The 72,089-nt window shown below is 31.8% G+C and overlaps 2 protein-coding genes across 2 annotated transcripts; one reads left to right on the top strand and one right to left on the bottom strand.

Moving 5' to 3' along the window:
• Positions 1-34,127: 34,127 nt before the first annotated feature.
• LOC143066640 (putative amine oxidase [copper-containing]) lies at positions 34,128-41,198 on the bottom strand. Its single transcript, XM_076239497.1, has 4 exons — positions 41,137-41,198; positions 40,039-40,088; positions 35,393-37,338; positions 34,128-34,424 (listed from the first exon to the last, which is right to left on the bottom strand). Exons 1-4 carry the CDS (start codon positions 41,196-41,198, stop codon positions 34,128-34,130), a joined length of 2,355 nt encoding a protein of 784 aa, XP_076095612.1.
• Positions 41,199-54,978: 13,780 nt separating this feature from the next.
• Positions 54,979-59,518, top strand: LOC143066850 (putative amine oxidase [copper-containing]). The gene is made up of 3 exons (XM_076239662.1): positions 54,979-55,081; positions 56,619-58,564; positions 59,216-59,518. Exons 1-3 carry the CDS (start codon positions 54,979-54,981, stop codon positions 59,516-59,518), a joined length of 2,352 nt encoding a protein of 783 aa, XP_076095777.1.
• The last annotated feature ends 12,571 nt before the right edge of the window (positions 59,519-72,089 follow it).

Genomic DNA, 72,089 nt, shown 5'->3' with positions numbered 1-72,089 from the left:
ATGTTATTTATAGATTTGACAAGTCTGTTTGGTTCATAATACATGTATTTACAGGTATTCACAAATACACGGCTAACCGAGAGATTGGTCAGTTAATTTATATTGAGTACGCAGCTTTATGGGAGGTTGGTTTGTTAATCGTGTTTGCTAAAGTCTGTTAATCAGGTGTTAGCGAGAAAATCATTGCAAGAACAGTATGTTTTAGTGTATAACTTTTTAAATATATATTTATCCTAAAAACTATTCATGTCTGGCAAAACAATTCAGTGTACTGAATCCAGCGGTGTAATTTTTTTTTTAGCGTCGATAAACGATCTAATAAATGAAAACCACGGGTTACTCATCAATAAATGTATATACAATTTACACACACAAAATGTACACGAAATGACAGTTTGGTTGAAATAACTTGCATGCAATATTTTAAACATCGAAAAAAGACAGGCTATATGTTTGTTATCCATATTAAAATCATTATGTGGAAATTCTACAAGAAAATCTGTATTTTAGTGATATGAATCAGTTTTTATTAAAAACCTGGTCTGTGAATTGGTCTGTTAAAAATTTTAAAGGGCTATAAAAGTTTAATTTGATTGCTATATGGGGTGTTATCGGAACAAATGGATAGGCTCAAGGCGAATGGCTAAAATATACGGAAACAACACACAAACAATGAAACATAAATTAAGACAATGGAAATTGAAAATTGATAAAAATGGTTTCAAAAAGTCGAATATTAACAGTAACATTAATTTCATCCAAGAATGATCGCATATATCATGTGGCTTTGTTTCATTGTTATGAATGACACCAATTTGTCGTCTACATTGCTAACCAGTAAATAAATCAGAGATAAACTTTTAACATCAGTAACTAAAATACTATGCATTTTTTGTGATTTCCAGGAAAAGAACATATTATTTTGTTACACATTAAAGTTAAACAGCAACGAACACCAAAAAAATACTGATGTCAATTTATTGTGTGGAACCAAGTCATACTAACGAATATAAAACAACGGTCATATTCCTTAGGCAGAAAATGGCAATGATGACAAGGTAAAAAAGACAATGCATATCGGAAAACGCATGGAATTTACCTATAGCTGCACTGCAACACATAAAAGATTCATAGATGTTGCAGACTTTGAATAGACACAAAAATAAGGCTGATTGAAAACGTCAATAAAAATCATTATAACGACCAATCCATATCACGCTACATTAAGTGACACACCCTTCAATAAAATGCAAAGAAAGTTAGAATAAAAAAAGATCTTACCAGAAGGATACTGTTGCGCCCTATTACGTTACTTCGAGTTTGACTGGTAACCGATCTATAATCTATAAATACGCAAAAAAGTGCAAAATAACATTATTTATCACTAAAATATTTTTTCAGAACATGAATCAATATATGAAAATATTTTATTATTATATATAAATAAGTAAAAAATCCTTAATATCTATGCACACGCACAGAAAAATTGTGGTAACGCATGTGGAGGAACGTTTGCAATCTCTCAAAGACCGATAACTCAACCAGTATAATCACAATATATCTATCTTTAGCGCAGTAATACACAAAAACGGCTGTTCCGCGTACCGACCAACTTTTGTATACCACCAGATATTCTCAATTTTCGACATCAAAACCCCAAGTTTACTTAGGCCAAGATTCAGATACAATATATTTGTCTCTATTTTACAGCAAAAAAAAAAAAAAAGAAAAACCGAAGTCCATTTCAATGTTTTTTCATGGTAAAACTCAAAAACAAAATTCCGTGAAATGATGTTATTGTCTTAGCATGGGAAAGAAACAAAGTGTCGTCACAAGTATGATTCGGTTAACAAAAAGTCAAATGTTAATACGGGGCGTTTAAAAGCTTCTTGTACGCCTCAAAACGAATAAAATTACATGGGAAGAAAATGTATAAAGGCGATGTAAAAAAAAATGATTATTGATTTATATTATATTATAATATTATATAAATTGAGTAAAACCGCACAGCCGAAGCAGTATCGTATGTACAGGGCTTTCACGGTTAACAAAATAACCGAATTTGTCCTATAATAATCGGAATAATTCATGGTAGCAGGTAGATTTATTTTCATTTAACCAGGTGGTGGGCATTTATAATTTGTATTTTATGCCTCGCTAACGTGCAGGGCAAAATAATCGAATATAAATGCCTAACCCTGCCATGAATTAATTCTTAAGTATCCACCATGCACTTGCACTGCACTATTATTTATATAGTTGAAAAGAATGATATTCAAACGGATGAAAATCATATATGCATGTAACTTAGTGCAATATATACAAATATTAAAATATAACATAACTATAATAATAAACTCTCAGATCAAACTAGACTGAGAGTATACTGTTTTGTATCACTACAATATAATAGTTATTACAGTGACAGTAATTTATCTATCATCCACGCACGGGATATATTTATATTTGTACTTTAGCCTCACTTTCCGGTATAGAGATGTGATTTGTTTTTCTGAGACAAGTGTGTTCGAACATTCACAAGAACTTTCGGTCATCCGATGCTCAGTACTTCATTATACTTTGATTTCTCCCAAGTAAATCTCTTTCTTAACTTTTTCAATGAGAGATAATAAAGGTAGCAACACTATTGTCAAGGCTAAGTAACTCTTAACTGACACAATTTAAATTGTCCAACGCGTTAACAGACTTTATTCCCCCAATATTCACTAAAATGTGGTATTACTCACGTTATATTACAATTATGAAATATGTCAATTTATTTTTTAGAAGCAAAGTACTATTTTGTGTCCTTTAAAAGACATTTATAAATGTTTTTTTTCGCCTTTTATCTAAACAATTGCTATGCGTATCTGCACAAAATCCATTTACTTGCGCGACGTTTTATAGTTTTACTGACAACTGGGCCGACTATGAAAAGATTTTACAACTGGAAACTGTTCTATGATATATATCATTTTGCCAGATACTTTTCTTTAGTTGATTTGGTTCTTATAATATGCCAATATATATATATATATATATATATACAACTCGTCTAAACATCAACCCAACAATGTTAGATCTGTAAATTTGCTTTTGCAAATTTTTGGTTCTTCCCTTGCCGGGATTCGAACCCATGCTACTTTGATATCGTGACACCAAATCGCCTGCACTGCAGCCGTCCCGCTAGACCACATGACCACCTGGGCTCTAAAAAAAAGAGCTTTCGCTGGCCGTGTGTTACCTTTCCTCGTCAGTTTTAATCTAGCGGCGTACTACAGTACATGATATATAAGGCATGAAGATGTTATTGTTACAGATCAGCTAAACTATCTATAGTAAAGGATCCTACAAATTAATGTAATATACAGTCACAGAAAATAATTATATTTATAAGTACGTCTGAGTCAGTGACAACTCTACAACAGATGTATCCATCGGATCGCCATTAATGATGGTGATACATGGCTGTGTACATAATGTATATACAACTCGTCTAAACATCAACCCAACAATGTTAGATCTGTAAATTTGATTTTGCAAATTTTTGGTTCTTCCCTCGCCGGGATTCGAACCCATGCTACTGTGATATCGTGACACCAAATCGCCTGCACTGCAGCCGTCCCGCTAGACCACACGACCACCTGGGCTCTCAGAAAAAAGAGCTTTCGCTGGCCGTGTGTTACCTTACGTTCAAACCTATGATTGCGTTGGATAAAAACCGCAATTTTTATACGTGTGCATGTAAAACAAATTTCGTTGTAGAAGGGTCTAAAAACAGCACAAACAACATTTTCCAAAAGACCAAAAAAGTGAAAAAGTATATTTAAACAAAACGCATTTGACTAACAGGTCGAACAACTGATGTTCTTTAACCCTGCTGACTGCCATTGGCGATTGCCAAATTAATGATCACAAGATGTAACAAAATGGATCTTAATATAAATTTAATACTAAACAGAAAAAAAATTTAACTTGTGGCCACGATGTTATGCCACAAACATACGGTGTCAATATTTTTTTAGTACACCAGATCCGGATTTCGACAATAAATGTCTCTTCAGTGATGTTAGGGATCGAAACGGTATTTGGAAGGCCATATAAAAAGTACCCTCATTTTTAGAAAAGTACCCTCATTTTTGAAAAGACTCTTGAATTTTAAGAGTCAATATAGGTTTAACGGATCATATAAACCGGATATATATAACAGAGTTAAACATTACATTTTGCGTTTCACTCTCAACAAACGTATAACCGACCAAATTAACAGACCAACCGCCCATATAGCTGCATACTCAATATAGATTAACAGACCAAAGTCACGGTTAGCCGAGTGACGGCCGTGAAATGTCAACGACTGGGAAACTGAACACGAGGGAAGGTAATTAACATATTACATCTAAATATCAATAATACATATAAAAATATAAAGAATATGCAGCATATGTTTAAAATCAATGAACAAATACTTATGTTTTTGAAAAGGACATTTAAGAAATGTACTGTAAATTTGAATGTGAAGGCGTTCGAATGTACTTCTGCAATCACGAGATATGGAAAGTATATCAAAAGACATTAGTATAGTTTAGCTTCCCAATGTATAGATCCGTCATTGGCATTTTCTACAAACAACACATACCAAAGGAAAACATTTGTAATTCGAAAATAACATGATAATAATATTAAGTAATAAGACTTTAATTCGATTATTGCAGGAGTCCCTCCTGGAATGGTGTACTAGGTTTTAGATATGCCGTATTAGTGACATATCTTTATGTGACGTATTGCAGGCTTTCCTCATAATTTAAGACACCGGTCTGTACAAATTGTAAATCATGTACAATCCTTATTGAACCTGATATTTAATGACAGCAAATGGCAAGCACATCCGTTTAAAGGTGTTGGTATTTTTTTAAATGCATTTGCCCTTAAAGTTAAGTTAGATTTGTTTTTTTTAAGTTAATTGAAATATTATTAAATTGGCATTGTCTACGATATATGAAAAATATTTGAATATGAAATAATTAACTAGGATCGTCCTAAAACTCTACAGTTATCACAATTATATATTAATCTTACTTAAATGCCAGGTTATTTTGTATTTTCATTTATTAATATGAAATTGAAAGTTTCACCAACAAGTAAAAATAGTTCGAATCTCATGTCATGAAAAACTTTTGATAGTCAACTTTAATAATGTTTGTAACTTTTTCAAATCAACTAGGATTGTCCTAAAACTCTACAGTTATCACAATTATGTATTAATCTTACTAAAATGCCAGGTTATTTTGTATTTCTTGTCAAAATAACTTAGAAACTTAGCTGATGAATTATCTTCTTGCTAGTGAAGGATCCAACTTCATTGAATATGATCATCTCGATAGTAAATTAAATGGCGACTAGACTAAAAAACACAGAAAACGAAGACATATTTTTTTCGAATATCTAAAACCTAGTACACGAATCCAATATGGACTACTGGGATTCAAGTCTCAACTCTTAATATTTTTATCATGTTACTCTCAAGTAACAATGTTTCCCGATTGTATGCCTTGTTTGTAGACGAAAAACAATGTCAGATTCATACATTAGGATTGCAAAAGTAAAAACAAACTCATTTACTTTCAAATTAACAGTACATTTCCTAAATGTCCTTTTAAAAATAATAAGTATTTGGCCATTGATTTTATGTTGCATATTCTTGATATTTTACTATATGTATTAAAACATTTCCTTTTGATACTTAGATATACTAGGTTAATTATTTCTTTCCGTTTTCAACTTCCCAGTCGTTGACGTTTGTGAATACATGTAAATATTATGAACTAAGCATACTTGTCAAATATATCACAAGCCCAGTAGTCAACGCTTCTATGTTTACAAGAATATCAATAATGTGGTCATTTTTTTATAAATTTCCTATATACAAAACTTTGAATTTTCGAAAAACTACGGATTTTCTGATCTCAGGCATAGATTACCTTAGCCGTATTTGGCACAACTTTATGGAATTTTGGATTCGCAATGTTCTTCAACTTTGTACTTGTTTGGCTTTACAAATATTTTGATTTGAGCGTCACTGATGAGTCTTATGTAGACGAAACGCGCGTATGGCGTACTAAATTATAATCCTGGTACCTTTGATAACTACAACTATCAATTACATACAATCCGTGCCAAATTTATAGACGTTATGCACTTTTCCTTTATATAAAAATCATAGGTACAAAACTCAAAACTACTTGTCATAAAATCAAATACTCTTTTGTTATTTCAAATACTAAATCAGTACGGGGATTTCCTTTTTCTGTTCTTCAACTTCGTACTTTGTTTGGCTTTTTAATTTTTTTTTATGGATTCGAGCGTCACTGATAAATCTCTTGTAGAAGAAATGCGCGTCTGTTGCAATTCTTGATATTTTACTATATGTATTAAAACATTCCCTTTTGATACTTAGATATAATAGGTTAATTATTTGTTCCTGTTTTCAACTTACCAGTCGTTGACATTTGTGAATACATGTAAATATTATGAACTAAGCATACTTGTCAAATCTATCAATTACATACAATCCGTGTCAAACTTACAGACGTTATGCACTTTTCATTTATATAAAGAATACAGATACAAAAATCGAAACTATTTGTCACAAAATCAAATACTCTTTTGTTACTACAAACACTTAACCAGTACGGAGATTTTTTTTTAGCGAAAATCATATTCAAATGCTGATTTATTTTACTCTTGTTGCTGAAAATGTTATGATGGCATATTGAGCGACGATTTAAGTTCGTACTATGTAATTGTATTATAAATTTTGTGGTTGCAATACAGATAGTATCTACAATGTAAGATACTCCTGCAAGAATGCCATGGTTAGACAACTGAGTTAACTAACATCAATGATTGTGATATTGAAAGGAACACACGGGAAATAACATTGAATTGCAAAGGCACTAATAGATCACAACCGTTCATGGAGAACGAAAAGTATCGTTTTCGATTAAATGGAATTTTATACAACTGTCATACACGTGAGAGGTTTTAAAACCAGGTTTAATTAAATATTTTGTACATATGAAAAGTCTATGCCAAGTCAGGAATATGACAGTTGTTGTCCGTTCAATTGATGTGTTTGAACGTTTTATTTTGCCATTTGATTGGAGACATTCCGTATTTTTGTGATTTTTTTTTTTGCAAGATTCTTCGTTTGCTTAAATATGTTGTAGGGACAATAAGAGGGAACATCTTAATTTAACAAGTATATTATTAATATGTTTATAGTGCCCATTTATTTAAATATTATTTTTATAAACCTGCTGATCATTGAAATAAACGTATTCTTAAAAGTTCACAATTTATTATTTTAGTAATTATGAGAGGTGTCTTTATCGATAGTTTCGTTCATTTTCTTTTAATAAATGAAGGCATTATTAATATGTATTGTCATATAGTTACACATATGTCAAAATTCTTGGTACTTCATTCATATGATTTGCAACACGCGACTGTGACCCTTTAGATAAAATAACTTTTCTTAGTTTGTCAAATTCTGTGTAAGAAATACATGGAAAAACGAATTTTGTTTGATATACAGAAAACTAAAACCGGATGTTGTTGATAACATATGTCACAAAATATTCAGGTGCTACAATTGTTCAGAATAGAATCATAAAAAGATTAAAACAGACGGAATTGGAGCCTGTATTGTTCTTTTCAGCACAACATATAAACTGTGTATTTCCGTATCACTTTCATATATCTCAAAGATAAAAAATGTTTTAAAAAAAGCAATTTTTTGGACAAAAAAATAAGTTATAATGTTCCTTATAACTCAACACTAATAAAAGAGATTGAAATTTTTCGTTATCAGATCATTAATCCAAAGTAAATAATTTATGCTATCAAAATGTAAATAAATGCTTATAACACCTATGAATTTCCAAAATATTTGGTGCAAAATCCTCAAAGTGACATTTTTGTGTGTCGTAAAATTTTAATTTACGAGGAGATACGGAACCTTAAGGTAAAGTATACGTTATTGGTTTTAAGACTTACCGCAACCAATAACATGCTTTAAATTTTACTTTCACGTAAGAAGACCCAAAGGTGTGTACAATAGAAACAAAGAGTATGTAAAGGTCCAATCGATGGAGACATTACTTCACAGTCAAAACCCATGTTGAACTTTCTTTCCTTGATCAAATACAGAAATTTAAGAAGTGCTTTTGATTTAAATAATCGCTCTTCACGGAGAAGGCTATTTACGTCAATAATTAAAATCGCCATTGTGCAAGATTACCAATATTTACTCTTGGTGGAATATAGCCACCGTACTGTCTACGCTGACCAGTAGTGAACAAAAAATGACCACTTGATGAAGAAACTGGACTAATTAATCAGATCTTAGTTCCCACTCTTGTGTGGAAGTCATTTACTTTGTTATAACATGTTCTTTTATCTCAAAGCCTTAGGAACATAATATTTATTAATATTGTTTCTTAGTTTAACGATGAATCAATAAGAAAAGCAACATTCCTTTCTATTTTCTTTGAACATATGCTTTTTTTGTGTGAAGTATCTTACATTCACAAAGAATCAAAAAGGAAACACAACATTTTTCTGTAGGCATATTCTTATGAGGGTCTGAATGATGCCAATTTATGTATTCTTTAACTTTTTAGACCATTTTTCTCTTAAAATCATGAATTTTGCTAATTATTCAATATTATTTATAGTCTAGTACCCATCATTTCCATTCTTTATTTTGTGGGCCTGTTTATTCTCTATTCTTAATTTTTGCCTGATTTTTTTCTGTAGTTTTTGTCCACACAGCATTTCCTTATATGTACAAACCTCATCCAAATCCTCCAATATGGATATATATCGATATATACTTTCTTGAGATAAAATAACTCTATATAGGTATAGAAAAGCAACTATAATTTGATCAAACAACAAAATATTAGACAGGAGGAGCAGAACTCCATTTATTTCATTATGCATGTTAGTTTTTTTCTAATCATCATTAATTTAAAAATTCAGACAAATGATAAGTTTAAATGAAATCGGAATACTGATTGGCATGCAGTTGTTGTCGATTTTAAAACAAACTGTTAAGTACTATATGATAATGTTATTTAAATATCGCAGTGATCTCGATTTAATATTTTTTTTACATAGATTATAAAACCATTCAAACGGGAAAACCAACGGTCTAATTAGACCGTTGGTTTTCCAGTTTGAATGGTTTTACAATAGTATTTTTTGAGGCCCTTTATAGCTTATAATTATTATTCGGTGTGAGCCTAAACTCCGATCCGTGTTGAAGACCACCGTACCTTGACCTATAATGGTTTACTTTAATAAAGTATGACTTGGACGGAGAGTTGTCTCATTGGCACTCGTATCACATCTTCCTATATCTATTAAAATTTTAACTTTACCAATAGATTTAAGTAAAAGTCATGTATGCATTTTACGTTGGTCTAATTCAGAATAACGTCATCATTTATGACATAATTATCATTCTAACTGATACACGACATCATTTCGATTGATACAAACCGCTTACTTTTCCATAATAGCTGCTTAACTTTTTACAGACATTCGCATTTAAGCTTTCAGATAATTTTGCTTTCATTATTTTGCTTTTGCATACGCAGTCATTCCACATATATAATACATAACACAATACTACAAAGATATCGATTAGAATATAACGAAAAGCACAAATGTTTCCACTTTTCTGACGAACGTCTGTCGTTTTTTTGTACTATCAGATTAAGAAAAAACTATATAAAGTAGCACATTTGAGGTAAGAATGGTGGATTTAGAGAATACATTATTGTTTGTTTGTTTTTCGTTCTCCTTTGTTTGGCGCAACCTTTGATTAACCAAGCTTTAAGTATTTGTGTTTCATGTGTTATTTTGAATTACGTCACTAAGATTTTCCATTCCAATTGTTTATAGGTAAACTGTTCTATGTTAAACATACTAATTCTATAATAAGATGGTACACACCAACATTTTTGTGCTTTGTTTTCTAACACAAAGACAATCAAAAAACAAATTCAAATTAAAAGAAGAAACACACAGACAATACCACTAACATAGAACAAAGCAAAATTACATAAAGACTAACAACGTCTACAATAAACTAAAAATTGTCTAAAATAAAACATTGAGCAACATGAACCCTATGAAAAACAGAGTATGATCTAATCATCTCCGGAAACATAAGCATACTTATCTTGATCCACCAATAACATTGGTTCTGTATACAGCTCGCGGCTAGAAAGATATCTGGCAATTTATAAGTAACATTCGGTGATGTCTTTGAACTAGCTTTATTTGACTAGGAATACTATTTTGTCTTTATGTAAGTTCATTTTTGTGGCTCGTGACATTCTGATGGCTCAGATACTTTTTCTCGCTCTCACATAAAGAGTTGCACACATGGACTATGTTATGTTTTGCGTAGAATTGCTATCTTTTGCATTTCACGGTGTTCCTTTATTTTGTATATATGTAGGAAAATAAACATGCTGGTTGTAACTTGCTTGGTCTTCGTCCAGCATTAGTTCGGTCTATTATCATTGATATGTTCATATTAAAAATTTTGCTGTTACAAAACTTTGAATTGTTCGAAACACTTAGGGTTTTCGTTTATTTAGGGTCCTAGCTCAATACTCTTCAACTTCGTACTTAATTCTATCTTTCATTATTTTGAACACAGGAGTCACTGACGAGTCTGCTGAAAACGAAATGCCAACATATAAAGAGTTGCACACATAGACTATGTTATGTTTTTCAAAGTTATCAAAGGTACCAGGATTATAATTTAGTACGCCAGACGCGCGTGTTTGCCTATTTATAGTTTCTCGAATTAAAAGAGTTGGATTGTCTAAATGCGAAGTCGAAGAACATAAAGAACCGACAATTCTGACTATCTATTATATCAATGAATAAAAAAAGGTCTAAATAGACATACATGTGCCTGTCCCAAGTCAGGAGCCTGTAACACAGTGCTTGCATGTCGTTTGTTGTTGTATATATATCATATCTGCTTTTCGGTTATTGTTTTATACTTAAGTCAGGCTGTTAGTTTTCTTATTTTATGTGTTTTACACTTACCATGTCTGAGCCTTGTTATACTTATCATATGGGCGTTGCTCCGAGGTCGTACGGTGACTTGTTGTGGCTTACCTTCTACGCCATTTGGTCCCTTGTGGAGTGATGTATCATGAGAGGTTACACTTTTATATAAACCCCAGAACAAAACTACAGCATCATTCTTCCCTTTTATACAAATGGATTATGTAAATTAATAGGCAATATATTTTTTCTCGCTCTTACATAAAGAGTTGCACACATGGACTATGTAATGTTTTGCGTAGAATTGCTATCTTTTGCATTTCGCGGTGTTCCTTTATTTTGTATATATCTGATGAGGAAAATAAACATGCTGGTATTCCTTTATTTCCCTCTTATCATATAAAGTTGATGTATTTGCTTCGGTTATAGTTCGTAACCCTGATTTGTTTTTTTTCTCAATCAATATATAACTTTTCAACACGGGTATACTACTGTTGCCATTAGTTTTTTTTTTGTAGTTTATAGTATTGTTTCACAAAAAGGATATAATATTTGCAATTTCGATAACCAATTTGGAAACTTTACAAAAGAATTATGGTAAAAGCAATTTAGAACTGGACCTAGTATTGGAAAACAAAGACTATTGATAATTTCATTTACTGTTCTCCAAAATGGGCCCATTGTTTGATTTATTTGGTAATTTTGGACGCTTAACGGGGTGTATGTTACCAAAAAGGTGTATTCGTGAGTTCCTTCAACCATAATAACTTTTTTTTACTTTAAGTAGTTTTACGCATTACAAGTCTTTAAAATGTCTTCGAGCAGGTCTTCATTTTTTGTATCCTGTGCTGGTTTTTTTTCGTGAGGAGTTTTGTGCGGTATGGTCAAATAAGTATTCTTAGTAGTCTTCTTATTTGACCTATGAAAGATAACTCTTGTTTCCTTTTATAACTGTTAATGACAAGAGTATAACCGGAGCCAACTTTTTTTTTTACAGATAACGCTCAGCTTGGGGAAACGATAAAATGAAAAAAAAACCCAAAATAATATTCATCGTATACTAGTAATTGTGACCTCAAACCAATTTAGAAAATAAGGTTCAATAAATGAAATTAACAAACGTGAAAAATAAAGATGAGTTATTTCCCATTTAATTCCAAAGAAAATGAGTTTACTGAAAGTTTAATTTCAAACGGTTAGAATAAGATATCTGTTCGCTTAACAAAATAAATTGGTATTAGGAGAAAGAGGAGCAATAAAGTTATCTCCCAGAATAAATATATATAATCTTTTATCTATTATTACATCCCCGAGTGGCACAGCTGCTCCTTCAAGGAATATTACACCTATTAAATGATAACATTGTTAAATAATTAAAGCCTTATTCAATAGAACATGTAGAAGTTTTATAAATAATATTTCTTTGTTTAAAACAGTTAGTAGAAATGACGACAGAAGCAGCTAAACTTTCAATAGATATAGGAAGATGTGGTGTGAGTGCCAATGAGACAACTCTCCATCCAAATAAAAATTTAAAGAAAGTAAACCATTATAGGTCAATGTCGGTCTTCAACACGGAGCCTTGGCTATAAAGCTATAAAGGGCCCCAAAATTACTAGTGTAAAACCATTCAAACGGGAAAACCAACGGTCTAATCTATATGAAATAAAAAAAAACGAGAAACGAGAAACACGTATAAATAACATAAACAAACGACAACTACTGTACATCAGATTCCTGACTCAGGACAGGTGCAAACATTTGTATCGAGATTAAATGTTTTAATGGATCCAAACCTTCTCCCTTTTTCTGAAACAATAGCATAACATCACAACATAGAAAAACACACGATAAAATATCAATTGGCAGGCTTAACTCAATCAAAAAACATTAATACACTATAAATTATTTTTATGTGTATTTCTTGACTGCAATATTATGATTCATTGATATATATATATATATATGTATGTATGTATTAAACAAAATTTTATTGAGGAGAAACAATATTTCATTTCACTAGTTTTAAGAGAAACAAAATGATTTACACACATGCATTAATGCAAAACAAATTTGCCCTCTGTGTTTAATAACAATCTATTTTCTCACTTTTAATATTCTGCCAGATTCTTTTAATCATATGCGTTTGTTATACAAAATGTAATCCTGGTATCTGTGATGAGTTTATTTGAAGATGAATGTTTTTAAATGGATAATCTAATAGTTTTTCTATTTATTATATATTATGATAAAATAGGAGTTCAAACTTTTGTATGGTTATATTTGTTGACTGGTATACTTTAAGACACCAGTGTAATCGTGGGTAAAATCATTAACCATCGGCCTAAAATAAAATCCAAATCCAGATTGCGTTCTGGGAGGCTTATTTGATGACCTTCTTTCACATCATCATCTTCATCATTACATTACATTAGAACTATTCTTTTTTCAAGAGAATGATTTCGTAATCATGAGTTCCGTCAACTTTCTGTGGTTTGTGTGCAATACAGGATCTTCAAACAAGTCGTCGAGCAAGTCTTATTGATTCGCTACTGAATTTTTCCTGACGATTTTGTTGCAATACGCTGTATTAAGGTGGCACGGTAGTATTTGCATTCCAGAAATTAGGTTGCTCTTCTGTGTACCCTACCTAAGTCAATGTATCTGAACAGTGTGATAGGACAAAAAATACAGTATCAACTGAACACACTTTCCCAAACTGAGGGATGAATCAGGTGAAGAAAAATATGAAATAATTTTACAAACAGATGAAAATGATTTTTTGAGAATTTGTTTAAATTATGTATTCACTGCATGATAAAAGTACTAAAAGCACTAATGGCCTTAGATTTTTAAAAATAGCAAAAAAAGTAAAGGGTCATGATACACATTCATATTCATTTCTGACCAGTGAAATGAAAGTACTTCAGTTAACTGTGAATGTAGATGTTTTTGCAGTGTTAGAAAGTGGTGAAAATTCGAAAAAGGCTATTATTATCCCTTATGGCCCAGGAAATACTACCGTGCCATCATAAGCATTATTCTTATTAGACCAACGAAAGATAACTCTTGTTTTCATTTATGAACCAACATGTTTTCTTACTTCTTGATTGATCTAAGCAGACACAAGATTATTTATATTCACTGGCAACCACATCTTGCTATTTTTTTTTCTTTATTTTTTTGAAGTATTCAATTTAGAAAAACTTGTTTAAAATATTTGAAATTTTGTGTTGTTGAAACCACACCTCCAAGAAAAAAAAAAGAAATACATGTGTAATTAGCATATTATATATTTTTTACTCGAGGCTAATGTGAAATAAAACAGATCATACAATTGTCAAGCTTTGATGTCATAAAATTGAGAATGGACATTGGGAATGTGTCAAAGAGACAACCACCGGATATCAAAGCAGATAACAGCCGAAGACCACCAATTGATCTTCAATGCAGCGAGAAACTCCCTTACTAGGAGACGGGAGGCGTGCTTCAGCTGACCTCTTAACAACAAATGTATACCATCTATACATATATATTCTGACTTATGTGCACTGTTGTCTAGACTTCATAAGAAAAAATAACACACAACTTCCTGGTAAATTTGTTTAATATATTCATATTGGATATATATTTAAGCAAGCAGAATAAAGCGGTTAAACAGCTTAAACTCATTCAACTTCTTATTATCAATGCAGCTTGGATTCACAGCTTAAAAGGCCGCTTTAAACTCATGACATTTGTAAAATGTTGTTTTAATTTTTAAAAGCCTTACATCTTTTATATTAAGTGATAGTATATGTAAACGGGTTTTAAATATAAATAAACTCATTATAGATACCAGGATTGAAATTATGTATTTGCGCCAGCAACGCGTTTCGCTAAACAAAACTCACCAGTGACGCTCGAATCTAAAAAAAAAAAAAATGAAAAGGCCAAATAAGAAGTTGAATAGCATTGAGGACCAAAAATTCCTTAAAGTTTTTCTAAATGCATCTATGGTAATCTATTCATGTAGAAGAAAATCGTTAGTAATTTAAAAATTAAAGTTTTGTACAGTACTTGCAACCTTAGGCGTTACTATTTCAGCGATCAATCAGCGGTCATCGATCAGTCACCGATCAGTCAGGTTCGCGTCAAACTCACGTCAGCAATCCGTCAGACTTATAGTAAAAGTAATTGACTGATCGGACTGATCGGACGGATAGTACCGATCGACCTTGATGACGGATTGAACTTTAATACGTCACATGATGAACTAATACAAATTACGGAATCTTAGTTTCGTTTAATTTTTTATTAAAATGGCGACTCGTGAAAATCGAGCGTTCAATGATACATTTTGTTTATTAATTATTTAGCAAAGTTTTATGAATTGAAATGAAAAGAAATATACAGATAAAACCTAAATTAAAATATCATTATTAAATAATGGTCTTTTTCGTTTTATTTAGGTTATATATTTTCAAACCCGGCGAGTGTCTACATCGCGAAATTGATTTTATTATTTTCCAAACATACTCGGGAAAAACAAGATGAAAGGATCAGTTATTGAAAAATGTAGTCTATTTTTTTCAACATTTTAAATTTTTGTATCCTTATCATCATAAAATTAAAATCATAATCATGGACTTTCTATATTCTCGTCACAATCGAAGCCTTTAAAATAACAAATTACAAAAATAACTACTCCTAAACAATAAAAAGTACAAAAATCCAATGGTGGTAAACATCAATAAATTCCTTAAAAAGAAAGAAATAATTTTAAGCAGATTTATTCTTGAATAATTTACATTTTCTACAAAAATCATATGAAAATCACTTATAACAACTGATTGCAATTGAAATTACAAAATTTTCCAATATGAGAAGAAATATTTGCATTTTGGCAACGCGTACAAAAATTTAGTAACTTTTTCCTTAAAGTAAGCATATTTTATCAAGAACAGCCAATCTTGATGTATAAAAAGTACTGAAATCAAATGACGGTTAATAATTTGTATCAAAATAAATCAATAACTGCATTCTTATTCCACAAAAATAAAAGTTTAAGTATTTTGATTCTCATTATATCTCAATTCTGATTAGAAGACTTGTCTCAAAATGGTAAAAATAACTGATTTCAAATAAAATAGTATCATTTTTGATAAAAAGAATAATAATTTTGGTTATTTTTAAACAATGCAAAGAAAATTTTAGTATGATTTTTCTGATATTCTTTTAATTTTATGAAAAAAAACTATTCTAAACTATAAAAAGTACAAAAATTTAATGGCGGTCAATAATTTTCAGTAAAATGAAGAAATATTTGCATTTTAGGCAACGCGTACAAAAATTTAGTATCTTTTTCCTTAAAGTAAGCATATTTTATGAAGAACAGCCAATCTTGATGTACAAAAAGTACTAAAATCATATGACGGTTAATAATTTGTATCAAAATAAATCAATAACTGCATTCTTATTCCACAAAAATAAAAGTTTAAGTATTTTGATTCTCATTATATCTCAATTCTGATTAGAAGACTTGTCTCAAAATGGTAAAAATAACTGATTTCAAATAAAATAGTATCATTTTTGATAAAAAGAATAATAATTTTGGTTATTTTTAAACAATGCGAAGAAAATTTTAGTATGATTTTTCTGATATTCTTTTAATTTTATGAAAAAAAACTATTTTAAACTATAAAAAGTACAAAAATTTAATGGCGGTCAATAATTTTCAGTAAAATGAAGAAATATTTGCATTTTAGGCAACGCGTACAAAAATTTAGTATCTTTTTCCTTAAAGTAAGCATATTTTATGAAGAACAGCCAATCTTGATGTACAAAAAGTACTAAAATCATATGACGGTTAATAATTTGTATCAAAATAAATAAATAACTGCATTCTTATTCCACAAAATAAAAGTTTAAGTATTTTAATTCTCAATATATCTCAATTCTGATTAGAAGACTTGTCTCAAAATGGTAAAAATAACTGATTTCAAATAAAATAGTATCATTTTTGATAAAAAGAATAATAATTTTGGTTATTTTATAAAATGCGAACAAAATTTTAGTATGATTTTTCTGATATTCTTTTAATTTTATGAAAAAAACTATTCTAAACTATAAAAAGTACAAAAATTTAATGGCGGTCAATAATTTTCAGTAAAGTTAAGAAATATTTGCATTTAAGGCAACGCGTACAAAAATTTAGTATCTTTTTCCTTTAAGTAAGCATATTTTCTGAAGAACAACCAATCTTGATGTACAAAAAGTACTCAAATCATATGACGGTTAATAATTTGTATCAAAATAAATCAATAACTGCATTCTTATTCCACAAAAATAAAAGTTTAAGTATTTTAATTCTCATTATATCTCAATTCTTATTAGAAGACTTGTCTCAAGATGGTAAAAATAACTGATTTCAAATAAAATAGTATCATTTTTGATAAAAAGAAGAATAGTTTTGGTTATTTTAAACAATGCGAACAAAATTTTAGTCTGATTTTTCTGATATTCTTTTAATTTTATGAAAAAAAACTATTCTAAACTATAAAAAGTACAAAAATTTAATGGCGGTCAATAATTTTCAGTAAAATGAAGAAATATTTGCATTTTAGGCAACGCGTACAAAAATTTAGTATCTTTTTCCTTTAAGTAAGCATATTTTATGAAGAACAGCCAATCTTGATGTACAAAAAGTACTCAAATCATATGACGGTTAATAATTTGTATCAGAATAAATCAATAACTGCATTCTTATTCCACAAAAATAAAAGTTTAAGTATTTTAATTCTCATTATATCTCAATTCTGATTAGAAGACTTGTCTCAAGATGGTAAAAATAACTGATTTCAAATAAAATAGTATCATTTTTGATAAAAAGAAGAATAGTTTTGGTTATTTTAAACAATGCGAACAAAATTTTAGTCTGATTTTTCTGATATTCTTTTAATTTTATGAAAAAAAACTATTCTAAACTATAAAAAGTACAAAAATTTAATGGCGGTCAATAATTTTCAGTAAAATGAAGAAATATTTGCATTTTAGGCAACGCGTACAAAAATTTAGTATCTTTTTCCTTAAAGTAAGCATATTTTATAAAGAACAGCCAATCTTGATGTACAAAAAGTACTAAAATCATATGACGGTTAATAATTTGTATCAAAATAAATCAATAACTGCATTCTTATTCCACAAAAATAAAAGTTTAAGTATTTTAATTCTCATTATATCTCAATTCTGATTAGAAGACTTTTCTCAAGATGGTAAAAATAACTGATTTCAAATAAAATAGTATCATTTTTGATAAAAAGAATAATAATTTTGGTTATTTTATACAATGCGAACAAAATTTTAGTATGATTTTTCTGATATTCTTTTAATTTTATGAAAAAAACACTATTCTAAACTATAAAAAGTACAAAAATTTAATAGCGGTCAATAATTTTCAGTAAAATGAAGAAATATTTGCATTTTAGGCAACGCGTACAAAAATTTAGTATCTTTTTCCTTAAAGTAAGCATATTTTATGAAGAACAACCAATCTTGATGTACAAAAAGTACTGAAATCAAATGAAGGTCAATAATTTGTATCAAAATAAATCAATAACTGCATTCTTATTCCACAAAAATAAAAGTTTAAGTATTTTGATTCTCATTATATCTCAATTCTGATTAGAAGACTTGTCTCAAAATGGTAAAAATAACTGATTTCAAATAAAATAGTATCATTTTTGATAAAAAGAAGAATAGTTTTGGTTATTTTAAACAATGCGAACAAAATTTTAGTATGATTTTTCTGATATTCTTTTAATTTTATGAAAAAAACTATTCTAAACTATAAAAAGTACAAAAATTTAATGGCGGTCAATAATTTTCAGTAAGATGAAGAAATATTTGCATTTTAGGCAACGCGTACAAAAATTTAGTATCTTTTTCCTTAAAGTAAGCATATTTTATGAAGAACAGCCAATCTTGATGTACAAAAAGTACTCAAATCATATGACGGTTAATAATTTGTATCAAAATAAATCAATAACTGCATTCTTATTCCACAAAAATAAAAGTTTAAGTATTTTAATTCTCATTATGTCTCAATTCTGATTAGAAGACTTGTCTCAAGATGGTAAAAATAACTGATTTAAAAAAAAATAGTATCATTTTTCCTAAAAAGAAGAACAATTTTGGTAATTCTAAACAATGCGAAAAAAATTTTAATATTATTTCTTTGACATTCTTTTAATTTCACGAAAAAACAACCTATTCGAAACTATAGAAAGTTCAAAAATCGAATGGCGGTCAATAATAACCATTTTCGTAAGAATAAGTTTATGTTAACAGAGTCATATAATACAATTATGTATTATATGTCTCTGATGTTAACAATATTTAATACAAAACTATTAATCAACACAAACAATTTAACGCTCTAAGCATATATATACTATTTTCACTTTTTTATTGCAACCAATTTTATTACAAATTAACGTGTAAATTAAGGTGTCTTCGTAGAGGTCCGCGTTCTTCTTCTTCTTCTTCTTCTGGAAGTCCACCCTATCTGCAGGGTCACCGCATTTAAAAATTTTGTTTATTTTTAAAATTGCGTTGTTTAAAATTTTATCTACTGGTTAAAATTTAAAATAATATTAACAGTTAGAATAGGATAAAACTAAAAATTAGTTAAAACAGGAACTTGTATGTACACTATACATTTAAAATTATAAAATGGATAAAAGTAATCTTATCAGTTGTTTATATTCTCTTAACAACGGAAAGTGAAAGGAACTACTAATCTGTACTAGTAATTGGTTAAATTTATGGACTAGTATGGTTTCTTAATAAGTTTAAATATATGTAGTTAAAAGATAAAATGGTAAGGGATACGAATAAAACAAGAGACTTGTAAAAATTAGTTTTAAGTAAAACAGTAGAGTTTGTCAATAGAATTTGGGTCTATAAGATTTTTACAGGGGTAATTAATACATATGCTCTAGTTATGGTTTAACTATGAATTACTTAGTATTAATTAAGTATATAGACAAAGTAGTATAATACTTGTTATATGTTACATTCCCACGACTGACAGCCACTTGTAGTTTAAGCTCAGAACTCAACTGATTGTTCATTTGTTTTCCAAAAGTTGGGTTCTTTTAGCATGCAATGCATAGATCCAGTCTTTGCAGATTCGTTCTAAGTCTCTCTGCTGAGGCACAGTTATAAGGTCGTTCCTAGAACAGTCAACCAACAATTCTAGAAGATCCTCATCAGAATCAATTATACTGCAATAGTGGATATGATTATCCTCTAGTAGGGATTTTAGTCTATCTTGATGAATTTTTCTCACACAATTCAGACTTTCACAGTTGATTAGGAAATGTTTATAATCCTCAGGTCCTACCATGCACAATTTGCATTCTGCAGATTTTGTTCCGTCAAATCGGTTGGTAATACTTTGGGTTTGTAAGTTCCTGTAAGTAACCTGGATTTTATTATCCCTTTGCTAACATCTCTTTTATTATCTCTGACACTGCTCCAACAGAAGTTTGGTTTTTTTAAAGTTCCAGTTGTTTACTTCCATATATTTGAGTGTTGATTTGCTTCTAGCAGATTCGGTCCATTTGTTTTTCCAGGTTTTGCGTTCATCGTTTGTAAACACTGTCGAGTTCGGTTTACATAAGAATTTTAAATATATACGTATCCGTCCGATCCGTGCATAAATTTAATTTACTGATCGATCGGTGACAGTTGTCAGGGTAACTCTCACATAGGTTATTTGACTTATCTGACGGATCCTATGGGTCACCGATCACCGATCACTCATCGATCAGTCAAACATCCGTCACCGATCATTCACCGATCAGTCAAGTTCACGTCAAACAGTAACGCCTAAGGTTGCAAGTACTGTAAACAGATAATTTATAATTATGACAATATCAATGATAATTCATGTCAACACAGAAGGTCTGACTACTGGGCTGGTGATACAATATAACAGGACTGAAAATCATGTAAAATTGACTATTTGTTCCCTAATTTTAACTTTTAGATGATGATGTTCCTTTGACACCATCTAACGGTGTTTGTATTTCACAACTCGTTCGCTGTGACCGTGTAAGTTGTGACGTTTCATATTCTAATGAACGTAATCTATGTTTTACTGGTAAATAAGTAAGTCAGGAATTTGGTTATCACAAATGACTCAAAACCTATACTTATTTTTTCCATAGATATAGCGATTTGGTTTTGAAGTTCGATTGTAGATAACTTATTTCAAACGGAAAAATACATACTCATTTTTAGAGAGATGTTGTACACCGAGCACGCAAATTAACAAACGATCCTGGTAAACTTATCGATCATATAAATAAACTTCTTCTAAAAGGTTATCAATTCAACACTGTAATTAGATCTTTGAAGATTGTTTTCAATTGTATTAAAACTGATTTTATTATCAGTAAATTAAAAGCAAACTAAATATTATTTTTATATACATATGCACCTTCATGGATGTACAATCTGTTGATACCTGGATCTTATCATATGGCGTCTTTCCGCTAAATCTGTTGGATGTTGTACTGATTGACACTTGAGTCTTAGATGCATGTTTTTTTTATTTGTTGTTAATTGCATTGAACTAGCTGTCAGTAACCTCGAGTACTCTCAGATCTGTACTTCGTGTCTTTTTAAGGTTTAGATGTACAAGTACTCGGCCACGTCACTCTGTGTTTTTGTTAGATGCATTTGTATTTGTATCCATCTGATTAGTTAAGCATTTTTCAACTGATTTTTATAGTTTATTCTTATGTTTTACCGCTACACCACTGTCTCAGGTTAGGGTAGGGTTGTGATCCCGCTTACATACTGTATGTATATGCCTGCCCTAAGTCAGTAGCCTGTTACTTAGTGACTTTCGTCTGCTGCTGTGTTTCATATTGGTATTATTTGTACATTAATTAGACCTTAGTTTTTACGTCTGCATTATTTTACATTTGTAATTTGAGGACCTTTTATAGCTAAACATATGGTATGGGCTGTGCTCATTGATGAAGGCCGTATGGTGAACTATTGCTGTTAATTTCTGTGTCGCTTAGTCTCGTTTGAAGAGTTGTCTCACTGGCAAAAATGCCACATCTTCTTTTTTATATTTATCATAAAAAAATAAAAAAATAGAATGACCGTAACAATAGACATATACCGTAAAGCGGGTTATTTTCGTGGGTATTCAATTCCGCGGAAATTTTTTGAAATCATATACACATTCATGTAATGTGCTAGAATTCCTGCATATCATTTATAAAATAAAGACGAAAGTAGTTTACAATAGCTATAACAGGTACCAGGATTATAATTTAACACGCCAGACGCGCGTTTCGTCTACACAAGACTCATCAATGACGCTCTGATCAAAATAGCTGTAAAGCCAATCAAGTACAAAGTTGAAAAGCATTGAGGACCCAAAATTTCAAAACAAATTGTGCCATATATGGCTAAGGTAATCTATTCCTGGATAAGAAAATCCTTAGTTTTTCGAAAAATTCAAAGTTTTGTAACAGGAAATTTATAAAAAATGACCCTGTTATTTATATTCATGTCAACACCAATGTTGCAATCTTGTACATCGATGAAAAAAAGACAAATCAAGGTAAAACACAGAATATAAATGAATTCCATGAATTCGGAAAAGAGCTGGACCTTGCTCATCGACATTTAAACAGTCTCCCGACATGCAAACATGACGCACCATATGAATGTATAATCAGTCAAAATGTCACAATTGGAATAGCCACAGTTCTTATGTTGTACTGTTATACCACTGTCCCAGGTTAGGGGCAGGATTGGGATCGCGCTAACATGTTTAACCCCGCCACATCATTTATGTATGTGCCTGTCCGGAGCCTGTAATTCAGTGGTTGTCGTTTGTGTATGTGTTACATATTTGTTTTTCGTTCATTTTTTATACAAATAAGGCCGTCAGTTTTCTCGTTTGAATTGTTTTACATCGTCATATTGGAGCCTTTTATGGCTGTCTATGCGGTATGGGCTTTGCGCATTGTTGAAGGTCGTTCGGTACCTATAATTGTTAAAATGTCTGTGTCATTTTGGTCTCTAATGGGCATTTGTCTCATTGACAATCATACCACATCTTCTTTTTTATATATACAGTTGGTAAATTAGTAAATTACAGATTATATGGTTATTCTTTTCCTTACTAAAGTCGGTGGTTTTCTCCGAGCAACCAACAATAAAAACTATCCGCCTCAAAATAACATAAAAGCGACGCTTAAAAGTGGCGTTAAAACATAAACAATCAATCAATCAATGGTATCTAAAAAATAAACTACACAAAAACACCGAACTCCAAGGAAATTCTAATCGGGAAATCCCAAAATTAAAAGCTCAAACACATCAAATGAATGGAAAACAACTTTCATATATCTGTCTCGGAACAGTAATTTTCTATGTAGAAAACTTTGGATATAATTGATTTTCATAGCTAGCTCATGGAATTCCAGATCTAAGATCACGACAATATATCACGACTTAGGTGAGACACAGATATATGGTGGCATATAGCTGCCATCGAAATGACCAGTTGCCAAGTTAATAATTTCGGCAAATTGATATATTATCACGATAAGTCGACATACTATCTCGATATTTCGACTTGATTTTCTCAACAAGACGACTTATGGAAGCACTACATTGCCTTGTCTAAATAGTTAACACAACATGTCGACATACTTATCGCGACAAGTCGACAAAAGATATATCGGCAACTCGTCTTGAGGTCTAGATGAATGCCCATAACTGCCCTTCTCTTGTTGAGTTGTCGAATTAATTATCACAACAAGTCAGCTTCATTTTCTTGACAAGTCGACATGCAACGAGACGACATAGGTTGAAATGCAGAATTCTTATTTTGCATCCAATTTTGATGGAATTTTTATCATTGAGTACCTCTTGACAGGATTTATCGGTAGTATTCAATGGATTTCTCAATGCTCTTTTTGTTTACAATTATCTCTATCTATAATGAACTTGGCCCAGTAATTACAGTGGAAAATATTTCCTAAAAATTTACAAAAATTAACAAAAATGTATGAAAATTGTTAACAATTGACTATAAAGAGCAATAACTCTTTAAGGGGTCAATTGACAATTTTGGTCATGTTGACTTATTTGTAGATCTTATTTTGCTGAACATTATTGCTTATTACAGTTTATCTCTATCTATAATAATATTCAAGATAATAAGCAAAATCTGCAAAATTTCCTTAAAATTACTAATTTGGGGGCAGCAACCCAACAACAGGTTGTCCAATTTGTCTGAAAATTTCAGGGCAGATAGATCTTGACCTGATAATTAATTTTATCCCAATGTCAGATTTGCTCTAAATGCTTTCGTTTTTGAGTTATAAGCCAAAAACTGCATTTTACCCCTATGTTCTATTTTTAGCCATGGCAGCCATCTTGGTTGGTTGGCGGGTCACGCTACACATTATTTTAACTATATACCCCAATGATGATTGTGGCCAAGTTTGGTTTAATTTTGCCCAGTAGTTTCAGAGGAGAAGATTTTTGTAAAAGATTACAAAAAATACGAAAAATTGGTCAAAATTGACTATAAAGGGCAATAACTCCTTAAGGGGTAAACTGACCATTTTTTAAATGGCGAAGTTGAAATCATCCCTTCGTAAATTTTACGGACGCCATCACGAGTTGGTTGACCGTTATGGAATAATCGTTTCACAAATGATATCGGATATGTTCCCTTACGTCGTAACTACAATCCCCTCCCTTTCATGAATGTGACCTACCGAATTAGACTATTTACCGGATTTGTTATCACATAAGCAACACAACGGGTGCTGCATATGGAGCAGGATCTGCTTACCCTTCCGGAGCACCTGAGATCACCCCTAATTTTTGGTGGGGTTCGTGTTGTTTATTCTTTAGTTTTCTATGTTGTGTCGTGTGTGCTGTTGTTTTTTTTCATTTTTAGCCATGGCGTTGTCAGTTTGCTTTAGATTTATGAGTTTGACTGTCCCTTTGGTTCCGCCCCCCTTTTAGCCATATTAACTTATTTGTAGATCTTACTTTGCTGAACATTATTGCTGATTACATTTTATCTCTTTCTATAATAATATTCAAGATAATAACCAAAATCTGCAAAATATCCTCCAAATTACTTATTTCGGGGCAACAACCCAACAACCCGTTGTCCGATTCATTTGAAAGTTTCAGGGCAGATAGATTTTCACTTGAACAATTTTTCTCCATTTCAGATTTGCTCTAAATGCTTTGGTTTCAGAGATATAAGCCAAAATCTACATTTCACCCCTATGTTCTATTTTTAGCCATGGCGGCCATCTTGGTTGTTTGGCCGGATCACGCCACACATTTTTAAACTAAATACCCCAAAGATGATTGTGGCCAAGTTTGAATTAATTTGGCCTAGTAGTTTCAGAGGAGAAGATTTTTGTAATAGATTACTAAGATTTACGAAAAATGGTTAAAAATTGACTATAAAAGGCAATAACTCCTAAAGGGGTCAACTGACCATTTCGGTCATGTAGACTTATTTGTAAGTCTTACTTTGCTGAACATTATTGCTGTTTACAGTTTATCTCTATCTGTACATTGAAACATTAAAACATTGAAACATTTTATTTCACTAAAGGCCTCACATGAGGCATGATAGTACAACAATATACATGATATAACAAATAAGATATAATGCCTGAACAAACATATTTAAAAATGCATGAAAAAATAGGAAGGTAAATATCATTTGTAAATTGACATTACAATTTTTCAGAACTTGGCTAAGCCAACAAGAACAAATTTATCTTTGCTGTTCATTAAATTAGAGAAACTCATAATATTTTTAACTTTACAAATATCTGCAGGCAAAAATTTCAGCCTTTCAGCATTAAAGAAAGTACAATCATATAAATAATGAAATTCATCTCCTAGCACATTGCTGTTACATAAATCACATATTCTTTCTGATCTATCAATGCTATAAAATCTACCACATTCAAATATTTTCTATTTTTCTTAATGATTTGACTGAGTTTATGTCACATGCTTAAAGTGGTCTGAATGATGTTTGTAATATGTCTCATTTACTGTTTGACAATGATGATATTGAAGTATATTTAAAATTGTATCTGTTGTTATATGCAGATGACACAGTCATTTTTGCTGAATCTGCAGTTGAGTTACAGTCAGCATTGAATGTATTTATATTGTGAATCATGGAATCTCAAAGTTAATACTGAAAAAAAAACAATGTTGTTATATTTTCTAAAAGTCGACAGGCTGATAATGTTCATTTTATATATAGTAATGACCGTTTATCTGTTATTGATGAATTTCAATATTTAGGTATTGTATTTTCTAGAAAAGGTACTTTTCATGTTAATAAATATAGACTGGTTCAATAAGCCAGAAAAGCAATGTTTTATGGTGGGGTTCGTGTTGTTTTTTCTTTGGTTTTCTATGTTGTGTCGTGTGTGTTGTTGTTTGTTTGTCTTTTTCGTTTTTAGCCATGGCGTTGTCAGTTGTTTTGGATTTATGAGTTTGACTGTTCCTTTGGTATCTTTCGTCCCTCGTTTATGTATTACGTAAGGCAAGAAAATTGTATTTACCTATAGATGTATTGTTAGAACTTTTTGATGCTAAGGTTAGCCCTATATTAATGTACGGTGCAGAAGTTTGGGGGTATAAGAAAAATGATATTATTGAATCACTACACTTAGAATTTTGTAAATATATAATGAAAATAAAAAAATGTACACCTAATTGCATTGTATATGGTGAACTAGGTAGAGTACTGATGTCTGTTAATATTAAAGCAAGAATGGTTGGTTTGTAATAATATTCAAGATAATAACCAAAAACAGCAAATTTTCCTTAAAATTACCAATTCAGGGGCAGCAACCCAACAACCGGTTGTCCGATTCATCTGATAATTTCAGAGCAGAGAGATCTTGACCTGATAAACAATTTTACCCCAGTCAGTTTTGCTCTAAATGCTTTGGTTTTTGAGTTATAAGCCAAAAACTGTATTTTACCCCTATGTTCTATTTTTAGCCATGGCAGCCATTTTGGTTGGTTGGCGGGGTGACGCCACACATTTTTAAAACTAGATACCCAATGATGATTGTGGCCAAGTTTGGTTAAATTTGGCTCAGTAGTTTCAGAGGAGAAGATTTTTGTAAAAGTTAACGACGACCGACGACGACGACAGACGCCGGACGCCAAGTGATGGGAAAATCTCACTTTGGGCCAGTTGAGCTAAAAAAGCAGTAAAACTCCCATAACAAATCTGCGTCCTAAATAACTTTTAGTAAGTTTTTAAAACCATTGGGATCCTCTTTGTTCAGATCCTGCAAGTCTCTAATATCTTTGCCATCTGATTACGGACTTTCCGTTTTGAATTTTCCTCGGAGTTCAGTATTTTTTGTGATTACAATTTATACTACCCACACAGTGGTCGCCTTGTAAGCCACTGCATCACTTAGATTTCTAGGCACCCTTTAATTTGCTGTCTACCTCTTTTTACTGGTCTTCTACGATCTCTGCAAGCTCCGTCACAGCTATTAATCTGTCTGCTTGAGCTCTAACCACATTGCAAAACAATCCAACTGCTTTATGTCCATATAGATACTTTAAATGTATATTTTTACTCAGACTGTCTGTGAACTACTGAATCTAACCAAATAAATTAGGAACGTGCTCACTGGACACAAATAATGTCCAGCTTGCATATAACGTTCTGGAGAGTCATTACCAAGAACGGTAAAAGTGACACCACCCAAATTCGATCACTTGATCTGCGTTTTATTGTATTAATTTTCAAAATGGTTTAGGCAAAATAAAATAAGGGAACGGAAACTTATTGTTGGGCCGTACGTATACGTACTAACGGAAGGACAAGGTATCACTTATTGCCTCCGCCGCTGCAGCGGGTGATATGAAAAAAAGAATCTGATGTTTTTATACTGAAATTTTACATACCCGAGCAATGCCCGACTATCCCTACTACCCCTATACGATCAAGTAGATTTGTTTTGGCAAAGATCAGGCTAAAATCGAGCATAGTTGATTAGGTCTAGCTAGTCGAGTAAAGATCGTGTAGAGATCGTGAATTGGTCGGATTTATGGATTATGTATTCAATTAGTGGTCGGGTTGGAGTCGTGATGGAATCACCAAGGAGTCGTGAATGGTTTACTTAAGCTCGTATACTGTCGGATAGCAGTCGGGTAGAAGTCGTAAACAGGCCCGATCAAGAATTTTGTCACGTTTGGTCGTGGAAATTTGGACAATTGGGATCATCGAGTTGGTCTGATCGGCCTTGTGTAAATAAACAACAAAAACTATAAAAAACAGTTGCAGCTGTCTAACAGTAAACTCAATATATCAGTATTATTGGCTAGCGTAAATTCATCTAATCCGGTGTAGATCTCGATGCTCCGGGAAAAGTAAGCTGATCCTGCTCAACGTGAGTCACCTGTCGTGTCATTGTGAAATTACAAACCCGGTGATTTGGTCCAATGCAGTAAGTCATCTTCGAGGAAAAGAGGACAGGATTGTGGTTACGACAATTAAACATATATTATCTGTTGTTTCCCTGTAACTTTGGTGTGAAGATACCAGGATTAAAATTTTGTATTTACGCCAGACGCGCGTTTTGTCTACAAAAGACTCATCAGTGATGCTCGAATCAAAAAAGTTTGAATTGAGGATCACAATTCCTAAAAGTTTTGACAAATACAGCTTAGGTAATCTATTCCTGAGGTAGAAATGTATTTCAAAAGTTCAAAAGATTTGTAAACAGTTTTGTAAACAGTTAATTAATGAAAGGAATAAAAGTGTTTCATTTGTTGACAAAAAAGTACGAGTCATTGGATTGTGTCGAGACTTCGACATTAATGTCGCGGAAGTGAGACACAGCAAATCTTTATTCCGTCGTCGTTAATGGCGTCGGCGTCTTCTTCATTTAGATCGACGGTATGTTTCTCGTGTGATTTTTTTTACAAGTGTCATTTCAGGATGATTTTAGCTGACTATGCGGTAAGGATTTTCCTCATGGTTGGAGACCATACAGTGACATAGAATTGTTTACTTCTCCATGATTTTATATGTGGTCGAGAGATGTCTAATTGGCTATCATACCACATCTTCTTATCTTTATACAAGGTTAGGTTTTTTTATTGCATATAATAGTATAAGTTATAAGTTAATAGTTAATAAAACTGCTTTTTGTCGTGATAAATTTGCAAAACTACATGAATTGTTATTAAATTGGCATTGAAGTTAATCCTGAAGATCAAGATAAATCATCTACAGAAAAAAAACTATTTTCTAAATTTTGTATGTTACAGAAATATTAACATTTTACAGTCAATATTACAAATTTTGCACTGAAAGCAGCAATCTCATGCGAGACGGAAGGTTTCATGCAATCCTTCGCGAATTTATTATAATAATGATTCCATTTGAGAAATAGGGAGGGAAAAAAGCCGTACTAGTGTGGGGATATCCCCCTTATGTCCGAAATAGTGTTTTTTTTAGTACTTTGACTGCCGTTACCCCTTATCATACCAAATAACATCAACTCGAACTTTAATTTGAAATTTAACTCAATGGATAGCGACACTCATCCGAAGCACATTAAGCAAACGACATATGAAAATCGATTTAATGATAGATCATGTTTTTTCCAAAATGGTCACGTGGTTTTATCTCATCATCAAATAAGTTGTCGGCTTAATCAATTAACAAGTTGAATTTAACATGTCGACTTTTTATTACCATGTCAATATGTTTATATCATCAAGTCGACATTGTAATGCAACTTTTTCTTCATCATTCCGACAAGTTGATTCCTCGTGATGATTTCAATTCAGCTTTTTTCACACAACTTAACTAATAATTCCGACTTATTTGCAACAAAATAACTTTTCAAGGGGTGTACCATATGCGCTTCCATAGAAACCCCCCAAAATGACTTTTTTTTAATTTTAAGTCCTATTTTGATAGTTTTTTTCCATTGAATCCTAATACCAAGAGTGGACACACTGAATGTCTCGCATGTCCTAGTGTTCATAGTATAATTTATATTGAAGTATAAAAAAGAAACTTATAACAGAAGCATTACATTTAACTAAAAATATAACATTTAATTGACCAATGTACATGAGTTCAAGGTGAGATAATCCCAGTAGGTCATAGAAAAGAGGGACGAAAGATACGAGAGGTGCAGTCAAACTCATAAATCGAAAATAAACTGACAACGCCTAAAACGGCTAAAAATGAAAAAGACAAACAGACAAACAATAGTACACATTACACAACATAGAAAACTAAAGAATCAGCAACACGAATCCCACCAAAAACTAGGGGTGATCTCAGGTGCTCCGGAATGGTAATCAGATCCTGCTCCACATATGGCACCCGTCGTGTTGCTCATGTTATAACAAATCCGGTAAATAGTCTAATTCGGTAGGTCACATTCATGAAAGGTAAGGGATTATAGTTACGACGTAAGGAACATATCCGATATCATCTGTGAAACGGTTATTCCATAACGGGCAACCAACTTGTGATGGCGTGCGTAAAATTAACGAAGGGATGATTTCAACTTCAACATTTGGAACTCTTGGTTTAATAGCTTCCTTGTGAGCAGCAACCCTCTAACAAGAAAATCATGATAGGAAATACAAGCACGGGAATATCGTATCAATTCGGAGATATATACCGCTGAAATATTGCTACTTAGAAATGGAAAGTTCACAATTGGAAAGCTGAAATCATCTCTTTCGTCGTAAGTTTTATTTTCAACCTACCCTCATTGTCAATTTTTAGATGTAAGTTAAGATATGAGGCCGACTTATCTGTATCTGTTGTATCCTTTATCTCTAGTTCGATGGAATAGATGCGTTCAACATAATCACCAAATTTTGAATTATTTAGTGAGAGAACATTATCTATATAGAGAAGAGTAAAGTTAAAGGATATTGCTAACTTCTTATCTTTCTTCCAAGGATTTTCTTTATGAATTCAGCTTTATAACAATAAAGAATCAAGTCGGCAAGAAGAGTGGCACAATTGGTTTCCATTTGAATTCCTACAGTCTATTTAAAAACACATCCTCCGAACGTAACAAATATGTTGTCAATCAAGAAATCAAGCATCAGAGTGATCCTTTACAAAGTAGGATTGATCCCTCCCTAAGACAAGATACGGTATCTACGTTGGCCATTCTTTTTTATGAAACAAAGCAATACCAACTATTTCAATTTTTCTTTTAGTTTGGAGGGTGGAATACTTGTGTAAAGTATAGAAAAGTCAAATATTTTAATACTATTGCAAGATGAAAGATAGTTAGAATGTATGTGCTCTAAAATATCTCTTTGGAATTTTTGAGTATCCACATCTGATTCACGCTACCTCTAGAATTGGCAGTTTCACAATAACTTTGAAGCCCGGCTTTGATTGCTGATAAAATAGATGTTATTAATTTAGAAAAAGGTTTCGTGGAGCACTTGGAAGACCCAGCAATATACCGTTGTTTGTAAGGACACTTATGTAGTTTAGTTATCCAATACAGTGATGAAAGATCAAGATCTTCATCTTTGGTTGAAATTCCAAAGGAACATAGAACTATCCAGGATTTATATAATTAATATAATTATCCAGGCTTTCCTCTTTGGTAAATGTCGTGAGGGTATATGTTGAGTTTCCAAGTGAATTGTCAATACCTAATTTGTTTATCAAACAGTTAATGTAATGAGCTTTACACTCAAAAACGATGTTGTCATACAATCATTCCATACAACAAATATAGTTAACCTATTGCTAAAAGCATCTACGAAACTTACTTCATAAAAAATGACCTTGACCAATGAACCATGAAAATTAGGTCAAGTTCAACTGACACCTGCTAAACAGACATTCACATCACTTTACACTTATTCCCTACAGCAAATATAGTTCTATTTCTATAGTATCTGGAAAAAAAATCTGAGAAATTTATCTTTGACCAATGAACCATGAAAATAAGGTCAAGTTCAGGTGTTTATTGCGAGACATACAGGTACACCTTACACACATTGGATGCTTATAGTATATGAGAAAATGACCAAAACGCAAAAAAAACTTTGAGCAATGAACCATGAAAATGAGGTCATGGTCAGATGATTATTGCCAGACAGACATGTACTCCGCAAAAACATCCATTCACCAAATAAAAATGACTGGATGCTTTTAGTATCTGAGAAAAGAACACAAAAATTTATCATTAACCACTGAACCATGAAAATAAAGTCAAGGTCAGATGACACCTGCCAGTTGGGCATGTTCACCTTAATCATTTCATACACCAAATATGTAAGACCTATTGCTTATAGTTTCTGAGGTATTGACCTAACCTTGTTCACTGATCTATAAAATCAGGCCGAGGTCAAGTGAAAACTGTCTAATTAGTTATCAAAGGTACCAGGATTATAATTTAGTACGCCAGACGCGCGTTTCGTCTACATAAGACTCATCAGTGACGCTCATATAAAAATATTTATCAAGCCAAACAAGTACGAAGTTGAAGAGCATTGAGGATCCAAAATTCCAAAAATGTGTGCCAAAAACGGCTAAGGTAATCTATTCCTGGGATAAGAAAATCCTTAGTTTTTCGAAAAAATTAATGTTTTGTAAACAGGAAATTTATAAAAATGACCACATAATTGATATTCATGTCAACACAGAAGTGCTGACTACTAACAGACATGAGGACCTTGGAAGGTACACAGAAACCAAATACAGTTATCCTATTGCTTATAATAAGTGAAAAACTGGCATTGTAAAAAAACTTTTTTTTTCAAGTAATCACTGAACCATGAAAATGAGATGAAAGACAATGGGCATATGACAGACGGAAAGTTCGTAACCTAAGGCATCTATATACGAAGTATGAAGAATCCAGGTCGTTTACCTTCTGAAATATACAGCTTTTAACTTAAAAGTTAAAGCCGACGCTGCCGGATCACTATCAATAGTCTAGCTTTCTGCGACAGAAGTCAAAGGCGAAACAAAAGTTCCCGTCTCTGTTTTTCAATTAGATTTGTGCTAGTTCATACGGGATAAAAGAGGTCAAGGGGTCCGAAATTAACACTTTTACATGGTACGTAGATTTTTAATTATTAATCCATTTTCCATGGATTTGTTTTAACCGATCTTGTCTCGATCGTCCCCGTTGCATGTCGACTTGTCAAGAAAGTAAAGCTGACTTGTTGTGATAATGAAGTCGACAACTCAACAGTACAAAGGCAGTTACGGGCATTCATCTCGACCTCAAGACGTGTTGCCGAGATATCTTTTATCGACTTGTCGCGATAAGTATGTCGACATGTTGTGTTAACTATCTGGACAAATCGATTAAATGCTTCCATAATGTCAACTTGTTGAGATAATCAAGTCGACATATCGAGATAATATGTCGACTTATCGTGATAATATATCAATTTGCCGAAATAATTATCTGGGCAACTGGTCATTTCGATTGCTGCTGTATGCCACCATACAGATACATCGTATAGATCAACCCATTTGTTTTTGTTCATGCAATGTCAACTGCACTCGTTCTTTTCGACACTCTGTTATGAAGCATAACATGCATAACCCTGGCAATGAATTTACACGAGCATAACGAATTATTTGGGTTATGTAAAAGCAGATGTTATGTTACTATTAATTTTTCCCTCTTCTAAGTCAGCACGTTTGTAAGACTCTAGTTTGAAGTTATTCGTCTTTATAAACATATGTTTTGATCTGTTATGTACTGAGGACTTAAATTGCCAGTTTGATATATTCAAATTTGTAATCTTTTGTATGTACTGCAGACCAAAAGTATCTAAGGTTGACATTCAAAATCATAGAAAACTAATTGAAAGCTTCGGTCGTCAATAAGTTAAGACTTGTTTGCATTAAAGAAAAACAGTAAACAACATAAACTTGTTTTCATGTTTATATGTGATAATTAACACTCAACAGCCAGACACGGATTTTTCTTCAATATTTCATCATAATAAGTTTTCTTAGGAATACAGTTGACATCACTTTTGGGACCATATCGTTTGATTTCCACCTTAGTCTTTCCATTGACATCGACTGCATCTATTCGCACTGCATTTCCCACCGACATGCCAGGACTCTCATCAAAGTAATTAAACGGTATTAAAAATGTGCTATGTGATAGACCTGGTGTATGTGTGACAGGTAAATCCTCCTTATGTACAACATGATGCATACCCATTGTTATCCATGCAACTAGATCCTGTAAAATAAACATTTTGGTGTTATACAAGAGCAGTTGAGGAAAATACTGACGAGTGAAAGATTTTAGATTAATTAATAGAAATTAAGGCGAAGATACCACGCTGAAATTTCCAAATCAGAAGTCGTAGAGAAATTGACAACAAAAGAAAAACAACGAATACGACGAAAAAACTCCCCCAATAACACTAAATAGAAAAATCAAGACTTGGCAATAAGTGATCACATAGGTTATATATGAGAAAACTTTCAGGGATGTTTTTGCATCAACTTGAAACTGTGTCTTTGATACCTCCTAATTAGTGTACCAAGTATCTTTCACACATCTTACCTAGCGTACCTCTAAACTAGCGTACCAAGTATCTTTGATACCTTTAAACTAGCGTACCAAGTATCTTTGATATTTCTAAACTAACGTACCAAGTATCTTTAACACCTCTTACCTAACGTACCAAGTATCTTTAACATCTCTGACCTAGCATACCAAGAATCATTGATACCTCTAAACTAGCGTACCAAGTATCTTTGATATCTCTAAACTAACGTACCTCTAACCTAGCGTACCAAGTATCTTTTTGATACCTCTAAACTTGCGTACCAAGTGTCTTTGATACCTCTAAACTAGCATACCAAGTATCGTTGACACCTCTAACGTAACGTACCAAGTATCTCTGACACCTAACCTAGCGTACCAAGTATTTTTGACACCTTTAACCTAGCGTACCGAGTCAAAAGATCGTTAAAATATATTTTACATGGTGACTAGTTTTTTTTTTATATTCAGTCATCAAATCAATATTATGTTAGTGCTACTCTACACATTGTTGGTGAGAGATTAAACTACAAATTGTACATTTGTAACATTGTCTCAGACAGGAAGTCAATTATTTGAAAGCGCCGAATGTATAAAAATCGAAATACCAAAAAACCAATGACGAAAAGGGACCACATTATTTTAAACTTATTTACCTTGTCTACAATATTTTCATTGTCATCAATAAATTCCTGAAAAGAAAATACAGGATTGTCTGAGTGGGTATATACTGAGCTGGAATATGGCTCACTGTCCTTGTATTTTGTGACTGCTAGTTGGTACTGGGCCCAGCTCACGGCTGGGTTATTTCCGTCTTTTGGTGGTCTTATAAACTTGGTCATCCCTTTATTAACCAATTTGTAACCAGGGGAGTTCCCAAATTTATCTTTTTTGTTATTGTTGACAAAAGTCAGTACTTTCGGATAATCGAAGTTGAATTTGTAAGCAGCCTCAAGTTCCGTCTGTTTTAATCTTTTTACGAATCTAGTCTGAACAATTGTAGAACCTGGATTTTTGTGACATACATTTTCAACAACATCCGGTTCAATGTCGACAGTTTGAAATCTGTTGCTTGTACCTTTGATATCAAGGTCCATTTTGAAATGAAACAAATGTTGGTGTAATGGCGACATTAGATTTTTATCAACTTGAAAACTGTACGGGTTGTCATATCTATGCCATGAGCTTGTCACTATTCCAGTTGGTGTTATTTTAACTTCTATGGCGCCATTTTGATAAAATATAAAATCTATGATATAGTCATAAATGCCAATCGTAGGAATGGTTCTGACGATCAAAACTACATTTGCAACTCCTTCATAAAATCGATGGATAAATCGAAAGTAACCGTTATGGCGACGGAGTGGCATTCCTGTATTGTGCTCAAATATACAGAATGCACGCTCATTTGTTAGAGGTTTATCTTGTGTGACAACTTTAAAAGAGGAACTTGTAAACGTGGCATCATTTGGACAATCAACACCAGGATGTAAATATTTTGCCAACGCACCAATCTTAAACATAGAGTCTAAGAAATTCATTACATGTTCCTGTGGCTTATCTCCGGAATAAAAATTGGCTAGTTCTTGGAGACTTATTTCATAAGCAATACGGTCACCTTTGTAGCGAATATCATTTAGCCGTGGTCCGTAGAATACCGACATCCCAATATCAAATTCCCAGTACGAATATGAAACATGTCTGTCGTCGATATTGTAACGTATACCGTCTGGGGATACTTGTGATGGGTCTTTTAGAGGTTTTTTAAACGATGGTTCGCCTCTAGAATTGATAGACTTATCTTTACTTTCTGCGTTTGTTGGAAAGGGAATTGTATTGATATATTCCTTGTATGTATTATAGTATGCAACTATTTCTTCCAGGCTATTAAACAATGATCCATCAAACCAAACCTTGATTATAGTATTATTACCGTTATTATCTACTTCTCGGAGTATTGCAAAATCGACGGGCCGTAACAAAAAATATTCCGTAAATTGATATAACCAACTAAACCACAAACGTTTCTTGACTCCTGATAACGGTATTGTCAATTGGTTGTTGAGATTAAAAACCAAACAGCGATCGCCACAGTTAACTAAACGACCACCATATAATTCATTGAGTATTTGTCCTGCAACTTTATCAATTTTTTCTAGTAATGGCGTGAGATTGAAATCAAAAACGTTAATAGGACGATCAATAAATGGAATAGATTTTGGTAGGTAAGGAACATGCCGATAACCAGTAGGGCTTGGCAAAGGACTCACAATAATCTCTATTACATCTGGTTTGGAGATACCGCCTCGCAAAATCATCACACGGGCTTCACGTCGAGGCTGAACACAATCTGTATCTAAATGTTTCAATACGTCTCTTTTCGGCGGCAAAAATATTTCAGAACTGAAAATATAGTTTGAATTAATTGCTGTTTTATCTGCGGTTGTCAGGTTTAAATCTGAACGGTTATAAAGGTAATCAAGAAGTCCTTCTATTTCCTTTTTCGTTAAATCACGAAAAACAGATGGTTTAATACTTTCCCTCAAGTTCACATTACCATACAATCTTGATTTACGAGTACAAACTGGAATGTTTTTGTTTGCTGTTAAAAGAGAGAAAATTATGATAGTGATTATAAACATTTACAATTTCAGGTCAAATAGAAACAGAAATGTATTTAAAAATTCCTCCTAATTTCAGAATTCAAACTGTTAACAAATATTTTTAATTCGAATATTTCCGATTCATATGTCCATTGCATGGAGCTTTCATTCCATTAATTAAAGAATTTTGTCATATAACAAACCATGATTGATCATGGTGTCGAGATCATAAAACAATTTTTCAATATATCAATAAGATCAAATTGTTGTTCGAGTCCTAATCATTAGTGTTTAGGTGGATCAGATGTATCTCTCCTTTAACAAATAGCAGAACACAATCGGTCTTGATCTTGAATAAAATATACAAGTTTTGAGAAAGGAGCAAAATCCATTTGCAAGTCTTTTCTTTAAGATGACGAAAATCATATATTATGTCCTATTGTTTCGACTTTTAAAAACAAATACCTAACAGTATTCTTATTCATTTTATTTTTCAAATTTCCGTATAGGAATGTACGAAAGCCTTTTAGGGTCAAAATTTTTATTTTTTTATCTCGTAATTTTCTCGTTAAAAAATACCCTAATAGGCTTTCGTACTTTCGTAGAAATGAGTATGTAATTTTCCCTTTTTTCTGTATTCACATCATAAAAAATTATTTTCTCATTCAATTTTCTGCTAATAAAACAAAATTCATTTTTCCATGTATAATGTTTACACAATTTTAAACCTGCAGCTAACAAAACCTCCATGACCCTCGCCATTCATCATATTTTTGAAAAAAGCAAAATAACGGTTTGAAAATTAATAGCTTAATTAGCTTAAGGTCAGCTTAACCTGGGATAGTAGGAACTCAAGCCTTTTTAGCTCACCTAGCCGTCGTCCGGCGTCCGTCTTCGTCTGTTAACTTTTACAAAAATCTTCTCCTCTGAAACTGCTGGGCCAAATTCAACTAAACTTAGCCATAAACATGATTAGGGTATCTAGTTAAAAAAAAATGTGTTCGATGATTCGGTCCGCCTACCAAGATGTCCGACATGGCTAAAAATAGAACATAGGTGGAAAATGTAAATTTTGCCTTATATTTTAAAAACCAAAGCATAAAGAGCAAATCTGATATGGGGTAAAATTGTTCATCAGGTCAAGATCTATCTGCACTGAAAATTTTAGACATATCAGACAACTCGTTGTTGGGTTGCTTCCCCTGAATTGGTAATTTTAAGGAAATTTTACAGTTTTTGGTTGTTATCTTGAAAATTATTATAGATAGAGATAAACTATAAACATAAATAATGTTCAGCATAATTATATCTACAAATAAGTCAGAAAGACAAAAATCGTCAATTGACCTCTTAAGGAGTTATTGCCCTTTAAAGTCAATTTTTAACAAATTTTCGAAAATTTTTGTAATCTTACAAAAATATTCTCCTTTTAAAGTACTGAGACAACTATAACCAAACTTAGTCACAATCATAATTAGGGTATCTTGTTTAAAAGATGTGTCGGATGACCCTGCCTGCCAACCAACATGGCCGACATGGCTAAAACGAGAACATAGGTCTAAAATGCAGCTTTTGGCTTATATCTCTGAAACTAAAGCATTTAGAGCAAATTTGACAATGGAAAAAATGTTCATCAGGTTAAGATCTATCTGCCCTGAAATATTCAGACGTATCAGTCTATCAAAGAACCCGTTGTTGGGTTTCTGTCCATGAATTGGTAATTTTGAGGAAATTTTGCAGTCTTTGGTTATTACCTTGAATATTATTATTGATATAAATAAACTGTAAACAACAATTATGTTCAGCAAAGTAAGATCTTCAAATATGTCAACATGACCAAAATGGTCAATTGACCCGATAAGGAGTTATTGCCCTTTACAGTAAATTTTTGTAATCTTTTACAAAAGTTTTCTGAAACTAATTCAAAATTATAAAGATTGCATTTTTCATGTATCAATTGTACATAAAAATATCAGGTGAGCGACACAGGCTCTAGTTATACTAAAAAGCGTGTACACCTTACATAAAAACTAATCCTACAGATTTACGATGAAGATCGACTGAAACCTGTGCAAAAAAAAAATTTACGGTAACCATTATAAATTGCTTAACTTATAGGATATGTCTGCGTCTCAACATGTTTTCGCGGTCTCAGATCTTTAGAATGCACAATGGTCGGCTGGAATGTGAATATACTGAGTGTGTACTTTTCCCGATTGTGACATTTTCATTTCATGTGGATTTGTATTGATGCATGCACAGCAGGAGACACTTACTCCGTCGACACGACCGGTTTCGATCCTTACGAGTTCATGCGAATCCCTCAATTTGCGTTTGTTACCTTGTTTTGTATTTTCTTAATCAAATTAATGAGATTTGAAAATCAATAAACTACTGTTATTAAATTTCACGCGTCTGGCGCAAACTTAAAATTTTAATCCTGGTCTCTATGACGAGTTTATTTCCATCTTCTTGTTACTTTTAGTAAAAACTTGAACTAAATTATATTACAGTCTCAAATTCAGCTTTAGTTCTTACTATAGAAGTTGCATTATACCCTTTAACGTCTTATATTTATCTAAATTATTTTGGGCACACTTAATCTCATGACGATGCAAAAGACGAAACTATCACATTAAGTTCGCAAGTAGGTGCATAAATTTATTTGCTCTTCAAATGTAAAATATATTTGTACTTGCCTGACTTGGACACCCATTTGTAAAATAGATGGTCACATTTCCTTTCATTTCTCTGAAAAGATATTTGAATCATGGATTTAATATAAATGTTTTCATTTGTCATCCGAATGCATGATCCATTTACTTATTAGTCGTTGCTTTCCCTTTTGTTCAATTGTCAGTGTTATAATACAGCAGGAAAAATATTAAATAAAAATGACACCTCGCAGTTCATGGATAATTTTCAATAAATGATTTTAAAAAAATTTTTAGTTGGTATATAAATTAACGAAAAAAGATTCAAATAGAAATAAAGATACAAGAAGATATTGTTCGTGATTTGTCCGCATGGGGTAACACTTCGTATGTTGTATGTTCATGTTTGATAAAGCTTTCTTACGTTTTTGGCCAAATCATTTCAAAACATGCTGTTTTCATCCTTCCCATATCGTAAAAAGTCAAACTTTAAGCATTTTTCCTTAGGATTAAACTACTTTTTTTGTAAATATCCACACCTAAGTTTTAGATCCAAGACGGAAAAGGACTGGATTATTCGCAAGATTGATATAATTTAGATTTTCATTCTTCAACTAAGGGAACTAATTTAATTAAAGGTTCAAAGTCATGTGGTGCACATCACATGAATGAAGTAACAAGCTTTTGCAACATATTTAGTTTTGTCATAATTCATTTAAAAGAAAATCAATGAAACTACCGATCAAGACACTTCTCATTCTTCCTACAATAATAAATTGATAGCTTTTAAGAATACGTTTATTTTAATTATCAGCAGGTTTAAAGGATAATATCTAAGTTGATAGGCTCTATAAACAACACCACTATTCTAGAAAAGTTAAGATGTTCGCACTAAATTGTCCGTACAATATATTCATGATATTTAAGCAAATCAAAGAATCTTGCAATAGTTTTCGTTCTTCATGAACGGTTGCGATTTATTAGTGCCTTGGTAATGAAATTTTATTTTCTTTGAGTTCCTTTCAATATCACATTCATTTGTGAGGTACCTCAGGTATCTCACCATGGCGTTCTTGCAGGATCTAACATTGTAAATACTATCTATATTACAAACACACAATCTATAATTAACTTACATAGTACGAATTTAAATTGTCGCTCAATATGCCATCAATCCACATTACCAACAATATTATCTTTAACATTTTCAACAACAAGAGGAAGATATACTAGCATTTGAAAAGAATTTTCGCTATTTTTTCAAATCTCCGTACTTGTTAAGCGTTTGAAGTAACAACGAAATGTTTGATTTTGTGACAAAAAGTTTTGATTTTTTATACCTTTAATTTTTATATAAGTTATATAAAATATACTTAACTAATGTGAATTTGATGTAGAATTCATGTTATTTATAGATTTGATAAGTATGCTTGGTTTAACAAATTTACATGTACATGTATTCACAAATGTCATCGTGGGAAGTTGAACACGAGGACAGATAATTAACATATTACATCTAAATATCAATAGGCAATTTTTTAATATATCATAAAAATATCAAAAAAATATGCAACATATGTTTAAAATCAATGGCCAAATACTTATTTGTTTAAAAGAAATTTAAGAAATGTAGTGCAAATTTGAATGTGAGACGTTCGTATGTACTCCTGCAATCACGAAATATGAAAAGTATATTAAAAGTATAGTTGATCGTCCCTATGTAAAGATGCATCTTTAGGATTTGCCTGCAAAGAAGACATAGTCAGGAAACATTTGTGATTTGAAAATAACATAAAAAAATTAAATAATAAGACTTAAATTCGATTATCGCAGGAGTATAAATTGGAATGGTATAATAGGTTTTAGATATACCTTATCCGTGACATATTATTATGTGACGTATTGCAGTCTTTTCCTCATAATTTAAAACTCAGGGGCTGTTCAAGTTGTAGATCATGTATGATCATAATATAACATTGAACCAGATATGTAATTGCACCACGTGAAAAGCATATGCGTTTGAAAGTGCTGTTTCATTTTTTTGCAGTTGATTTGCCTTAAAGTTGAATTGAAATTGTTTAATTAAGTTAATGGAAATATTCTTAAAGGGGCATTAGCTATGAGATATGAAAAATATTAGAATATGTTTTCGTTTGTAGTAATCAATAAGAAAAGAAATAAACACTCGCTTTTAGCATCCAATTTGGTTAATTTTTTTTTTAAAATAACAAAGAAACAACTGATGAATTATTCACTTGCAAGTAAATGATTTGACCTCATTTAATCCGTAATCATTTGACATTCAATTTGATTCACTAGCTACAGATTGGTAGTGCATGGATTAGTCGTGTTCAACCATTTAAAGGAAAAGAATAATAACATGGAAAGTGGAAAAAGGTAAAAATTTTCATTGCCCGATTCAATCCTCAAAAAATCACTCTGATACGGGTAAAAACTATTTTTAATCCATATTATGAAATCAAACAGCCCTAGAAAAATCCAAATGCACGAAGTCGTTATTTATTAATTTTTATGTTTATGTTTATATTGGAAAATGAGAACATCGGCCGTTTTCGGAGGTCATCTTAACGGTTAATTAGATGGCGTCTAGACTACTGAAAAAAAAACCCACACGAAACGAAGATACATTTTCCGAGTTCATGCTTTGTTAATTTGTTTTTCACAGACTTATTGTGATTTAGATATTCGTTACAATATATTAGAAATCAAATATGAGAATTTGAGCCAAATCGGTGAATATGAATTTGACAGCTCATGCTCCTTTAAGTAATGCCAGCATATATTTTTACATTATTTTCTCTTTCCTTTATTGGTTATGGTTTTGGTTATGCGTTAATGATAGGTATTCATTTTAAATGTCTATGTTTAGCGTTTATAGAGGGTGTAGTTTGTTGGATTTTGGCATTGTACCGAACAGTAAGACAAGTGTTTATAGCAGAGAAAGTGTTTTTTCCCATGAAGACATTCAAAAAAAGATTGTTGTACTGATTTTTACAGTAGTTCTGTATATTTATTACATATAACTGGAACACTTCCATAATATACTGTAAGTCATGCAAATGATTTATATTTCTAGTCTTTTACCGGCAATAGCTGTAATATTTGCATAAAAAGAATAAAGTAAGAAAAGAGAAAATAATTGAAAAACATATACCGGAATAACTTAAAGGAACATAAACTGTCAGATTCATGTTCACCGATTTGACTAAATTTTCATATTTGATTTAGAACATACTTAAACGTGTATCCGAATTACAATTAGTCTCAGATAAACAATAAACAATGCATGTACTCGAAAAATATATTTTTTCGTGTGTTCATTTATTCTAGCCACCATTTAATTAACTATCGAGATGACCACATTCAATGAGGTCGGATCATTCACTTGCAAGTGAATAATTCATCAGCTATGTTTCTTTGTTATTTTGTCAAAATTGAACCAAATTGACTACTAAAAGCTAGTGTTCATTTCATTATTTCACTTTTCTTAATGATTAAAATAAACAAAATCAAATTCTGAGCTAATGCTCATTTAAGAATATTTCCATCAACTTAATTAAACAACTTCAATTCAACTTTAAGACAAAGAAAGTGAAACAAATTGAGGGCGCACTTTCAAACGCATGTGCTTAACACCCAGTGTGATCAAATATCTGGTTCAATAATAGATTATGATCATACATTTTCTACAACTTGTGTTCAACAGCTCCTTTGTCTGAAATTATGAGAAAAAGACTGCAACACGTCACATAATGATATGTCACGAATAAGGTACATCTAAAACCTAGTACATCATTCAAATTAGGACTTCTGTGATAATAATCGAATTTAAGTCTTATTGCTTCATATTATTATCATGTTATTTTCAAACTTCAAATGTTTCCCGACTGTATGTATCGTTTATAGACGTACGCAAATGACGGATCCATACATTGGAAAGCTAAACTATATGCTTTTAATATACTGTCCATATTTTGTAATTGCAGAAGTACATACGAAAAAAAATTCAGATTCAAATTAACACTACATTTCTTAAATGTCCTTTTAAGGTAGTACCCAACACTTTCACTAAAATTAATTTGGCTCGTTTAATTTTCATAAAATTTGGACAATGTATTTACTTTGACTCTCTAAAAAAATATATAAAAATTTCAAAAATTTTGAACCAACCGTTTTGTCAGAAAAATTACACTGGTTATATAGCAATTTGACAAACACCAATTTTGATCATTGAGAAGCTTAACATTCCCTTTACAACACAACGTAATTAAAACGTTTAGCTGACTTTAGAGAGTTATCTCCCTGAAGTGTAAGTTCCACCTTAAAAAAATTCAGTACATGTATTTGGTCATTGATTTTAAACATATGTTGCATACTAATATTCTTGATATTTTTATGGATTTGTATTAAAACATTGCCTATATATTTTAAGATATAATATGTTATTTATCTTTCCAGTTGTTGCCATTTGTGAATACATGTAAATTTTATGAACCAAGCATACTTGTCAAATCTATAAATAACATGAATTATGTGTAAAATTTACACAAAACCAGGTTGAACCCACCATTTTTTCTTAAAATGCTTGTAGTACTAAGACAAGAAAATGGCTATTGTTATCTTATAGTTCGTTTCTGTTTGTGCTGCATTTAAGTGTTTCCGTTGTGTCTTTGTTCTCCTCTTATATTTGATGTGTTTCCCTCAGTTTTAGTTTGTAACCCGGATTTGTTTTTTCTCAATCGATTTATGAATTTCGAACAGCGGCATACTACTGTTGCCTTTATTCACATATGTTATGTATTTTTCATATATATATATAAAAATTATAGGTCTAAAAATAAAAATTATCTGTCATAAAAATCAAATATTCTATTGGTACTTCAAACACTTAACCAGTACAGAGACTTGAAAAAAAAAAATAGTGAAAATAGTTTTCAAATGCTGATATATCTTCCTCTTGTTGCTGAAAGGTTAAAGAAAATCTTGTTGGTATTGTGGATTGATGGAATATTGAGCGACGATTTATGTTCGTACTATGTAAGTTTGTTACAGATTGTGTGTTTGCAATACAGATAATGTTTACTATGTAAGATGGCCCTGCAAGAACGTCAGTGTTAGATAACGGAGCTAACTGACATCAATTAATGTGATAATGAAAGGAACTCACGGAAAATAACATTTAATTACCAAGGCATTAATAGATCGCAACCGTTTATGGAGAACCAAAACTATCGTGGTCAATAAAATGGAATATTATACGACTGTCATACAAGTGAGAGGTTACATAAAACTAGCTATAAAACCAAGTTTAATCGACCATTTTCTACATTAGAAAATGCCTGTACCAAGTCAGGAATATGACAGTTGTTCTCCATTTGATTGATGTGTTTGCGCTTTTGAATTTGCCATTAGATTAGAACTTTCCGTTTTAAATTTTCATAGGAGTTCAGTATTTTTGTGATTTCACTTCTTGCAAGATTCTTCGATTTGCTTCGAACATCTTAACTTAACTAGTATATTGATGTTGTTTATAGAGCCCATTAATTTAAATATCCTCCTTGTAAACCTGCTGATCATTGAAATAAACGTATTCTTAAAAGTTATCAACTTATTATTGTAGCAAGGATGAGAAGTGTCTTGATCGGTAGTTTCATTGATTTTAATGAATAAGGACATAACTAAATATATTGTATCATGTAGTTACACATATGGCAAAATCCTTGGTACTTTATTCATATGAATTGCAACGCATGACTTTGACCCTTTTGATTGAATTGCTTCCCTAAGTGTTGTAGATTGAAAATATAAATTATATCAATCTTGCGGAAAATCCAGTCCTTGTCCGTCTGGAATCTAAATTTTAGGTATCTTTGAAAACTTTCTTTTGCTGATATTTATATAAATATGTAATTATAAGGAAAAATGCTTAAACGTTGACTTTTTACGAAATGGGAAGGAAGAAATAACCATGTTTTTTCTTAAAGAATTTGGCCGACAACTGAAGAAAGCAGGTAATATGTAAGTTATTGAACCTGAAAGTTCAATCTACAATGTGTTATTCTATATGCGGAACAATATATTATTGTATTTTTATTTCTATTTCGAGTCTTGTGTTATAATTTTTCATTATTTTATATAGCAATATTAGTACGGTTACGCTTCCAATTTTCAATCTAAAAAGGTGAGAGTTTTCAAGGTAGGCAATGTGCATTTGTACATGAACAGAATCCAAAAATACATACAGGAACTGGCATATTGGAATTATTATTTTCGGGAAATGTATAATCCTATTTTAATGGCTGTTGTCATGATAAGGCAAAATGGCTGCTATGAAATTAGCAAAGTACCCAAAATTTGCCATATGATAGAATTGTTCTACATCGAGTCGAGGCGCACACTTTCTCATTGCGCAGAGTAATGACTTACTCACCTTTTTACTAAACCCATGCGGGTGTGGACTCAATAAGATTTTAGTCTGGGAGGGCATTGTTTATAAAATGTGTTGGCTTTTGTGTTGATTTTCGTGGATTGCGAGTCTTAATGATTGGTGTTCTATGTCTTGCATATTGCCGGTCTCGTGAGTCAGGTCTTATCGGACTGATTTTTGCAGTGTGTGTTGTGTCGCCATATTGCATTCTTTGTCATCGAAGGCTGAAATATAAAGGTTAATATTATATATTTTTTTTCTATTTTTAATTATCAGTTCTTCTTTTTAGATGAAATATGTTATTATTAATTCATGTAACAAAAAATATTATAGCATATCTTCCTACTATAAAGGATTTACTTAAAATTTACACCATTAAACTTGTTTGCACTTATTTCAGTCACTTCATCATATTAAGGATTTTTCCTGTAAAGAGTACACGCATGTTGAAAACACCCTTTTAGTGTAAAACAGACTTGGGTTCTAACTTTCTCAGGCAAAGCTGACCTTAAGTTATTTGAACAATTACTTTATGACCGTTTTTTGCTATTTCAAAAATATATGATAAACGCCGAAGGTCATGGAGCTTTTGTAAGCTGCTAGTTGTGAGCAAAATGTTCGGATCCCGTATATATAATACACACAAAAAAGAATTATGTTTGGTACATAGAAAACTAAAACCGTATGTTGCTGATAACATATGTCACAAAAATCCAGGTGCTTCGGATTTCAAATGTTTGGTTTTCAAATGTTTGGCTTTCAAATGTTAGGCTTTAAGCGTTCCTGATGAAGGTAAATCCAGAATAGCGCTTCGGACGCAAGAACTTATTTAACGTGTTGTTTGCATTTTTTTTTACATCACTGGGTCGATACATCTGGTGGTAGACTATCAGTCCCGAGGGTATCATCTGCTCAGTAAACAGTGTTTCGGTACTAACAGAATTAAGCAAACTCTAATAAAATTGTCCGTTTATAGATTTTGAAATTATTAAGAAACTAAGGTTTCAACTACCCCAGGCAAACTTGGCTTTAGATGAATTTGGCTATTCATTTTAAGTATTTTTGACATAAAGCTCTTCAACGGTTTCGGTACTTATACATCTTCAGATTTCAAATGTTTGGCTTTGAGCATTCCTGTTGAAGGTAAATCCAGAAAAGCGATTCAAACGAAATAAATTATTTAACGCGTTGTTTACATTTTTTGTTCAGCACAGAATCATTGAAACATCTGTAAAATATCATAAAGATCTTTTGACATGCAAATTCGAACGAGGTACCACAGTTACTTGGTACGCTAGTTTAGTCTACACAACCATGTAAAAACAAACATTACAGTGGATATAGACCCTCGTCCAATTAAAAAATAGATCGATGACACGAAACAATACAAATATCAACGATTTTAAAGAATGGTAAATATACTTCGCCTGTAACTACAAATGTCTGGTACTGCACACATTACGCATTATGTTGACGAGAAATCTCATGGCTGTGGTTATTGCCAAATAAAAAATCATCGAGAATAAAGTTTTGTAAAATTTATATATGTATTCAGATGATAATAGTAGAATAGGACGCCTCAACTATACCTTTTTCCCAATTCAACAGACCAAACAACATCCGTCATTTGTTTACATTGATAAAGCTGGTTAGCTTTTGATTATGGCTTAAATGGCACGGCAAGTTGAACTTTAATGGTCTTAGTTCATTTTGAGAAAAAAACTGTATTGCAATGCATGTCACAGGTTAGGGTGAATGTTGGCACATTATAAAATGCCCTGAGTAAAAAAATCTGATGTTTAGTGGTTGTCGTTGGCTGATGAATATAAAAAAGAAAGATGTGGTATGATTGCCAATGAGACAACTGTCCACAAGAGATCAAAATGACACAGACATTAACAACTATAGGTCAATGTACGGTCTTCAACGATGAGCAAAGCCCATATGTCAAAATCAGCTATGAAAGGCCCCGATATGACAATGTAAAACAATTCAAACGAGAAAACTAACGGCCTTATTTAAATAAAAAAAATTAACGAAAAACAAATATGTAACACATAAACAAACGACAACCACTGAGTTACAGGTTCCTGACTTGGGACAGGCACATACATAAATAATTTGGCGGGGTTAAACATGTTAGCGGGATCCCAACCCTCCCCTAACCTGGGACAGTGATATAATTGTAAAACAAGTTCATTAAGTTTTTGTCGATTCTCGTATTTTATAGACCGTTGGTTTTCCTGTTTGAATGGTTTTACATTTGTAATTTTTGGGACCCTTTATAGCTTGCTGTTCGATGTGAGACAATACTCCGTGTTGAAGGCCATACTTTGACCTATAATGGTTTACTTTTATAAACTGTGGATTGGATGGAAATTGTCGCATTTGCATTTATATCAAATCTTTTTATAACATATATCAGAATCAAAAGGCATGTCATTGTTGTTATTACTATCATAATTATCATTGAATGTATTAGAATCTATGTACTATAATATCATTTATTTATGTATTTCTCTGACGTATGTGTTTTTGCATTAAATTGTATTGTATTCCTGTCATCTAATGTTGTATTTTTAGCGGTATATTTAATTATAATAAAACGCGAGGTTTGGCTAACCAACAGACCATGTTCAACCTATCATTTGTTCTTTAAATATCATGTACCAAGACAGGAATATGGCAGTTGTTGAATAATAGTTTGTTTTTATGTATGGTCCATTGTCGTTTGTTTTTTGTTGCACTTCATTGCTCTTGTTGTTCCTTTGTTGTTCCTTTGTTTTCCTTTTATAGTTGATGTGTTTACCTCGGTTTTAGTTTGTAACCCGGATTTGTTTACTCTCATTCTATTTATGTCTTTTGAACAGCGGTATACCACTGTTGCCTTTATCTATCGTATTAATATCATTTTAGATTACTATCCTCTGAATCCTGGAGTTTGGCGCACACAATTCTGGTATTCTGTCTGTTAAACTGAACATAATGCTCTCTGTTTTTGAAACTATGAAACTGTCCTGTTTTTATTGATATTGTATTTGGTATTTTGGTCTATAGACTGAGGCACTAAGTTATGTTTCATAAATGATGAAAATAGGCAAATATAAGAACATAAATTTTTCATAGAAGGTCTTTTCAATGATTGTCTAAGGAGGAACACCTTTTTACTTATTCTAGGGAAAAATATCCCTTTCCGAACCCGTTGTATAAAAAAAATTTAATCAACGTGTGGTTGCCGAAATTGACAACTTCGTGGAAAGTGGAAGGCACTCGAAGGGGATTTCGGTTTAGAAAAAAGAAAATTTATCTTTAATCATTAGAGAAACAGATAATTACATAGTAACGCGTGGATGTAATAATCTATATTTACAATGTATATACTAGTACTTTTATAATGACAGAGATTGTTATTTAACTGTTGAAATCTTACATGATATACTTTGTAAGAGTTATATAATAGCCGTACTAAATGTATAGTGTAATTATCATTAAGTATGGACACATAATTACGCTGTCCAATCAGCTCATGGTGACAATGACTTTTGCAATATCAGAGTCTGTTCGGCGAATGTTGAAACTGTTTAACATTGAGATAGTTATACAAAAATTCCGAAAGTCACAAAACATTAATACAGAATGATAACATCTAGAACACACATTTTATAAATTCAATGATTTATATATCAATGCTTCAAATTATCAGCAAACAGTTCGGAATTGAGATTGAAAATGTAATAAATAAAATTATAAAAAATGCAGGTTACTACATAAGCTTAAATCTGGATGGGCGTTCACGAACATGGTTAATATAATGCAACAGCATTTTATCTATGTTTAAATCTCAGGAATCGATTATGACATAATTATATTACTGCAATAATACATATTTGTTAAGACGACGATTCAGATAACATGGTATTATTTGCCTGGTTATTTTTCAAATGTGGGTGTTTTCCTCATCGAACATCGCTGCAAACCTTAATATGACAACTTCCCCCCCTAAAAAAACAGAAAAATTATTTAAATGATACAACGTTAAATAATATCTGTTTATCACATTCCTATAACAGTTTATATTGTAAATGCGACAATTTATTGTTAAAGTCAAGAATCGAAACAAACACAAGCACATTTTTATATTCAGCCAGATTTTCCCTCAGGATTCATACAGTATATATCCATTTTAAATCATCTTATGGGAACTATGTATCAGAGATACATTAAATTAAAATGTTTGATTAGTTATAATCAATGGAATAATTAAATATAAAAAAAAAATCAATGTTTCGGTAAGTTTGCAAATTTCGTTTGTATTTTGAAAATGAATGAATCATAAAGTCATGAAGTTATCAAAAGATTATCAAATACAAAAAAGATGTTTTAAGATGACCCACGACAAACGTTTTGTAATTTGCAACATGAGAAATAAAATAAGATAACATTTAACTGTATATTATGTTCTGACAACAACCCTTGTTTAACTGTCTTTTTTGTTTTGTTTTTGTGGATAATATCTGGTTACTTTTGTCAATTTGAAGGAAATATTCCCCACCAAATAAACCATTGGTATGATTTATAGTGGTCAAAATGCAAGTAGGAAATATTACATTAATGCAACTCAATTGTGTAGACGAATGAAACGAGACACTACATTACCAGCATTAGACATTTTTCGTGTGTTGTACATCACGTCGAATACACCTACAAGGATATGATTTATAAAAAATCATTTTTTGAAATTTATTAAATTAAAAGTCCCTTTTAATGATGTAATTAGGCTATTAAAACAAATCATTTTTCTATTTTACTTACATGTCATTCGACACTTTTATGTAATATGATTTTCATTTCACTTATTATATATGTTTAGCAAGTATAATCTGATCAATCATAATGTTAAATGTATGAATAATATGATTTATACGTTAAATCGAACAAATGAGATACATATTTTCATAAATGAAAAAATGCAACAAAATCTGTTTAAAACTGATAAAATATTTGCATTAATTTTGTTTGAAGTCTTTATTAATGTGCAAGATTTGAAAACTATCGAATTCTATTTTGAAATTTCTATATTACCTGCATTTGTTCCTGAAGATGATTAAGTTAACATTTTTGATATTATGGATTCCAAGTATATTGTGCGGCAAGCCAAAATGGAATAATGTAAGGATATTATATGTTTTCTTATTTCAAATTTTAAATAAGGAATAAAATGCAAAATGAAATAGGAAAATCGTACAATATCAATATTGTGTAAGTTTAAGTAATCAATATTGTGTAAGTTTAAGTAACTTATTTTAAAGAAAATAAATCTAATTAATGACCAAAAAAATGAAAATTACAAATTTCAGCGATAATAAATGTCTTTCTTTTTTTTTAAATTCTGTTTGTTCGTTTATTTTGTGTATTAAAGTAAGATTCGAAATACCGATAATACGAAAAGCAAAAATGACACGCAAACTTTTATATTACTTCAAAAGGTGAAAATTGTTATCACTACTTTTATGGATAAGATCAATTATTATTTTCGAAATTGCATCTTAATATCAGAGTTTTATTAGTTTTGAGCATCAGAATCAAAAGGATGTAAAACAACTGATTGAAACGCCTAAAGCTGTTGCAATATTAAAAAATATTATAATTTCATAATTTGGTTACATATAACTTTGAGAAATAATCAGAGCAACGCAATATATATGACAAATGAAACGAAAACTTTCGGAGCAACTGATTGCATCCCTTCTTAGAGTAGACTTGTATTGGTCAAGCTTTTGTTGTCTGTGAAATAAACTTGTTTATGTCGTTTTTTTTCCTGTTGCCAAAGTGTTACCGTCATCCTTTTACTTGTAATTTTGAATGCTTCATTGGTATCGTTCTATTTTGAGAAGTCACTGTAATTCGATGTGATATACAAACCCTGACCGTATAAAGCGTTCAACCACGAATAATGCCGTGACTTAAATTTCAAATTTGTAACGTAATATTAAAATTGCCTCGAGGTGGCCATAAATACTTTTCTCTTACAGAGAAGGAACTTACAATTTTGTTATTATTTTTATTTGTTAAAAAATTTGTATTAATGATAAATGTCATTGCTGTATTGCTAATATTTCATATTTTGATTTGGCGTACTTGTTCACTGGACTAGTTTCAAGAACATCCATATTACAATTTTACTCCGCTAAGGTCGACCCTCGTCAAAAGGAACCATTCAAAAGCAATTTGGAAATATTAAAGAAAAAATAAAACGAAATGATATCAGAAAGTTTATATCTGAATTAGTATCAAACTTTTGAGAATGTATTATAAAGACAATATTACTTGTAGTGTATTTTGAACACGATATATGAATAGGAAATAAACGGAGAAAATATATTTCCCCATTCCGTAGCCTTATCCTGATATTTCTGTTATGTCACGACAATACATTTTTAGTATTTTTAACTATAAAAATAGGATTAAACATAAAAAATGTGTACACGTAAACAACAATGATTTATGTTACTTTTTACTCAGATATTTCATTTTAGAACTGTTGCTAAAATCAAACACATTTGACCATGGTTTGATACTGATATTTGTATGCCAATTGTATATTGTTGTATGCATTTCAAATAATTATGTATGCTGACAATTTCTTTTTATCCTGCGATTGGGTGTCCTACTATATAGATACAGCCCTACAGATATAGCTATGCTCTATCTGTATAATATACAGATATCGCAATGCTGTATCTGTATACTATACAGATATCGCTTAAAAGCTGCACCCACTGCCGGACTGAGTATTAATTGAACCTGTGTGACCTCAGAATGTGTATTCCCGTTGCATTCCAATGACGATGACAAACTTTCGATTTCAAAACTTGAATGTGTGTAATTGTGTTGCAAAATCAACCATGTCAATTTTAGCATGCATTTTTAGTGAATGTCAAGTGTAAAGCGTAGGACAACTCGTACACTTCTGTTTCAAATTTGACAATGTTGTGTTATTTGTTTTTACTGCTGAAATTAGCTGTTATGTTAAAAAAGATAATTATTCACCTTGAGCGATGTATTATTGTTGACCATTCGAGATTCTTTTTTTGCGAACCCGTCTTCAGCGATATGTGTGATTTCGATATTACTACGCGGGCCTCAAGGGATTACAAATAGAAAATAAATGCTAAATATGTTAGTTTTTGTGCCTTTCAAAACACAAACAATATACAAAATTAATTGCAGGATAATGACAATAACTGTTTAGTGTCTTTAAATATAAGCTGTATTTGTACTCGGCTCGAAACAGGTGTAGTAGCTCGCTAAAAGCTCGCATATACCTTGTTTCCTAGCCTCGTACAAATACAGCTGATATTTAAAGACACTAAACAGTTATTGTCTATGTAAACAAATATTTTTAAATTTATCATAAAAATTGACGACCAACGACGACGCCATTGTTATGAAATTAAGATTACGCACATCAACAGAAATACTATGTCTTATTGCTTTTGAACACAAGAAAGCGCTATTATGAGTATCATTTCGCGACGAACAAAGAAAAAACATTATTTCAGAGAAACGAGCATAACATATCTAGTTACAATAGTTACAAGACATTACATTAAAGTACATTTATTGTCAAAGGTTAAATAATTCAAAGTCTTGCATGAATAAACGTTTGTAGGTTTTTGTTATTAATTTGACAGGAAATTAATGAGCATTAATTTGACTATGCATCAATACCAATAGAAAATGACACGAGACTAGGATTTGAATATATAATAATTTTTAAGAAGAATGTATAAGTAAATTTATGACAATCAAAATTTTATTAAATTCATTTAATTTACACTCGTTAATGTGTCATTACAACCTAAATAAAAATTATATTAAAATATATTCAGTATAGACGCTTAAGAAACGGAAAAGCCAACAACACACATAAAGATAAAAAACTAAAGAAAAATCGTAAAAAAAACCCCAAAAGAAACGTGAACTTCAGTGTTTTTGTTGTTTCGTTGTTTTCCTCTTATATTTGATGTGTTTCCGTCTGTTTTAGTTTGTAACCTGAATTTGTTTCTCAATCGATTTATGACTTCCGAACAGAGGTATACTACTGTTGCCTTTATTCAAATCAGATGAATAAAGGATTTGGACATAAGATAAAATGAATAAGTGGAACAGGAACTGCTTATCTTGGCAGTGTACATAAGTTGATGTTAATGTCGGGAAATAGAGTCATCACTTGGCTAAAATTTGAAGGTTTTCTTGTGTTTAACTTTGTCTTTTTATTTGGCCATAAGATTTTGGTTTTGCGCCTCTGTCTTACTTCGTAATTTGTTTACATCAATAGTGATGAAGATAAAAAAGGAAGCCTATAGTACTAAATATTGATTGATTGATTTTTTATTGATTACTTTCAACAGTCTTTAATATATTGTGGCCGGAGCATCAACAGAGAACTTGCCCGTTCTATTTGTGCAAAAGTATAATGACGTAATTGTTATGCCGTATTTAAAGCTTCAATTAGAGGATATGTTCTAATTAGGATGACAAAAACAAATTTTAATAGAAAATGCAAGATTTTGATATTATTTCAGGCATATGGAGGGATATGTGACAATCTATTCTACAAATGGTTGCCCAAGTCAGGTAAGTACAAGATATAAATTTACATATGTGTCCATACTTGCGATCGACAAACTTGAGCGGTTTATTATGCAATATTTAAAGTAGGTATTTAATTCATGCAGATACCGATATATCATTTATTGCAAAACGAATAACATAAATCTGTGTACAGTTTTTACAGTATGACAATTACTCTAGATTTTTTGTCCGAAACTTACCGTGATCTTCATTTCCTTCAAAATAAATAGATAAATCACGTCCATGTGTGTTTCCTCTTAAGTTACAGGTATTATTAAAAAAAATCAACTTATTCCATTTATGATTGCATCAATTCTATATTCTATTATCAATATTCATTTTCTATTTCTATTGTTAATAATACTAAATTTTGGCATTTTTGACGAAGGTGAATTAAGTGTCAATTTTATTGAGGAGATAAAGAAAACTTAAATTTAAACCCCAATTCAAAGAAATACCAACTTCAGGCTGTCATCTCGGATATTGTCAGTCACAGAATTTTCAGACGTGCTCGCATTGAAAATTGATAAAGAGGAGAAAATATTCTTTCTAAAAATTTCCTGTGACAACAAAGGCCTCGAAGCCATTAATTTTGAAAAAAATCTTCTTCATAGATAAAGGTAACAGTAGTATACCGCTGTTCATATGTCATCAATCGATTAAAAGAAGACTTATCCGGGTTACAAACTAACACAATGGGAAAAACATCAACTATAAAAAGAAAAACAAAGGAACAAAAGAAACACGATAGTGCAATAAAAACACACGTTAGCATATATAGAAACGAACTGTTAGATAACAACTGCCATATTTCCGATTTTGTACAGAATGTTTTAAGAAAAAATGGTTGGTTGAACCTGATTTTATGAAAAGACAAACCTCCCGCTTATATTGCAGTGTAAAAATGACAATGCTACTTGACATAAATACAGTTAAACGGTAAATCAAAAGCAAGAATATTCATCACAGAGAAACGCACAAATGAATATGATAACCATTACCACATGTAAACCGCAGAATAATAACACACATCTTCTACTATTGACCACAGAAATCACAGGACAAATAGTGACGCATTTTATAGACGAATATATAATCTTGAAATTCATGCTATTATTGTCACAACACTAGTTCAAGCAATTATCATGATAATGACGGTATTGAAAGGTTATTTCAAACTAACAAATGCTATGAAGACGTCATAATTATTTGTACAAACACAATAAATCAGTTCACTCAAAAATACATACCTACTTTACAGATATGTCTTTACCAATTCAACTTTAAAATGCGAATGAAGTGGTTGCAAAAATGTAGATGCGCTTTCCAAATATGTTGACTGTCCCTCTGGTATCTTTCGTCCACCTTTTAAGGCTGTGAGATCGTTGATCTCAATTAGATAAAATACTGAATCGGTCTATAAAAAACACATGCTGCATCTTTAAAGCCCGTGGAAACATTTTGAAAAAAGTCTTGTAAGCCAATTTTAACCCAAATTATAACCGTTAATTATCATAATAATTTTTTATTTTTTTTACAGCTAAGAAAACTTTTCCAATATGTAGTCGTAAATCAAGTTTATATGGAAATGTGAACTTAAAGGAAAGTATTAAACCATCTGTGTTTCGTGATTTAACAAAAAAGGAAATGGTGGGTCTGCTTGATTACCTTTACAACCGTTCAGATTTAAACCTAACAACTGCAGATAAAGCAGCAATCAATTCAAACTATGTTTTTATATCTGAAATATTTTTGCCACCGAAAAGAGACGTTCTGAAACATTTAGATATAGATTGTGTTCAGCCTCGACGTGAGGCCCGTGTGATGATTTTTCGAGGCGCTTTCTCCATTCCAGATGTTATAGAGATTATTGTGAGTCCATTGCCTAACCCGACTGGTTATCGACATGTTCCTTACCTACCAAAGTCTATTCCATTCATCAATCGTCCTATTGACGTTTTCGATTTCAGTATCAAGCCATTGCTTGAAAAAATTGATAGAGTTGCAGGAAAAATGCTTTATGAATTATACGGTGGACGGTTAGTTAACTGTAGCGATCTGTGTTTGTCTTTCAATGTTAATAGTCAACTGACAACACCACTGTCTGGTGTCAAGAAACGTTTATGGTTTAGTTGGTTGCAACAGTTCACTGAACACTTTTTGTTACGGCCGGTAGATTTTGCAGTCCTCAGAGAAGTAGAGAATAATGGTAACGATAATATAATCAAAGTTTGGTTTGATGGATCATTATTCAATAGCTTAGAACAAACAGTTGCGTATTACAACACATACAAGGCATATATCGTTAAAGTACCTTATCCCACAAGCAATGGGAAAAAAGACAGGACTGTAAATTCAAGAGGCAAACCCTCCTTTAATAGGCCTTTAAAAGACCCATCACAAGTATCCCCAGATGGAATACGTTATAATATCAACGACAGACATGTTTCATATACGTACTGGGAGTTTGATGTTGGGATGTCTGTATTTTACGGACCACGACTAAATGATATTCGCTATAAAGGTGAACGTATTGCTTATGAAATAAGTCTTCAAGAACTTGCCACGTTTTATTCCGGGGATAAACCACAGGAACATATACTTAATTTCTTAGATACTACCTGGAAGATTGGTGCTTTAGCAAAATATTTACATCCTGGTGTTGATTGTCCGAATGATGCAACTTTTATAAACTCCTCATTCAAAGTTGACACACAAGATAAACCTCTGACTAATGAGCGTGCATTCTGTATATTTGAGTTCAATACTGGCATGCCACTCCGTCGACATAATGGTTACTTTAAATATCTCCATCGATTTTACGAAGGAGTTGCAAATGTTGCGTTGATCCTCCGAACCATTCCTACGATTGGCATTTATGATTATGTCATAGATTTTATTTTTTATCAAAATGGCGTCATGGAAGTGAAAATAACACCTACTGGAATAGTGACAAGCTCATGGCATGACCATGACAACCCGTACAGTTTTCAAGTTGATAACAATCTGATGTCGCCATTACATCAACATTTGTTTAATTTCAAAATGGATATTGATATTAAAGGTACAAGCAACAGATTTGAAACCATCGACATAGAACCGGATGTTGTTGATAACGTATGTAACAAAAAACGAGGGGTTAAAATTGTTCAGAATAGATTCATCAAAAGATTAAAACAGACGGAACTTGAGGCGGCTTACAAATTCAACTTTGATTATCCGAAGCTGCTTACATTTGTTAACAATAACAAAAAGGATAAATTCGGAAATTCACCAGGATACAAACTGTTAAATAAAGGTATGACTAAGGTGATGAGACCGCCAAATGATGGAAACAACCCAGCCGTAAGCTGGTCCCAGTACCAACTAGCGGTCACAAAATACAAAGACAGTGAACCATACTCTAGCTCGGTATATACCCATTCAGATAATCCAGTAATTAATTTTCAAGAATTCATCGACGACAATGAGAATATTGTAGATGAGGTAAATATGTTTAATTGAATATTATGCACTATACCGGTACATTATACTATATTATCGACTGCAATTATCAGGGATACTTGCCCTCTGTTGTCTGGCGCACAAAATATTATCCCTGGAACATATGATGAGTGTACTGACAAATAATATTTATTCGTAAAAAAAACATCTGTTGACCTCGAGTACAGATCAAATTTTGTATATCAATGTTATGCCTTGCTCCATTTCTCATTTCCGTCTCTTTTTCGTTTTATTCATTTACTTAATCGATTTCAAAATTTGATTATGTGTAGTGTAATGATACTTTAGCAGCTTCACGCGAAAAACAGGCTGATTTTTTAAAATTTCTGATGTCAGGTGTAATGCTGTAATTCAAACACCTATACATAATAAAAAGAGGAAGAACTATACATTGAACTGTTTAAGTTTTAAACCATTCATCTTTTCTAGTGTTATTTATTCAAGTTTTGTATTATTTATTTGAAAATAACAGCAGTATAATAAAATATCGTTTGTAACGATATAAAAAAAGAAACTTTCGAGTTATCAGAAGACATACATGATACAAATCTTTTTTCAAATACATAAATGAATAATTTGAAAGCAACATGAAAGAATTAAAGAAGGATTTTCTAAATGCTATGTGTTTTACAGGATCTTGTTGCGTGGGTTACAATGGGTATGCATCATGTTGTACAGAAAGAGGACTTACCTGTTACACACACACCAGGTCAATCACATAGTACATTCCTGATTCCATTTAACTACTTTGATGAGAGTCCTGGTATGTCAACGGGAAATGCTGTACGTTTAGATCCAGTAGATCGTAATGAGAAGACGAAGACGGTGAAAATCGACAGACTTAGAACTAAGAGTGATATCGACTGTATACCTAAAAGAACTTATTACGATGCTGTATTAAAGAAAAATCCGTGTCTTGCTATTGAGTGTTTATAACCTTAGAAGTATATCAAATGAATAAATGAATTATGTCTTGTTGGGTTACTTCTTTCATTCAAGTCCGAACTAATTAACTAATTCCCCTTTTAGTACAAATATATGAAGCTTCTAGTTTATGTTAATGTGACAGCAACAAAACGACTGTGGGAGGTGAAGAGAAATACATTGTACACTTATTTGTAGATAGTAGGGCTTTTTGAATTTTAGGACCCTTATTATCTCAACAAAATGTGTTGTGTTATAGACAATGTTATAGATGAAAATACATGAATGATGTTTTCTCCTTTGGCTTTTTTAAGCAAATTTGAATACAGAACATGTTAGTAACACATTTATAGAATCTTTCGTATAAAGTTGACCTTGAAGTCGTGCATTAAATTAATCGTTTTCTATACGTATAATTTTAAAACTTCAAAATAATTGACATAAAGAAAAATCAAGAAAAACATGAAACAAACATTCACAAAATTTCAAGCTTTTATTCAATGATTGGTATCGTGAACTCCTGAAGAAAAACCAAGCTTGGTACCAAGGGTAAATTTTCGAATGATTGATTATGATTTAGGTGTTCACCAAGGTCAAAGTATGTGGATTGAATTTTTCAAAGCAAGAATGTTCTTGAGAATCCATCTTGCAAAGATTGTTTCAGGTTATTTTAATTTTTGACATATTTCTCTGTATTTTATCATACACCCGATGATTTTGGTATTTGGTGGAAATTTTAAGAAGTTACACATAAAATGTTGATGACATTGCATGAGCAACGCCATCATATTAATATGTAAGTAAGGAGAGGTAAAAATTTGCAAATAAGACAACTTTAATACAGAGACCATACGACGGGATCTTAACAATAGTGTGATGCATGCAACGGTCAGCAACTCTTAAACCGTACAGTAGACGTAATAATTATACAAAGATACCAGGAGTATAACTTAATACATTCGTCTACATAAGACTCATCAGTGACTCTCAGATCAAAACTTTAAAAGACAAACAACTAAAAAGTTAAGAGCATTAACGACCGAAAATTCCTAAAAAAATTGTGTCAAATACGGCTAAGATAATCTACTCCTGGGATAAGAAAATCCTTAGTTTTTCCCAAAATTCAAAGTTTTGCTACAGGAAATTTATAAAAATTACCATATAATTGATATTCATATCAACACCTAAGAGCTGACTACTGGGCTCGTAATACCCTCGGGGACGAAAGATCCACCAGCAGTGGCATCGACACAGTGGTGTTAACAGTTATCAATGGTACCAGGATTATAATGTAATACGCTAGAAGCGCGTTTCGTCTCATGAGACTTATCAGTGACGCTCAAATCAGAACTTAAAAAGCCAAACAAGTAAAAAGTTGAAGAGCATTTAGGACCGAAAATTCCAAAACGTTATGCCAAATATTTAAATAGTACTTTGCATACAAAAAAATGCAAATAAATCGGAATAACCAAATATAGCATACATAATATAACCAATAATGAATCGTTAATGAAATTGTCAGTTGCCAATGTTAAAGGATGATGTTCACAATTGTTTTGAACAAACCCCAAAATCATCTAAAATCAGAAATAGTAAAGACTATATAACACTGAATTTTATGGACGGCACATTGAATATTATGCACTAAAATTGTGTTTCTTGAACGGAGCTTTCCACCATTAATTGGTTATAAATGACAACTCTATACCTCTCATTTTCATTCCTTTGCATGGAAAGTTTAAAAAAAACTCTTTTATTAAAGTTTTTCAAGCAGCTTCTTTCCATTTTTTGGACCGTTATTAACTTTTTAAACAATCTGATGTTCAGGTTATATATGAAGAAAAAGTCATAGCAGTTATTAAGGTTAACAGCTCTTCGACCGTTTAATAGGCTTTGCCCTATGGTCGGGTTGTTGTCTCTTTCATACATTCCCCAATTTCCATTCTTAATTTTACTTGGATTTTCAAATATTTTGACTTCGATCATTAATGAAGAGACATTGATTGTCGAAATGCGCATCTGGTGTAGAAAACTTGATACCGTTGATGTTGTATTTATCAGTTCCAAAAGCATGATGGCGAAATATTTAGTAGATCGGTTTTCTATGTGTCGGATGATAAATTGTATATTCATTTATCTCTCTTAATAGAAAACAAAGCATAGTTTTACATTCATATTGCGATAAAAGAAATAAAAGTAATTATTTACTTTGTCCAATTTTGTATGCATAGTCAATTCACACCATTTGAAAAATGCCCAGTAGCACTATCTAAGGCGAAAAATTGTACTTTCGTACATATGACCTTCATATAGCTAAAAAAAAAATATTTCAAAGAAGCATCACAAAAATCAGTCGGATTTCTGATTTCTGATTTTAGATGGTTGTGATGCTATATTTCACATATTTTACCTAATGAAAAATGGGAAATAACTGAATTATATCTTAAATGTATCACTTTAAGTAGTTATGTTTTTTTGGTGCTAGTTTAGATATCATTTGTTTGAAAAAAGGTAAATTCACAAAAATACTGAACATTGAGGAAAATTCAAAATGAAATGTTCATAATCAAATGAAAATAAAACCAATATCGTCAATTTTGCTCGACACATTTTAAACAGAAATTATCAAGATCTAAAAAACAAACAGGTAATAGTAAACATTACATGTACATACATTTTATAGAATAGATCCAGCATTTCAATGTTCGTTAATTTGATATAAGTGTATCTATATCACTTTACAAACGCTTTTAACATTTCCGTGCTTGTATATCATATCCGTATCCAGTATTGATTTCGAGTCTTTGTTGATCATATACACGATAATACCTAGGTAACTATGTAAATAATCCTGAGAAAACGAAAGTAGAAAATGAATAGAAAATAGATAAACTGCTTTGAGCTGATTAATTATAAACGGTATGTCTTATCAAATAAACTTTTCTCATTTTGTAAAGCACAGAAACATTAAGAAAAACAATCATCATTTAGACACATGGTAGGAAAGTACTTGTATTTTTGCTAGAAGATAACTTAGTCGAGAAACCTGACTTTGATAGATTTTATTAAAATAAACCAGCGTACACGTTACCATCTTTGTTACAACAAATATCTATATTTTTAGTGCACGGGATGTACATCTCCAAGAAATACTTCTACAAACAGAGCACTGTATTAGATATTTTGTTTAATAAATAGGTCCGAAACAGACACGTAATAATTTGAACAGCTGATCACAATTCTGCTGTCGTTCTGCATGTTCTGCCAAACGATCCTACAACAAAATGTCTGAACCCCGCACTTTTGAATGACTGTTTTATAACTTTTCTCTTAACTGCACAGGTGCTGTTAGAAAAGACAAGAAAGACATAGTATAGTAGGGGAAAGACCTAATGCTCATTCAGACAAGAGAACATTTTCAGTCCAAGATTATGGCGTCTACAACACACATATAGAATGTGTCAGCCTTTCAATTCCCAAGCAATGCATCAAAGAAAAGATAATAGAACAAAAAATAAAGGATGCAACTATTAGAACAATAGATGATACAATATACACCCCTAATCAAACTACACTGTTAAATGAGATTCGTCTAGAAAAGGATGTTATTAAAGTATTTTGATTCTTATTGAGATTACGGTAAATAAAATTTTATCTATATAAAAAATTCACAAATATTATCAGACTTATTAAGACTGACTGAAAGTTACACATGCATTGTAAATATAATTTCGGTAATCATGACTGCAAAAAAAGATAATAAATGAAAACATGTGAAACCATTATCGAAAAAAACGAAAGACAGACTTGGTAATGTATGTAGTTAATACATTCATAAAGCTTATAGCAGTTTCAAATATTCTGAAGGTGCGTTCGCGGGAAAATGAAATAAGAAGTTATCCTGTAATTTTTTTGCTTAATATTGGGGATTGTTTATGATTTAAGATTGTAATGAAAAAAATTAAATTGTCAGTCTAAAACAAATGCAATGTACGTTGAAAAATTGTTCAGAACTTTCAATTTTTGTGTAGAAAATCTGGCACAACGGATCGCCGAGCTTATAATTTTAGATTACTTATTCTTATTCAGCACGTTAAGTAACAACAGTTTTACGCTAGAATTTAAGATAAAATATAAGGACGTTCTTCCCTTATGAATTGGCCACCTTAGCTATATTTGGCAAAAGCATTTCAAACTTTTGGTCCTTAATGCACTTCAACTTTGTACTCTATTTGGCCTTCTTAAATTTTAATGTCTTTTAATTAGATCGATTCGAATGATAATTGTAGTTTCCTTCGCTAGGGGTTTTCCAGCCTGATAATCAGCACTTCTGTATTGATTTGATTTATCATTGATTTGCACACATTTATAAATGAACTGTTTCAAAACAATTCAGCATTTTACAATACACTTAAAACTGCTTATTTATCCTTACTTTAATCTGACAAAACCTTGCAGTATTTTATGCCCTGATGGCTTATCAATCAGGAGCTTTATTTGAGCGTCTAAACATTTTGATTCGAGCGCAATTAATGTTGTTGTTTTTTGGCGAATGCTGGTTTGGCACAAAATCTTAATTTTGGTATCTGTAATGTGTTTATTTACAACAACTGGATCGATGCATGGCGTAGTTATGAATTATCCTGAATTGTGTCATAATTATCAATGAAACAAAAACTGTTCTAAATACTAGGGATTATCTACTCCAGTAAAAGATTATCTGTAGCTGTATTTGGCAAAATTTTTCTGATCGTTGGTCCTTAATGATCTTCAAATTTCATTTTGGTCGTTTTAATATTTTTGATTTTAGCGTCACTTATGAGTCTTTTGTAGACGGAACGCTTGTCTGATGGCTCAATTTTAATCCTGGTATATATCTTAGACTTTTATTCTATAACAAGTAGCATATCAACTTTTGTTTGTTTATGTCATCGCTTTATTTTAAACTGCAATAAAAAAGGTTCATAGACTTCACTCGCTATATATATATACCTCTACAGAAAGTGATAACTGTTAGTTTTATGGAAGATAAGTGTGTGTGAACTAACTAAAAACCCCGACAATTACCATATCTTGACTATTGAAACTATATTGATATATTGCTATTTTAGATTAACGACAAAATGCAGGTAGTGTTGAATCTTAAGCGTGTAAAGGTGTTGACAAAAGACATTCGTAAGTTTTACATGTGTGTAACTTATATCTATTTAGTCGTTTTTATTCCGGATACAGGATCCTAAAATATTTCTTTTTTTACCAATTATTATAAAACTAAAGCTAGCACGATATTATTTGCATTGCAGAATTTGGGTTGCTCTACCCTTCTTAAGTCAATGTATCTGAGCAGTGTGATTGGACAAAAAATATCAATTGAACATACTTTCCCAAATTGAGAGATGAATCCGGTGTGGAATAATACGAAATCATTTTACATACTGATGAAAATTAATTTTTGAAAATTTATTTAAATTTTGTTTTCACCGCAAAGCATTTTTTTTGTATTCACCAAAAGCATTTAGATCTAGTAGAGAAAACAAAAAAAGTAAAAGTCCAGGATAAATATTTGAATTAATTTCAGAGTAGTAAAATGAAATTACTTCAGTTAAGTGCGGAGGTAGATTTTTTGGCAGTGTTATAAAGTGGTGAAAATTCTGTAAAGGCTATTATAATCCCTTATAGGCCAGGAAATACCACCGTGCCACCTTGGACATTTTTGCGTAGAGTTTAACCATGTCACAATATCAGGGGAAACTTACAAAATCAGAATTAGCATTGAAAGCGATTTTAATGCTATTTCTATATTCTCATAAGTATTGTATCTGCTGTTAGTCAACACCAGTTTTTGTTTTATTATGATGATTTCAGTCTTCTTCCGATTTATTGTTTCATGGACCAAATTGTACTTACTATGGCTATTCAGAAATTAACATAACAAGACTACAATCCCCAAAAGCAATCACTTATGGGCTTTGCTCATTGTTAAAATTTAGGATGGTAACAGCAAATTTGTGAACGAGACGCGTATCGGTTATGGTTTCAACCCAGTTATTGTACTTAGTTTCTAAACCTTTGAATCTCGACAGACCAACACATGTCATATAAATAAAAAAGATTTTCATGTGTGCCTAGAACAATAAGCTAGGTTTATCTCTCCCATTCTCCCCTTCCCCAAAAGTGTTATACCCTGCAATCGATGCATACAGAAGCGGTCGTCAGTTGCTGTCTGGTAAATGACAAGGAAGAATTGAGAAGAGCCGGTCAAGAGAGTGTTATCTATTAAACCAAACTTAATAAAATACAACAAAGTACAGTGAAACATGCAAACATTAAATAATTGTTATCCAAACGCATGTTTTTCTATATACAGCGGAAGTATGATTATTTGCCATTCCAATTCTTATTTTATTCGAATTGTGTAAACGTTTGCCATTTTAGATCTTGGTTTGGATTGTCTGAATTATTTATCAAAATGATATGAGATCTTCGTTCATGAAAAAAAACTATTTTATAAGTTATAAACCGTGATGCAACGGGATCCTATCGTGTTGAGTGAGTGTATTTTTTTCCAAGCACTGGGTCTGTTCCACTGCTGTCTGCTGTTGGGCTGTTTTTTCTAAGTGTTTCATCAATTTACAAGTCAATAATTCGGTACCGAAAAATTTTATAAATTTAAAAACAAAAAATTTTTCTCTTTTGAAATCGCTTAGGTCTTATCATCATAAGCTTTCAAATGTATTGGTTTCAGTGTTCTGAAGGAAGATTTATCAAGAAAAGTGCCCCAGACGCATAATATCAATAAAGTGTTATTTTAATGTTATATATCTAAAGTTTAATATTACTTTTTTTCAGATTGTAGAGTAGGAGATGTTTTGGAGAAGTTTCTGTTTTCCATATGTTTTGTTGGGTATTGCTGGACTTTTTATAATGTTAATTTTGTTGTTTTCATAATTATTTTGTTAATTACTTTTATAGTGTATCTTTTTCTACTGAACTTTGTGGGCAAACATTGTGCTATATTTATATCATCAGCTCCTATTATAATTGTTAATAATTATTACCCCGAAATTTGTGACACATTAGGTAAGTATATAGTTTTCGGCTTCGATAATTTTTACTCTGTTTATTTGTATCTAGTCACGTGTTTTGGAGAAAAACCAATGTTGTTTCTAATTTATTATTTGATTGTCTTAATAGCCTGGTTTAGAATTAGTGAATTTGCAGAATCACTTAAAGTAATAATTTTTGTGTTTCCAATTTGTTGTGGCCTTTTGCATTACTTTTGGTCGCATATTTTATTAGCATTTATCGAACATTTCAAAGCTGTGATTGCATTCACAGCAGTAATAGTCGGCTTGGGGTACTGTATCTGGTGAAATTATTTATTAAATTCGTAAGTGCTTTCAGTTAAAGGAAGACCTTAATCAACAAGTCTTCGTAGCGATCTTAAAATCGAACGTTTATGTCAGTTTTTGTTTGTAACCTGGATATTTTTCTTTCTCAATCGATTTATGACTGTCGAATATAGTACCAGGATTATAATTTTATACGCCAGACGAACAGCGGTATATTACTGTTGTCTTTATTTAGGGACGACATCGAAAAATCAATAAAGGATAAAAAAAACTAAATTCAAAAAGTGGGGGGGGGGGGGATCAAAATTGCTACTAGTTTAGTTTAATTGACATCGATTTTATATATACCCTTATTGATCAATCAGTTCCCTCCAAATTAAGTTAAGAGGGGTTTAGTGCAAACAAATTAATGATTTGAGTTTGTTTTTTTTTTATACTACATTGAACTTTTGATGTCGTCCCTTAGATTAATTAATTAATTGTTGATCGCTTAATGTTATATTTTAAATTGGTTCGCTTATAAATAAAAAAATACTCTAGGTTTTATGTTCATGACCCCTGACGCCTGCACTTTTTGATTCCATAACCAGGAAGATTAGACATACAGCCATATGCATTGTGTTTATGTGCACTTCGGGCAAATTACCATAATGCTAATTAATATATTTCACTAACAACAAGTGTGGACACAGATGAGTGTGGATAGTATGTTTGGATGTTTGACAGTGTTTTATGATAAATGTAGTTCTATGATTTTCCTATATGTGTTATTAACTGTGTTGCACGATGACAACCAACAGGAGCATTAGGAGTATTGTTTATTTTATATTTAGTTTAGTTTTTATGTTCAAGACAGACATGGAAGAGACACTAATTGCATTAGTTACCAAATGATTCTGATAGAATATGTTCCACATCTTTGATTTTGGATACATTTTATAGCTAGGAGAGCAACACATAATAGGTTCAATTTTTCGTGATTTTTTTAAATTGGGAGATGATATCTGAGAACATGATATAAGGAGGGTTGTCGTTTGTTTATGTGTTACATATTCGTTTTTTTCTTTATTTTTTGTACATAAAGAAGCCTGTTATTTTTCTCCTTTGAATTGTTTCACATTGTCATTTCGAGACCTTTTATAGCTGACTATGCTGCATTAGCTTTGCTCATTGTTGAAGGTTGTGCGGCGACCTGTAATTGTTAATTTCTATGTCATTTTGGTCTGTTGTGGAGAATTGTCTCATTGGCAATCATATCACATCTTTTTTTATATGTATTTGCTAACTATTTGTATGGTTCTATTTATATATACTGAGTGCCAATGAAAACGCAACACTTGGTTTTTCAAAAATAAAATTTATATTAGAAATCATAATCTTTCAAAATGAATTGTTCTTGAAAATTAACAATTCTAACAATAGATCGATATCAAACAAAAATGTTTCATTGTCATCTTTCGGGCCCAATAGATAAACGAAACATCCAATGTCGAATCATCAAATCACAGTCCTAACTAAAAATGTTACAACCCCGTTGTGCAGCGCAATCTCGACAGCGCCGTGGAATTGATCATCCTGGACGTTTAATGTGATCTCAAGGAATGTTATTCCACTTGTCCTGTAAAGCAAACTCAAGCTGACTTTATGATATTGGTGGTGGTTTTCATCGTCTAAACCATGTCAAACCTGATACAAAATTTGCTCTATTGGACCTAAATCTAGCGAAACGCACGACTTTTGGCCAAGGCGGGTGCCAAATGTCTATGTAACCACCACTGACGATTTTTGGTACATAATGAATGATTTTTGGTCTACAGAATTCGATGTTTACACCAGACAGCCGTTTAGATGTCGGCTGTGGTCTTCTTTAACCGTTGAATTTCTGCGCAAATGGTGCTTTACTGAAATTGCTCCATAGGATCTACCGTGACCACCATTGAACTCACGTGACCTTTGGACATCCATCAGAGTCGATATAGGATATGTTAAAGACCAAATGTATCAGTTTTGCTGAGCGTTTCTTGCTTTTTGAACCCCGGGATGTGGCTTATCATTAACTGATCCATTTTTGTTGAATTTGTGGATGATTTGGGTTATTGTATGCTGTGAAAGGCTTCATTGGATCATGCCCGAAACTGCATGTCGCTGCCGGTTGTCAGAAAGTCCTGGCATTTACTCAGATGTTTATTGCAGTTTCCTTACAATAAGGGCGGGAAAATTCATGACATTAGCCAAGCTTTAAATGACAAAATCGTGAAAATGGTGCGTATGTTGAAAAGCGGTGAACTCGGTTTATGTCCGTTCAAAATAACCCTTACTTCGCATTTGTTCCAAAAATCACCCAACCGTAAAGTTGTCGACAATTGTCTTTAAAGTCATTTTCAACCAACTTTACAAAGTTCTAATATAAAATAAACAAAAATTATCAGACTTTTTTGAAAAACAAAAGTGTTGCGTTTTTATTGGCACTCAGTATATCTTTGTGGTGGCTTGTCAGTATCATTAGTAAAACACTTTAAAATGTTGAATTGATCCTCAGATTAGAAGACATTTATTGGTTTTTAGTAATGACAATGCCTAACATGATGCTTGGGCCTGGTGAGCTAGAAAGTAAGCTTCTGTGCTGTTTTCTATCAATTCTTTGATAATATCTCCTTCAAAGCTGGTGAAAGCAAAACAAATTTGGTCAATGGACAAATAATGTTTGGTTCAAACAAACAAAAAATGCTTTTATCTCCCTGTTACTTACATTGTACATAGAAATGATAATACTTGGAGACATCCTTGTACATGAGAGTTGTCTGTAAAATCTTCATTTCACAAAGAATGAATTGCATAACAATGAACCGAGCTCAAAGCAAAGCACTTTAATAATACACTTTGACAGAGAGCTCAATCCAGTGATATACTTTGTACTACAGGTCCTTCATGAACATCCATCAACCAGAACCATATCTCAATAACATGCCATTCTACATGGTTGGATCAGAAGTCCTGAAAAAGACATGAATTTTTTTTTTAAAGTATATATGCATAGGTTAAAACTTTCACAAATTTGTGGTATATTCATTCAGTGTCTGGCAACTACAGTATCAATCGCTTCATGCACAAACTGATATAAGTTGAGCATGAGTGCCCCTCTGTTGGGAATAAAAACATACCTCCACCTAATTTTAGTCAACTGATGAAGAAACATTCAAAACTATAAAATGTTATCTAAGACTTGTCAGTGTCTATATATAGCTATTTACCATCGCCACTGAATCAGTGATATATGTACACATAAATACATGTAAGACTAAAATTAAAGTACATATATAAGACTAAAACTGACATTCGGTCTTTACCTTCATTCCCCAAGTCCTGTTCAAATCTGATTCATGATAAAATAAAGATTACAACCAATAAAATCAAAGGCGAATTAAGAGGCCCCCCTGCTTGTCTGGAAAAAAAATGGTTGATTATTTAGAGAACCACTGGAGCATGATCAGAGTAGGCCCTCTCTTAGGCAGTCAGTGGGCCCCCACTTAAGAAAATTTCTGGATTCGCCACTGGAAATATCCCTCTGATAGACTAGCGTTTAAATCCCAGTTTTCTAATATGGTAGCTAGGTGGAACCTAAAACTAAAAAATTTGAAAAAAATATTTTAAATATATTTCAAATGCATGTACATGTGATAATATAAATTCTCCAAATTTCACTGTATTTTCCCTTTTGATGTTTTTTAACTACAGCCAGTTTGGTGTGGGTTGATGTTTGATTGTTGTACATGTTATATATTGGCATGAGATTTGTTTATATACATAATACTTATTTCCCTAAATTCAAATAAAATAGATGTGAGAAATTAAAGGAAACCATATGCAAATATTAAAAAAATAATTTGCATTTGTTCTGTTGATTGATAGTGGTACACATATGAAGAAATGGTGAAATCACTTATATATAGTTCTGATCAAAGGTTTCATGATAGACATGCGTGGTAAATAAGTAGTAGGTTGTTTGAAGTTTGCAGCATATTCAACTTTGAAAATCTTTTTCAGGTCTACAATCCATATAAAAATCTGTATATATGTGGTATTATTATATACTTAGTCATGTTAGTAGTAAATACAGATAAATTGTATGTGTAATACAATCATTGGCAAGCGTGCTGTATCAGCCACCCGTGATGATATCGATATCAGCACGGTTGCAAAAGCGTTATCACACCTTTAATCTGTATGACGTCACGTCATCGATTGCAGTCACTGTTGCAAAGGCTTTCAAATCCCTAATTTGTATGACGTCATGTCAAACCTATAATTTGTATGATGTCATGTTACATAAAAAAACATCTACTTGAGGTATATATGTATATAATAAAGTGTAAATGATATGGCTTTTTCAATATCACACACCATATCAACCCTCAACCAATATAATCCCTCGAGCAGAGCTCTTGGGATTATATTGGTGTCTCGGGTTGATACGGATGCGATATTGAAAAAGCCATGATATTCTCTGAGACAGCTTTCCAGAGGTTAAAATAACAAAGTAATTATAGGCAACCATACAGCCTTAAAAAGTGAGAAAAAAACAGTCTAGACATGTTAAGTAAGCAACAATTAAATTAAGAAAAGTAATGGCCTGATTTGCAACTTATAAATAACTGGTTTGGAACCCCCCCCCCCCCCCCCCCCAAAAAAAAAAATAAAAAAAAATCAAAGAGCAGATTGCTCTGAGGGATACGATTGCTGTTGTTTTGTTGACACATAAAATTGAGAATGGAAATGGGGAATGTGTCAAAGAGACAACAACCCGATGTATATGTATACATGTAACTGGATAATATTATTTTCAAAACTAATTCAACTGCACATGTAAAATAGTTGCAAAATAGCCAATCCCGGATAAAAGTGTATGTACAATGCAATTAGGCCTATTGTGTTTTATTTTTGTACTATCAATTCCAAGTTTACTTTCCACAGCAGTCACTGAGACTCAGAGTGAGAGAAGGTATTTCACTATCACCTATTTTCCTACGTTAATTCTAGGAGGAACCCAATTCCTAACTCTTTAAATATTCAATTTCCTTTCGGTCAGTGATCATGACTCCTTTCTGTACACATTTATCGGTTTAAATTGCGATCGTTTTTAATATAATACACTTTATTGACAGAACGAGCTAAAACTCGACGTATTGTTTTGATTCAGAATTCACGGAAGTTACTTCCAGAAGGGAGACAAC

Source organism: Mytilus galloprovincialis, chromosome 3 (assembly GCF_965363235.1).
Source record: "Mytilus galloprovincialis chromosome 3, xbMytGall1.hap1.1, whole genome shotgun sequence".
In the NCBI taxonomy this organism is placed as follows: Eukaryota; Metazoa; Mollusca; class Bivalvia; order Mytilida; family Mytilidae; genus Mytilus; species Mytilus galloprovincialis.
The sequence above is the reverse complement of the archived record's forward strand: the minus strand, read 5'-3'. Positions and strand labels throughout refer to the sequence as shown.

Bases quoted from the DNA above. Each gene is read 5' to 3' on its own strand.
- LOC143066640 (XM_076239497.1), bottom strand. From the start codon at position 41,198: ATGTTAAAGATAATATTGTTGGTAATGTGGATTGATGGCATATTGAGC. The intron at 40,089-41,136 runs GTACTATGTAAG...ATCTTTTCAGAG, and splicing joins TTGAGCGACAATTTAAATTC to AAATGAAAGGAAATGTGACC. The intron at 37,339-40,038 runs GCAAGTACAAAT...CTCTTTTAACAG, and splicing joins CAAATGGGTGTCCAAGTCAG to CAAACAAAAACATTCCAGTT.
- LOC143066850 (XM_076239662.1), top strand. From the start codon at position 54,979: ATGACAAAAACAAATTTTAATAGAAAATGCAAGATTTTGATATTATTT. The intron at 55,082-56,618 runs GTAAGTACAAGA...TTTTTTTTACAG, and splicing joins CAAATGGTTGCCCAAGTCAG to CTAAGAAAACTTTTCCAATA. The intron at 58,565-59,215 runs GTAAATATGTTT...TGTGTTTTACAG, and splicing joins ATGAGAATATTGTAGATGAG to GATCTTGTTGCGTGGGTTAC.